A 71,521-nucleotide genomic window follows, 5' to 3' on the forward strand; every position below is an offset into this window, starting at 1 on the left:
CTCCTCATTACTGAAGCTGAACAAACTAATGTAGCATTTTTATTTAAGCACTGAGCTTTTGACACCTGCCTCATTCTCTGAGGCTCTGGTGACCACTAGCAGCTTTTAGCCCGGGCAGTCCCCAGCTCTGCCCTCATAACAAGAAAACTTCTCTACAGTCATACTCACTCAGTTAATATATGACTGATTGGTTGGTTGAATGACAGAATCAGGCACTATACACTCAATAAATAGTAGTATTATGATTATATTCTCTATCTGTTTTTTTTGTGTGTGCCCCAACTCAAAGAAAGAAGACATGACATCCATGAATATTTTATAATCCTAATCCTAGCTGACCTCTTATTTCACTTCAAATATTCACTTCTCTTAGTTCTGTGACATGACATTCTCCTGCTTTTCTTCCTACCTTCTGAGTTTCCTTTGCTGATTCTTCTTCCTCTACTGGGCCTTTCCCCCAAGTTGGGCTCTTTGTCCCCTTATTTCTCACTGAGGCATGTCAATGACTCCTGGGACTCCAGAGACAAACACTGTGTTCTGATGAACCCCAGATGGATGTTATCAGCCCATATCCCTCTCTGAGCTCCAGACCCATGAATCCAACTGCCTCCCTGTCATCTCTTCCTGAACTGACTGAGATGAAGCCTCTGCCACCTAGAGGAATGAGAGCTCAAAACAGAAATAAAGGTACTGAGATGTAAGGTTTTGCTGGCACGTCGGGAATTTGTACTGACTCTACTAGCTGTTTCAGATCTCTTCTATGTTTTTCAATTCTTTGATTTTACTAACCCTTCCCATCCACTGACCCACCCCAATTAGCAGATCCTATCTCCTCCCGCTTCACAGAGGCCATTAGACAGCTCCCTCACCTCTGCCACCAAATCTACGACTTCTCCAGCCTTTTCTCCTCCTATTTAGGCCAGTTTCCTACCTGAGCTTTGGCTCGTGTCACTTCCTAGTTCCCCAGGTGTCTTTTGCTAATGAGAGTCCCCCCTCTCCATCCTCTCTTCTTTACCTGCTCTCTACTTGCTGCTTCCTATCAATGTTTACACATGTTCAAAGGTTCCCCAACCTTTTAAGAGCCTTTTCCTTTGACTCCCTATCCAGCTCCTACTATTGCCCTTTACCATTCCCTTCACAGCCAAATTTCATGAAAATTTGTCTGTTTATTTCTACCATCTTTATTTCTACACCTCCCACATCTCAGCCTCCTGCAATTTTTTTTTCTTCCCACAATCTGCTGAAACTATTCTTGACAAAGTCAACACAATGTCTTCCGTATTCTTTAATCCAACGGTCCTCATGTTGCTCTGACTTTTCTGCAGCATCTGCTGCTATTGAGCAGTCCCTTCTCCTTTCCTTGCTCTTTGCCTCACGACACTGTTTCATAAGTGGTTCTGGGTAGCTCACTGGGTAATTGCCAGCCCAGGGACTGTATTTTCTTTCTACCTTCACAAACACCTAGTTACCTCTATCTCACCCTTCGGGTCTCAGCTCAGGGTGCCCTTCCCTCTCTGCACAGACCAGTCCACATGGCTTCCTGTGCTTTGCCTGACTAGCCATTATCACAGATTACAATTAGATGTGTAGGGTCACTCTATACCCCTAGATTTTCCTCTGAGTCATATCTAATTTCCAGGGACTCTGGTGGTGACAGGACATGGGGGAGAGTGGCTTTCTGCTCCTGAATATCACCTGTTATGCTGGCCAAGCTGAAATGTACCGAGAGGTCACAGTCCTCATGAATGCTAGTTTAAAGGGATCTGAATGCTTCCCTTCATCCTCCTCACATATTTAAATTTTTTTCCCTATGTTTTTCCAGACTTTGTCCAAAGTGATCATTAGGAATGATTAAAGCAGCAGTCTCTGAGGGTGGCCTGATAGTGGTCACACAGCCTCTTTGTATGAAATTTTGCCTAGCAACCACCGAAGACACAAAAACAGTTATCAGGGCACTCCTATCATCCTCGTTCCTAACTCCACCCCAGAAGGCCTGGTCCAGTTACAAGGGCACAGCACCAGGCCTTGTGTGGAATGTACAAGCTCCCCAGCCACACTCTCCTCAAGTCTGGGAACATTGATCTCATCTAGAGGTCCAGTAGACTCTTGCAGACCTTCAGTGTTGTCTCTGTACATGAGTCCTTTCTGCTTCCCAAAGCCAGAAAAAGACTCCTCTTTCAGATGGGTCCACCCTTCCCTGAGTTGAGACAACAAAAATTTAGTTCACTGAATGGGGGTAAAGGCCATGGAGAAAAGAAAATCCTGTGGACAAAAGCCACCAGTTAATATTCCAAAGTAGCCTACTGACATAGTACTGTGGATCAGAATAGAGGGAAATAGGGGTTTGGAGGCAATAGATGAATCCAGAAGTGCCTGATGCCCTTAGTAGATAAATAGATATGGCAGAAGGAGAGAAATCGTTTTGCCAGTGAGTACAAAAAGAAGGGCTGTTTCATCTTCAGCTTTACACAGAGGAATTTCTGGGGAAAAATGGGAAGAGTTTGTGATTGCTGAATTACAAAGGGTATGAGTCATTTGTAAATACTAAGAAAAATAAAACATGTGCTTATGCGTAAATGTAGCTAGCAAGAAACTTAATAATCACCCACGTATCTCCCCTTAATTATTGAATTAATCTAATTACTTCCTACCATCATTTGACCCTTCTCTTCCCACACATCCCCACTTATTATTTTTTAGCTAAATGACACAACAGTCACCCGAAACAAAAACCCCACAGGTAACCAAGAGAAGCCACACGTTTGAGAAAGACTCTTATATTTTCATGTCATTCTATATTAACATACCTCCTTTTTTTAGAATCTCAAACTCTGAGAGGAGAATATAAGATGTAAGTGGAAGGCAAAGTGACCTCATGCGTTTCTGCAAATACTGTTGGTTCTCCAAGGGGCAGGAAGCCGACTCCAGAGGCCTCTTGCTTTTTGATAATCCCTCAGGACACAGCAGAACAACAAACATAAAATGTCTGAATACAGGTGACTAAAACTTGACTCTACCAGGATGGAGTTTGTCCAGCTGCCTCCTCTCTCAACGCCAAAATGCACCTTGAATGCCCCTTTTTGGTTTCTTGAGAAAGATCTTAAACAGTTAAATATTTTTTCTTCTTATTGACATCCACACAGTGGAAATCTGGCCTTTGGGGGCCCCTGCAGCTGACTTTCTCCCATGATACTCTCTCTATATCTGCCTTTGTTTTTGAATACTCTGCTTTCTTATTCTCACTTATACTTCTCTTTGAAGAGAGAGCTTTGGAGAAACCAAAATAATTGGACTCCAGGGAGAGCTGAGTTACAGAGCTGAGGTGTAAATGCACTGACAAAATACTTTTTCTCCATATCGTGTTTTTATTTCAAAACCTTGCTTAAAAACTGTTTTCTAATTGAAGTATTCTATTTTTTAATTATTATTATTGCTATTAACAATTACTTATTGAGTATCTAATTAGTGAACATTGTACTAGGCTCTTCAGCTAGGTCCTTTCAGCTGATCGTCTGGCATCCACGAGAAATAGGAACTGCTACACCTATTTCAGAGATTAGAAAACCGAGTGTCAGAAAGAAAGGGCTAGGGACTTTCCTGGTGGCGCAGTGATAAAGAATCTGCCTGTCAGGTCAGGGGACACAGGTTCGAGCCCTGGTCCGGGAAGATCCCACATGCCGCAGAGCAACTAAGCCCACGCGCCACAGCTACTGAGCCTGTGCTCTAGAGCCCGCGAGCCACAACTACTGAAGCCCGCACGCCTAGAGCCCATGCTCCGCTACACGAGAAGCCACCACACCACAATGAAGAGTAGCCCCCGCTTACCGCAACTAGAGAAAGTCCGCGCACAGCAATGAAGACCCAATGCAGCCAAAAAATAAATAAATTTTTTAAAATTTTGTAAAAAAGAAAAGAAATAAAGGGCTAATAAAGGGCAGACAGAGGCGAATAAGCAGAAAGCTAAGGAAGCTTAAGCCACAGGGCCCTCTCTTACATGGGCCCCTTTCAAGGCGTGGCACTTAATTCTGAATATATGAGCTCTATTCTTCTCCTTAGGAAGAGATTTCAAAATTGCATAAAGCTTCAGTTCCCACAAAGACTGGATCTGTCCCTGGTGTGGAGCCAGTATGTGAACTCAGAATTATCTGACTTGGAAGTCTATGCTCTTCACAGAGAACTATTGTTGATTATGAAATATGAGTCAGAAAATATAACTTCTTCTCCTTAAATCTGCCATAAACTTGAACACTCCAATAATCTTAATAGAGCACTCTGTTCAAATACCACTTGAATCACTCCTTTGGAGAATCAGAGACATCTATCAGCAGATACTCACTTACCACCATGTGGCAGGTGGGATGAGAGAGGCCTTGTAAGAGAGTAGTTCAAAGGACTGTCTTTGAAGCTGGCTCCCTGGGTTAGAATCCTGGTTCTCCCACTTTATCCCTACCTGTGTGTGCTTAGGCAAGTTATTTAACCTCTCTGTGCCAGAATTTCCTCTTCTGAAAAATGGGTACAATAACAGTTTCTATCTCATAGGAGTTTGTGTGTGTCTGTACATATATTAAACGAATTAAAAGGGTTTTACAAACTGCAGGTCAAGACTCATCAGTTGGTCATGAAATCAACTTAATGGGTTAACTGCATTTTTTAAAAAAAATGAAATAGAATCAGAATACAATCTAACAGAAGATATCAGAATTCATTGCACACAGTCAGGGTAGGTAATTATTTTCTGAAATCTTTGGCTTCCATTGTGTACGTATGAGTGTGCTGCATTGCTTTGTAAAATGTATCTCTTATGGTGAGTCACCACCCAAAAGGTTTGAAAACCTGAGTGAATACAGGCAAAGCAATTAGAAGTATACGAGGAGGGCTTCCCTGGTGATACAGTGGTTGAGAATCCGCCTGCCAATGCAGGGGACACTGGTTCAAGACCTGGTCCGGGAAGATCCCACATGCTGCGGAGCAGCTAAGCCCGTGCGCCACAACTGCTGAGCCTGTGCTCTAGAGCCCACGAGCCACAACCACTGAGCCCGTGTGCTGCAACTACTGAAGCCCACATACCTAGAGCCTGTGCTCCACAACAAGAGAAGCCACCACAATGAGAAGCCCACACACCACAACGAAGAGTAGCCCCTGCTCGCTGCAATTAGAGAAAGCCCGCACACAGCAACGAAGACCCAACACAGCCAAAAAAATAAATTAATTAAAAAAAAAAAGAAGTATACAAGGCTTCAAGGCCTGGGAATAATTCTCTATGCCTCTCAGTTCTGTCATCTGGATTTGAAGCTCCATCCTCTGAGCCATCCTTCCCTTTTCCTGAAAGGTGCACATGTTTACAGATAAGTAGTTTTATCAGCCTGCTTCCTGTCTGGAGAATTTTGGGGGTACAACTTCTTTCATTTAATCTTCTTTTTGTCCCTTTCAGTTCAAGCTGTCAATGTTTCTGCTAGTATAAAATTCTCAAGAGTCTTGTGGGCCTCCTGTGCATGTCATGGGAATTCACTCCAGTAGACAAGAGGCTCTTCCTCTTACCTTTCCTGGATAATTTCATCTCTATTTTTTTCTTTTGTTGAGATGGCTGATGGGATCTGTGAGTCACACCCTTAATCTCTTCAAAGAGCCTTTTTGGTCTACTACAAAGAAAGCTGCTGTGAACATTCATGTATAAGTCTTTGTATGGACGTATGCTTTCACTTCTCTTAGGTAACTATCCTGGAGTGAAATGGCTGAGTCATATAGTGGGTATATGTTTAATTTTTTTTTCTTTAAATTAATTATTTTTTGGCTGCGTTGGGTCTTCCTTGCTGTGTGCGGGCTTTCTCTAGGTGAGGCAAGCAGGGGCCACTCTTCCTTGTGGTGTGCGGGCCTCTCATTGTGGTGGCTTCTCTTGTTGCAGAGCATGGGCTATAGAGAGCATGGGCTTCAGTAGTTGCGGTGCGTGGGCTCAGTAGTTGTGGCTTGCAGGCTCGGTAGTTGTGGTGCACGGGCTTAGTTGCTCTGTGGCATGTGGGATTTTCCCCGACCAGGGCTCGAACCCCTGTCCCCTGCATTGGCAGGCCAATTCTTAACCACTGCGCCACCAGGGAAGTCCCTGTTTAACTTTTAAAGAAATCTCTAAACTGTTTTCCAAAGAGGTTGTACATTTTACATTCCCACCAGCATTGTATGAGAGTTCCAATTACTTCATATCCTCACCAACATTTAGTATGGACAGGCTTTTTAATTTTAACCATTCTAATGGGGGGATTACCTAATGATTTTAACAGCAGTTCACAATATTTGCTTGAATCAAATTCATTAGAGCTTGCAAAATGCTGATTTATTATTTCTGCATTGATTAGCTGGCATTCTTTAGTAAAACAGACCTTTCTCTCATAAACTGAGATTATGTAGTTACCCTAAATATAGTGCCCATTAGAAAGGAGGTTAAATGTTTAATTCCTTCCCTTTAATTGCCAGTTTTCAAAACAAAGAGTTATTTTAATCCTTACATACCTTTTTTTTTTTACATACCTTTTTGATTCAAGTAGGTCATTCTTGTTTTCCTATTTTGCAATATGAAAGATATGACTATGAGACTCAAAAGAGCTTAAGGAAATTGCTTAAGGTCTCAATCTCAGCCAACAATCAAAAATCCTGGTAAGAGTTTGCTTCTAAAATAAAAGTCTTGGTTGCCAAGGTACTTTGAAGACTCGTCACAGTATGCCTGTACTGGGCGCCTGCTTCCTAGTAACGTGCTCAGATTTACTGAGAAACAGCTCATCTCCCCGCCATTAACTCCTTCCCTGACAGCAGGGTCATTACCCTGAGTGTCTCACAGGCTGTTGTGCTGCCCTTCCCAGCACCTGCTGGCGTGAGGCGGAAGCTGAACACTGGCGCAACAGGCCTGGAATACTTTCCTTTGCCAGGAAAGACCCTTCACTGACTTCTGTCTGAGCAGGCTGCTTTTCTTTCAGAAATTAGAATTAATTAGGGCTGACCTCCTGGGCTCTTTTCCGAGCAAGGATGGGGCAGAAAGTAGCAAGTGGCAGAAAAGCCAGGAACCTGAAAGTGGGTTTAGATGGTGGAGTCAGTAAGGGACACAGAAGTTAAGAGGTAGATGGAGTGATTGACGTTCAGCTGGAAGGCTCTAGAACAGAGGTAGCAGTTGCTAAAATGTTGAAATACATCTGTGTTCTTCCATAAATAGCTGCTGCTCTGTGAACTCCCCACCCATACCCCAGTGCCTGTCTTCTTCCCACCTTGACACCCAGTCTCTTCTCTCATAACCCTCCCATGACTGTTTTGATTAGCTAGGGTCCAGGCTGAACTATGGTTAAATATTTTGAATAACTGCCCTGGGTGTGGACACAAAATGGATTGGAATTCTCACTGGTGTGACCTGGCACCTATACTCTAACTTGAACATGAACATGGTGTTGTCAACCACTGTTGAGACAGCCTAGATGCTGCCTACCCTTGGGGTCATGCACTCATGGGTACTGGACTGTGAGGTCACATGTATTTCTTACTCTTGGGATCAAAAGTTTGAAAAACCCAAACTAGGGCATACCAGGCAAAGGAGGCTGAATGCAGAGGTACACAGCTTGTTTCTGGAAAGGAAAGACAAGATGACTAGGCTGTAGGCCAGGCCGGAATGAAGGCTGTGTGACTCACGGTCAATCAAGAGTGGCCAGGAAGCAGTGAGAGTCAGATGTGGGGCACAGGATGGAAAGACAGTGAATTGGAGGTCTGAAGTACATTAGGGATAAAAGAAGGAAGCATGTGTATTGGATGTATGGTTCAGGCATGAAGGAATAATCACCCCACCAAAGATAAAGCAAAGAACTTAAGTCCTGAAAGTAGAGGAGGTTCCTCATGGACAGACACATACAGGCAGCCAGGAAGAGACCAGGAAGGAATTCTAAGGGCTCCCTGCATTAGTAGGCAGTGGAGTAAGAAGCACTCTGAAGGGCACTGAGAAGGAGGAGCCAGAAAGCTGGGAACTTGCAAAACTGGGAGGAGACAGAAATGCAAGAGTAAGGGCTTAACAGGATGAAATATAATAGGTCAAGTAAGATAAAGGCCTGAATGGGCCTATAGTTAGTATCCTGACTGCAGGGGCAAGCCTTGCTTGGTAATTCTGAACTCTAGGACCTTGGGCAAGTGACTTAAATTCTTGTGACTCAGTTTTTTTATCTATAAAATGGAGATAATAATAGGAATTCCCTGGCAGTCCAGTGGTTAGGACTCGATGCTTTCACTGCCTTGGGCCGGATTCAATCCCTGGTCAGGGAACTGAGATCCCTCAAGCCATGCGGTGCGGCCAAGAAAAAAAAAAGAAAACATAAAATAGATATAATAAGAACATCTACCTCAGAGAGTTTCAAAAATTAGATGAGAGAGAGAGAGAGAGACTCTGAACCGGGTTTAAAATGTTATTCATGCAACATATAAGCATATGCTAAATTATGATAACTATGGTACCAGCTACCTAAAATTTTTTATACTTTCTGGGCTTGAGTTTCCTTGCATTGGTGTATAAACTCTAGAAACACAGGAAAGAGGAAAGAAAGAAAGACAGCCATGAAGGAGCTGAATAAAGACAAATCTCTTTCTAATCACAGAATTAAGCACACATTAAATGGGGAATTCCCTGGCGGTCCAGTGGTTAGGACTCGGCGCTTCCACTGCTGTGGCCAAAGTTCAATCCCTGGTCAGGGAACTAAGATCCCACAAGCTGTGCAGTGTGGCAAAAAAAAAAGCACACATTAGAAATTGTGACATTGGCACCTCCACTCTGCCCTCTTCAGTTGCTTTTTGTGGTTGTTTCTGAGACTCAACTTTCTTCCCTGTATTTGTGACTTTCAGAGCACAAGCCAGGGTCACTAAAATAAAGATTTCTCACCCACTAGCTGCACAAGCAATACTTTTATTCTGGCCTGGATCCTTTTCCAGACTTCTTTGTGGGCCCGAGAACCAAATAAGGTAATACACTGAGGCAGGCATGGAAGTTCAGGCGCCACGGAGGGGGGAAGAGGGTGGAGCTGAAATCAGAAAAGGAGGCTCAGGAACTGAGCTGACTCAGGAGGCCGGGCGCAGCGAGGAAGGACCACTGTTCACGTGACACTTTGCTCCTTAGGGTTCCCGGAGGAACGTGGGGAGCTGAAAAAAACACACACACCCAGAGACATCAAAGGCAGTCTTTCCAAATGGCTAAAATTTCTGAGCATTACTGCTTTCCACTCAAGTTATCACCAGGCTTCAGAGCCAGACTTGGGTTTTGAATCCCATCTCCATCCCTTACAAGCTGTGTGACCTCGGGCAACTTACTAAACCTCTCTGTATCCCAGTTTCCACTTACTTTAAATGCTATAATAGGGCTTCCCTGGTGGCGCAGTGGCTAAGCATCCACCTGCTGATGCAGGGGACACAGGTTCGATCCCTGGTCTGGGAAGATCCCACATGCCACGGAGCAACTAAGCCCGTGCGCCACAACTACTGAGCCTGTGCTCTAGAGCCCATGAGCCATGATTACCGAGCCAGTGTGCAGCAACTACCGAAGCCTGCATGCGTAGAGCCCATGCTCAGCAACAGGAGAAGCCACCGCAATGGTAAAGCCCACCTGCCGCAACGAAGAGTAGCCCCTGCTCGCTGCAACCAGAGAAAGCCCACGTGCAGCAATGAAGACCCAATGCAGGCAAAAATAAATAAATAAAAATTAAAAATTTCTAATAAATAAATAAATGGTACAATAGGGAAATTCCCTGGCGGTCCAGTGGTTACGACTCACGCTTCCACTGCAGGGGGTGCGGGTTTGATCCCTGGTCAGGGCACAACCCTCATGCCACACGGTGCGGCCAAAAAAAAAAAAAAAAAATCTAAATGCTACAATTACATTTTATAAATCCGGTAAATTCCAGAGAAAACTACAGAGTGAAAATTATTGTGTGTGCTGTCGCGGGAGCTGCTGCTGCATGTGGAGAAAGGTATTTGGTGGGGGAGCGGGCGGTGCCAGCAAAATGGAATTACTCACATGCTCTCAGCTAACTCACAAACTTCAGTTGTCATGTGACATATCCCCAGACTAGGAGAAATTAGATAATCAACTGATGAGTATTGGAAAGTAATTATGGACCAATTTAAAATGAGAGTTTTAAACCCAAGTTATTTTGGCTCTTCAGTAAAAAGAACTTTCATTAATTTTCATTAAATGTAATTATAAAAAATTAGACCATACAGAGAAATAAATAGCCAAAAAAAGAGAAATCTTCATCTTACCACCTAGAGGTAAATGCTATTATTCTGGTATATAAGCTTTCCTACTATTTCTCTGAGTCTATACGTGTGTGTGTGTGTGCGCACACGTGTGTGTGTATGTATATAGGGCATATGCACAGACATATAATACTTATATATTTGAAAAATAAATCATACCTGCATTGTTCTATAACCTGCGTGGGTTTCTGCGGGGGTTATTTGGTGGTGGTTGTGCGGGGAGAGTGTTAAGAATAGTTGTGAATCCTCTTAAAGTCCACTATGTGGCCACCAGCCTTCTTAGTTTCCTTACACACATAATTCCTCTTTGCTGATTCAGTGTTTCCCAACCTTTTTGATTCTGTAACACACTTTAAGAGGACTAAACTTTCCCAGGACACAGCATGGTGAATGAAAGGAAGTATAACCTGAATAGAGCCATAAACTATAACCTGAAATGAACAGGTTATAGTTCATAAATGAACACATTATAACCTCATTTGCTGGCCCTGCCCCTTAAAGTTTAAAACAAAAACAATGAAAGCTCATGAAGCAAGCTACAGAATTTTATCTGGAGAATAAAGCTTTATCTGGGTATATTTGTAATTTAAATTCTGAAATATGTGGCAAGCAATCAGCAGCAATCTAGACATCCTAGGGAATATACATCAACTATACTTCAATAAAAATAAAAATAATAAAAATAAAATAAAGTAAGGGACTTCCCTGGTGGTGCAGTGGTTAAGACTCCGCACTCCCAATGCAGGGGGACCGGGTTCGATCCCTGGTCAGGGAACTAGATCCACATGCACGCCGCAACTAAGAGTTCGCATGCCACAATTAAGGAGCTGGTGAGCCGCAACTAAGGAGCCTGCAAGCTGCAACTAAGGAGCCCCCATGCTGCAACTAAGACCCAATGCAACCAAATAATAAATAAATAAATATTTTTTTAAGAATGAAAAACAAAATAAAATAAAGTAAAAGACATGCTAGGGAAGGCTGAAAAGAGACCAGGAGCAGTGGGTGCAATTCTGGGGTTCCCTACCTTCCAACCTCCCTTTGCTCTAAGATCAAGGCTGGAAAGACTGCAGCAGAGCCTCTGGGCAAGTGTGGGGAGGGCTGGGAATGAGAGCTTTACACTCATTCTTGATGAACATTTATCATCTTTTATGTGTCAGGCTGGCTTCAGGCTTGTGACAGGAAGGGATCTTGTGGCTGAGAAGAGGTTTAGGAAGAAGCTGGGAGCCAGCCTGTCTCTTCCAAGTTACATGAATATAAATGTTCTGTAAATTTTCTATAAAATGCTACACTATTTTGATATCATCAACAGCATAATTATTCTTTTTCTTTCTCGTCTTGCTCTCCTCTTGTGGATTCTCTCCTTTTCTTTTCCTTTTTTTTTTTTGACCTTTTTTTAAGTTTTTTTGATGTGGACCACTTTTTAAAAAATTAATTTATTTATTATTTATTTTTGGCTGCATTGGGTCTTGCTGCGTGCAGGCTTTCTCTAGTCGAGGCGAGCGGGGACTACTCTTCATTGTGGTGCACGGGCTTCTCATTGCGGTGGCTTCTTTTGTTGCGGAGCATGGGCTCTAGGCGTGTGGGCTTCAGTAGTTGCAGCACGTAGGATCAGTAGTTGGGGCTCGCGTGCTCTAGGGCGCAGGCTCAGTAGTTGTGGTGCACAGGGCCTACTTGCTCCGTGGCATGTGGAATCCTCCGGGACCAGGGCTCGAACCCGTGTCTCCTGCATTGGCAGGCAGACTCTCGACCACTGCACCACCAGGGAAACCCCACCTGCACTTTCGAACAAAGAGCTACAAATGTAGGAGTTCCCACAATCCCCGTAGGTTTGATATTCACCAGAATGACTCACAGAACTCAAGAAACCACTATACTTGCTGTTCCATTTTTATCATAAAGGATACAGATCAGGAACAGCCAAATAGACAAATGCACTGGGCAAGGTCTGGGAGGGTCCCCGACACAGTACTTCTGTGCCTTCTCCTCGTAGAATCAGGGTGCATCACCCCTCCAGCATATCAATGTTTTCACCAACCAGGAAGCTCCACTGAGCTTCAGTCCATGGTGTTTAATGGGAGTGTCATTGCATAGGCTAGATTGATTAAATCAATGGCTCCATGATTGAATTCAATCTCCAGCTCCTCTCCTCTCTCCAGAGATTGGGCTGGCTCAAAGCCCCAACCCTCTAATCATGTGGTTGCTCAGGAAATTCCAAGGGTTTTAGAAGCTCAGTGCCAGGAACCTGGGACAAAGACCAGACAAATTATTTTTCACACAACAGTTGCCTTTTCACTTTCTTAAAGAGCACTTTCTTAATGCTCTTTATTGCACAAACATTTTTAATTTTGATAAAGTTCAACTTTATTTTTTCTTTTGTTGCTTGTGCTTTTGGTGCCATATCTAGGAATCCATTGTCAAATCCAAGGTCATGAAGATTTGCGCCTATGTTTCACTGTAAGAGTTTTATGGTTTTAGATCTAATACTTCGGTGGTTGATGCATTTGCAGTTAATTTTTGTATATGGTATGAGGTAGGGGTTCAACTTCACTTTTTCATGTGGATATCAGTTGTCACAACACCATGTGTTTTGAAGAGACTATTCTTTCCCAATTGAAAAGTCTTGGCCTGTGGCCCTTGTCAAAAATCAATTGATTATAGATGCATGAGTTTATTTCTGGACTCTCAATTCTATTCCAATCATCTATATGTTTATCCTTATGCTAGTACCACAATGTATTGATTACTATAACTTTGTAGTAAGTTTTGAAATTGGGAAGTGTGAGTCCTCCAAATTTTTTCTTATTTCTCAATATTAATTTTGGCTTTTCCACTTCTGCATAAAGTCTCTTGGAATTTTGGTAGGGATTGCACTGAATCTGTAGATTGCTTTGTGTACTACTGCATATCTTAACGATATTAAGTCTTCTAATCCATGAATAGGGGATATCTTTCTTGTTACAATTTTAAGTCTGCTATGATACACCTTTGAAATATTTCAGAGAATTAAATGTACTGAATGTACAAATGCTGCTTGATACATTTAAAGGAATGAAATCAGTCAAGTGTGTAAATAAAGTTAATTGTTTAGGGAAATTCTGCTTGACTTCTGATTCTATTAAAGATTTATCTAAGGACAGTGGGAATTATTATTATTTTTTTTAGAAATTTATTTTTAATTTATTTATTACTTTTGGCTGTGTTGGGTCTTCGTTGCTGTGCTGCGGGCTTTCTCTAGTTGCGGCAAGTGGGGGGCTACTCTTCATTGTAGTTCCCAGGCTTCTTATTGTGGTGGCTTCTCTTGCAGAGCATGGGTTCTAGGCACGCGGGCTTCAGTAGTTGTGGCGCACGGGCTTAGTTGCTCCGCGGCATGTGGGATCTTACTGGACCCGGGCTCGAACCCATGTCCCCTGCATTGGCAGGCGGATTCTTAACCACTGCGCCACCAGGGAAGCCCAGAATTATTGATCTTATTTTAAAAATTAGGTTCTTAGAAAATAAAATAACAATGATTGGAAATTTACCTTAACCTTACAGAAAGAACTGGATTTCAGAATTTGAAACTTCGATAAATTTAATATTAATCAAAACACTAGAATCAATCATTATTCCTTTCCAGGCACGAGAACACTACTCAGAAAATAAAAAGTCCAGGGAGGGAATTCCCTGGTGGTCCAGTGATTAGGACTCCGTGCTTCCAGTGCAGGGTGCACTGGTTTGATCCCTGGTTGGGGAACTAAGATCCCGCAAACTGCTCAGCATAGCTAAATAAAGAAAAGAAAAGAAAAGAAATCACACATAAGTACACCTCTTACTCACAAGTATACCTCCTAAAGATTCCTAACCTCCGTTAGATATTCCCCCAATATCCCACCTCTCAGAAGTGATGAACGTTAACTTTTGAAGGAGGGGGGGAAATCTCCTGAGTGCACATACTTCTAACATACCATTATAGCAGCTCTCTGAGCCTTCCAGAGAGAAATATAATAAGTACTCAATTAATGTTTATTGACTGAATGAAAGTGATTGATTCAGCTTTGCTTCACTGAAAGCACTTAGTAGGCACTTTGTAACCACTTGTTGATATACAAATAAATACACGTATAACATGAACATTTTACATATTAATGAAATTTCAAAATTATTCCTCACTTTGTGCTTCAACCACACTGGCGTATTTTTTTTTTAATTCCTCTAACTTACTACAGGAACTTTACATATTCTGTACCCTCTTCCAGGAACATTCTCTCACTGCTCTCACAAACTTTGCCAGATATCTCCGGCTTCTGCTAAATCATCACTTCCTCCAGGAAGCCTTCTTTGGTTTACCTAATCAGGCCAATCTTTCCTATGACATGTTCTTAAGACACCATTTCCCTTTTCAGACCATTTTCTACATAAATAATTTCACAACCACTTGTGAGATTCTTTTTTCTAATTCTCCTCTATGTTGGAACTTAGCCCCATGATGGTAGTCTGAGACTCTGTTTTGGTTTACTACTTTTTCCTCCAAATCCATCTCAGTGTTTGGACAATAGAAGGCACCTAACAAATACTTCTTGACTGAATGAATGATTGTTAAATATGTGATATGATCTAAAAAACTGTTTCAGGGAATAATATAAAAGTACCTAAAAGGTGGTACCTCAAAGGATCAAGGCAATTAGGTTTAAAAAAAAAATTTAAGGGCTTCCCTGGTGGCACAGAGGTTAAGAATCCACTTGCCAATGCAGGGGACACAGGTTCCAGCCCTGGTCTGGGAAGATCCTACATGCTGCAGAGCAACTAAGCCCGTGTGCCACAACTACTGAGCCTGTGCTCTAGAGCCCGCAAGCCACAACTGCTGAAGCCTATGCACCTAGAGCCTGTGCTCCACAACAAGAGAAGCCATTGCAATAAGAAGACCGCGCACTGCAACAAAGAGTAGCTCCTGCTCGCCGCAACTAGAGAAAGCCCGCATGCAGCAATGAAGACCCAACACAGCCAAAAATAAAATAAATTTTAAAAAATAAATAAATTAAAAACAGAAACTTTAAACTATGTGATTTGCAGAAACACTATTTTCACATAGTTGTCCCGGATATAGAATTAAAACGAGTTTTTAAATGATTATTTGTTGGAATTGTGTGAGGTTATTTTCCATTTGTCCCTGTAGATCAACACTGTCCAACAGATATGTGAGCCACACATGTAATTTTAAGTGTTCTAGTAGCCACAGTCAAAAAGTATAAAGAAGGCTTCCCTGGTGGTGCAGTGGTTGAGAGTCCACCTGCTGATCGATGCAGAGGACACAGGTTCATGCCCCGGTCCGGGAAGATCCCACATGCCGTGGAGTGGCTAGGCCCATGAGCCATGGCCGCTGAGCCTGTGCGTCCGGAGCCTGTGCTCCACAGTGGGAGAGGCCACAACAGTGAGAGGCCCGTGTACCGCAAAAAAAAAAAAAAAAAAAAATTAATCTGTTTCTTTATATATCTTTTTTTTTTTTGGCTGCACCGCTTGGCTTGTGGGATTTTATTTCCCCAACCAGGGATTGAACCCGGGCCCTTGGCAGTGACAGCGCAGAGTCCTAACAGATGAATTTAACTGTAATAATATAGTTTATTTAACCCAGTACATAAAAAATAATTTCAACATGTAATCAATATAAACATTATATTCTTTTTTAATACCAAGTGTTTGAAATCCAGCATGTATTTTACATTTACAATACATCTCAATTTGGACTCAAATAACCACATGAGCCTAGTGGTGGTTGTATTGGACAATACAACCCTAGATCAATTCCCAGTCTTTGCTTTCCTCTGTGCCCTGGGAGGCTGACTTGGGCTTGCATCACCCAGCTCTCTTGCCCTAAGTTTTCCAGATAGCTTTGGGCAATAGAAGGCACCATCAAAAGATGGGACTATAGGAAGAGAAAGTAGTCCAGTTATTTCATCTCTGGTCACCCCCAACCCCTGCCCGAACTGGGCTGCCACGGTTCCTCTACCTAAGGCCATTATGGCCTCTCTTCATAGCTACAGCATTTATCTGGTTCTGGTAACCCTGCTCCCTTCCATGACCCACTCAGCCTAAGAGCTGCCTCTGGGAGTTCCTCCCTCTTCTGTGGGTTTCCTTAACCCTGCCCATAATTCTATAAATAATTACCTCTTCAGTTAACCATTTGTTGAGTACGTCATCTGCTTCCTACGAGGACATTGACTGAACCAAGTAGTTAAGAAACTACAGGTCTACGCTTTTATTAGGTTTTCCTTCATGGATACTGGAAGTCAATCACAATACTGAATGTTTTAATTCTTATACATAGATGTCAATGCCTGGCCATCAGTAATTCTTTTTTCTTAAAAAAAAGAAGCACTCAGGGGCTTCCCTGGTGGCGCAGTGGTTGAGAGTCCGCCTGCCGATGCAGGGGACAAGATCCCACATGCTACATGCTGTGCAGTGTGTCCAAAAAAAGAAAAAAGAAAAAATACAAATCTCGGGGCTTCCCTGGTGGGGCAGTGGTTGAGAGTCCGCCTGCCGAAGCAGGGGACACGGGTTCGTGCCCCGGTCCGAGAAGATCCCACATGCCGCGGAGCGGCTAGTCCCGTGAGCCATGGCTGCTAAGCCTGCGCGTCTGGAGCCTGTGCTCCGCGACGAGAGAGGCCACAACAGTGAGAGGCCCACGTATTGCAAAAAAAAAAAAAAATCTGGGAATTCCTTGGCAGTCCAGTGGTTAGGACTTTGCACTTTCACTGCTGAGGTCAGGGGTTCCATCCCTGATCACGTGAACTAGGATCCCACAAGCTGCACGGCAAAGCTAAAAATTAAAAAATTTAAAAAGCACTTAACCTACTGTATAGCACAGGGAACTATACTCAATATTATGGTTTTTAAAATTTTTTTATTTATTTATTTATTCATTTATTTATTTTCGGCTGCATTGGGTCTTCCTTGCTGTGCAGGCTGTCTCTAGTTGTGGCGAGCAGGGGCTACTCTTTTTTTTTTTAGGGGCTACTCTTAACTGCAGTGCGTGGGCTTCTCATTGCGGTGGCTTCTCTTGTTGCAGAGCACGGGCTCTAGGCGTGTGGGCTTCAGTAGTTGAGGCATGTGGGCTCAGTAGTTGTGGCACACGGGCTTAGTTGCTCCACGGCATGTGGGATCTTCTCTGACCAGGGCTGGAACCTGTGTCTCCTGCATGGGCAGGCAGATTCTTAACCACTGCACCACCAGGGAAGTCCTAGATTTTTTTGTTTTTGGCCATACCGCACACCATGTGGGATCTTAGTTTCCCAACCAGGGATGGAACCCACACCCCCTGCAGTGGAAGGGAGTTGTTTTTTTTTTTTTTAATTTATTTATTGTTTTGGCTGCGTTGGGTCTTCGTTGCTGTGCATGAGCTTTCTCTAGTTGCAGTGAGGGGGGGCTATTCTTCATTGCAGTGCGTGGGCTTCTCATTGTGGTGGCTTCTCTTGTTGCAGAGCATGAGCTCTAGGTGCATGGGCTTCAGTAGTTGCGGCATGCAGGCTCAGTATTTGTGGCTCACGGGCTTAGTTGCTCCGTGGTATGTGGCATCTTCCTGCACCAGGGATCGAACCCATGTCCCCTGCATTGGCAGGTGGATTCTCAACCACTGAGCCACCAGGGAAGCCCCGGAAGGGAGGAGTCTTAACCACTGGATTGCCAGGGAAGTCCTAGAATTTTTAAATTATGTATTTTATTTTTTGGCTGTGCCACACAGCTTGCCAGAGATCCCTGACCAGGGATTGAACCCAGGCCATCGCTGTGAAAGTGCCAAGTCCTAACCACTGGACCACCAGGGAATTCCTTATACTCAGTATTTTTTAATAAACTATAAAGAAAAAGAATCTGGGGGGACTTCCCTGGTGGTCCAGTAGTTAAGTATCCGCCTTCCAATGAAGGGGACTTGGGTTTGAGCCCTGGTCAGGGAAATAAGATCCCATATGCTGCAGGGCAACTAAGCCCGCGTGACATAGCTACTGAGCTCGCGTGCCTCAACTAGAGAGCCCCCGTGCAGCAAACTACAGAGCCCACGCTCTCTGGAGCCCCTGCACCACAATTATAGAGCCCACTCACCCTGGAGCATGCGCCACAACTACTGAAGCCCGGATGCCTAGAGCCCATACTCTGTAACAAGAGAAGCCACTGCGATGAGAAGCCCACGCACCACAATGATGAGTAGCCCCCACTCACCACAACTAGGAAAGCCCACACACAGCAACAAAGACCCAATGCAGCCAAAAATAACTAAAAAAAATAAATAAATTTTTTAAAAAAAGAAAAAAAGAAAAGGCACTTAACAAATTGGTAACAGGTGAATTTTAGAAATGGACAATAACTTAGAGCCATGGTTCTTGACTTGAGGTAGTGAGATGTCAGAGTAATTTCTGTATTTGGAATCCTTCTGTTCATAGGTGACAGGAAAAAAAACCAACTCAAAGTGGCTTAGGCAAATCAGAGGAAGAGGTAGGGAACATGTATGTTCAAACAACTGGGAATCTCAAAAGTGGAATTGGGGTCAGGGCTTCTTAAACAAGAGTTTTAGAGCTCGTTATTCCCCATCTCTCAGCTCTCCCTCTCTTTAGGTTGGGTCCACTGCAGGCTGCTTCCTCCCTACTAGAAGGAGGATGGCTGGCAGGTTCAGGACCCCACTAGTCGGAGGAAAGGAACACACCTCTCTCTGGCTGGCCTAGCAGGAGCACTGGCAAGATAGCTAATAGTTCATGGAATTAATACTATACATCAATAATTACTGCTGCCCTTATAAATTTATATGGGCATTTTTGGCAGTGTACAACTTACAGAGTCTTAAATTGGAAGGGTTTCTGTAAAAAAGATAATAGATTATGGCTATAATGCAGCTAATACAGAACCTGATGATAAAAAGTTAGCCCCAGGAAGTTATCCTTAGAGTTCAAATTTGCAATCACTTTAACCAGAAGCCCTAGCACAATTTTATGGCTTGTAAAAAATATGGAAAATGAAAATTGTTAAAATCTTACATTCTACACTTAGATTGTGGCTATTTAAAATTCTAAAATTACTGTAATTTCTAAAGTTACAAGTCCCATTAGCTGACAGGTCTGATTGGATTAGTCATCCATTCCTGAACTAATGGGGGTGGGGCGGGCCACTAAGAACCAGGATGATTTAATTAACTAGGGGTGCTCATATCTCTACCCCTAAAAAAGTGGGGTGTAGGACCCAACCACACCTAAATCAATAACGTGGTCTACTGTGAGAATGGTAGTTCCTCAGAGAAAATCAAAGGATGTTTGTTTACTACCACATATGATCCCCATTCTTTGTCTAAGAAATTCTGCTATGTCCCGTTGAAGCTTCCTATGGTTCTAGGGTCTAGACAAGAGTGGTTGATGGTCGAATAAATTTAAAGGAACATTAAAATATTCCATAATTTAAATGGATAATTCACTTGGCTGCAGTTACTAGAAGATAGAAAGTGTGTATGGATGGCCAGAGGAGGTTCAAAACGTATTTGAGAATACAGCTGGAGGGATTAAGAGTGCTCCATTGAGGACTTCCCTGGTGGCACAGTGGTTAAGAAACCGCCTGCCAATGCAGGGTTCGATCCCTGGTCTGGGAAGATCCTACATGCCACGGAGCAACTAAGCCCGTGCACCACGACTACTGAGCCTGCTCCCTAGAGCCCAAGAGCCATAATTACTGAGCCCGTGTGCCACAACTACTGAGCCCACACGCTGCAACTACTGAAGCCCATGCGCCTAGAGCCCGTGCTCTGCAACAAGAGAAGCCACCACAACGCGAAGCCCGCGCACAGCAACAAAGAGTAGCCCCTGCTCACTGCAACTAGAGAAAGCCCGTGTACAGCAACAAAGATGCAACACAGCCAAAAATAAAATATAATAAGTTAAAAAGAAAGAGTGCTCCATTGAAAGATGCATGCTAGACTAGCATTATATGCACAAACAACAACAAAAACAGGAAAAATGGTGGGAAAGAATGGGGTACTTTGGGATACTAAAGAATGAAATGTGAAAAGAACACAGAATTTTTTTGAGCAAATATTGTGCCAGCTTATTTACATACATAATTTCTTTTAATTAATTAAATAATTAAACAAATAAGTTTTGATCACCTGCTGTGTGTCAGGCTTGTTTCCAGGCCCTGGGGATGCACGTGTGACCGCAATAGACCAAAGTTGAAGTTCCTGTGAGGGTAGACAGCACATAACAACCTTGCATTGATGTAATTATCCCATTTTACAGAGAAGAAAGTAATCTTGAGAGAGGGTAAGGGACTCTTCTCCAGACACTTTAGCAGTAAGTAGCAGCGGTACTGTGGTCCAAATCTAGGACTGTCTGACTTCAAAAAGGCTTCGCTTTGATAGAAGGAAATAAAAAGAGGAGAAAAACTTACAGAGCAGGAGGGGAGCAAATATAAGTGAGCCAGAAGAGAAAAACAATTACAGAAGGAAAGAAAAGTAAGAAGAGAAACAAAGGTTTTGCTAGAATCCCTCACCTGGGAAACACCCCAGGGTAAGGCCAGCTCAGGGCCTGGCTCAACAACTGCAGTTCCCATTCCCCCTCTTTCCTTGGGAGTATAAAATCCCCATTTTACAGGTGTGAAAACTAAGGCTCAGAGGCATTAAATCTTTGTATTTTTCCCCCACTATGGATAAATCTTTTACAGGCACAATAAGAGAATATCTGGGAGAAACAAAACAAGTAAATAATTGGTATATCTTTCAGCTAATGGTGGAAAAATACAAGTTATCGTTTCTCTTGAGAGCAGATTTAAATACGTTTTAGCAATAAGTCAGACTTCACAGAAAGAGGGTAGGGAACACCAGCAAAACTGAACTCACTGTTCCGGCGAAGGAGATTTTGGTGATTTTTCTGACACCATCGCGGTATTTCTCTCCCAATAGTTAATCTTGTGGCTCGGTTTTTTTTTAGGTGAAGTGGGAAACAGAGGAAGGTGTGAGTGACCCATGGACCCCACCCCTGCCCCCGGTGCGGGGGTGGGGGGCTGAATTTAAATTCAATCTTCTTCAGGAACTTCCTTGTACTTCTACTTGCTAAAGGTGACAGTTTCCGCATGGCCTGACCGGTCGGTCTCATTTGCGTTTCTATTAAAGATTTCAAGAGTCCAGGATGATGCCAAATCCTGCAGTTTGGGTGAGGGGTGGGAAACCAGCCAGAGTTCGGCGGACTTTCCAGGTTTGGGCTTTTCCCTAAGTGTGGGACCCCGGTGGGCACAATCTGGTGACAGCTCGCTCACAAACAGCTCCTTGACCTTGGGAGCAATTCCGAAGCACGTTTGTAAACGTGACAGTCTTAGTTCCAGCCTCACCGCTCACGAGGATGAATTAGTGAATTCATCTAATACTTTAAACTTATTAGGAGCAAAACGCTCTATCAGTGTTTGGGAGTGACGGCGGAGGTGTTATTAAACTCCAGCCTATTTGGATGTGAGGGACAGGGGACTGAGAATAACTCAGAGGTCAGCAGCTGGGGAATTACACCCGAGGGAGCTCCGGGCCTGAGACAACCTGAGCCCGACGCTGCTACCCTCCACAGACAAGGCGGTACAACCAGAGCGCGCTCCCACCAACCGCTGTTCTCGCTGAGTTTGTAGCCATTACGTCACAGCCTCCTCCGCCCCCCATTGGGCGAGCCCGTCCAGTCATGTGACTCCAGCATGGCCTATAAATAAGGGCGAGGAGACAGCGGTGGTCCGCCATTTCGTGGACGACGGGTGTGGGAGAGCATCTGTTGGTGCCAGGCACGAGGGGACCAGGAAGACCCAGCCGAGGGTGTGTGGATTTGAGCCTACGCGTTTCTAACCCGAGGTCTCGGTAAGTGACCAGCGACTAAAGGAATGAGGTTGGAAATGGGCCTTAACGGGACCGAAGTGGGGCCAGGCCCAATGGCGGCGCCAGATTGAGACAAAGAGACGCTGCCGCCATTTTGTGACGTTCAGCACGGGGCGGTGGCGGGGTCCCCCGGCCCCTCGGAGGATATATCCAGGTCTCAAAGTGGAGGTGTTTTTAACTCTTCACTGGGGGCGTGAACCGGAAAGTGAGATTGCCCGAGAGTTGATGCGAAGGAGGACTCGGTAGTCCGTCGTACTCCGGGCCGCGGCTTTTCAATTTATGGCGCCTTTTTTTTTTTTTTTTAGGCCCCGCGTTTTCTTAGGTAGCTGCTCATGATTTTTTTCCTCAAGTCAGTAATCAAGATTGGGCCTTTCGATCCATCCCTAGTAAATGATTTCTGTACTCATCTTCATTTTTATGTTCTTTTAACTTGTTATAGTCTGAACCCAGTCACTTTTATTTTTTTAAACCGCTCTTCCTTGAGCTGTTTTGTTCTTGTAGCTCTTTGCGTTAATACGTAGGCCTGTAGCTGGTCACGGTAAAGTTTTTGGAAAAAGGAAAAGAACCCATTCCCCGGCAATGGTTTGGTCTCGTAACTCTCCTGGGTGCAGGGTGGGGTCACACAAATAGGATGTGTCTGGACTGGCTTGTTTAATTGGATAAGCCCGGAGAGAGAAGAAAGTGGCTCCTGAGCTGAGTTCTTGGACAGGCTGCTCTTTTATGCAGTTGATACTGGCCTATAAGTTGATTAGATTCATTGCTGAGACGACTTGTTAAGTACTTAAGATTTATTAAAGCCCCCTAAGTGCCGTAAATTCTTGTATAACTTTTTTCCCCTGAGGTGAAATTAAGGTAAGATTCATTTTAAAGTGCACATTTCAGAGGTGTTAAGTACGTTCACAGTGTTATGCAGCTATCACCTCTCTAGTTCTAACGCGTTTTATACCCCCTAAGGTGACCCGTACACATAAGCAGCCACTTCCCTTTTGCCCTGTCCCCTTTTCCTCCACCAGCCTCTGGTAGCTACTGATCTGTTTCTGGATTTACTCATTTTGGATATTACACATGCACGGAATCGTAATATGCTTTCAAGTTTCATCCACGTTTGTAGCATTTATGGGTACTTCATTCCTGAATAATACTCCATTGTATGGATAATATATTTTGCTTATCCACTTAGCTGTTGCTGAACATTGGGTTAACACTTTTTAGGTGTTGAGAATAGAATGGGGTACATCTTTTAATAACAAGTTTTTAGGTGTTGAGAATAGAATGGGGTACATCTTTTAATAACAAGTTTGTCTTGCTGCTTGAGGAATGAAGCTGGTTAACTTTTGGCCTGTGAAGGCACATTAGTATCACTTTTCTAGTGGTTTGTCTTCAGCGAGTTGTATTTGCTTTTGAGTAGGCTGTCCTACTTTTCTAGGTGTTTTTTGTTTAGTTTTTTAAGGTTAATTTGAAATAGGTAAAGTCCTTAACTCAGTTTCCACTTTGTGGTAAATGCTCCTCCAGTATGTTTCCCCTCACTTTTCAAGGAGGCTTCTTTTTTTTTTTTCTTAGGCAATCTGTGCTGGCTTCCATGCAGTTATCGGTAATTGTTTAAAGGGTAGTGTTTTTAGTTTGGGGGGGTTTTAGTATTTTTGAATTCTTTCTTAAGGATCTGTTTTTCACTGTGTGGATTATGATATTTTGGGGTTTTTTTTGTTTTTTTACAGAAATGCATCGTGATTCTTGTCCGTTGGACTGTAAAGTTTATGTAGGTAATCTTGGAAACAATGGTAACAAGACTGAATTGGAACGAGCTGTAGGCTATTATGGACCACTCCGAAGTGTGTGGGTTGCTAGAAACCCTCCTGGCTTTGCTTTTGTTGAATTTGAAGATCCTCGAGATGCAGCCGATGCTGTCCGAGAGCTAGATGGGAGGTAATTTTATTGATTAATTTATACTAATGATAAATAATGTTGATTGTATTTTAATATTTAAAATCTCTAGGATACGTGACTTGTAGATGGCTTCTTGGCTATCTGAAATTGATGTTACTGGAGATTTACATAAACCTTTTCTGACAGTCAAAGGAGTGAACAGTTTTAGTGTAGATACCTAGGAAAAGTTTCTTTTTATTCAGTTGGCCATTGAAGAAAATAATTTTAACGGTCAGTTCTTGGTGGGTGGATAGCTGCATATGGTTGAAACATTTTAATCTAAATGCACCACAAAGCATCAACTGTGTTGTCACCTTTGAATTGTTTCTAAAATAATTGTGGAATCAGACATTTCTCTTATGGCCACAAACTGATTGTAGGTGGATGATGGTTACGTGGGTTTATTGTACTATTATCTTTTACATGTTGGAAATAATTTTGTTTAGGAACTGTGGCTCATACAGCTATTTCCCTTTGCATTTAAAATGGTCTGTTAGCTGGCTGATAAGCAACACCTGAGTCTTAACAGTGAACAGGTGTTGCCCTTCTCCTTCCTGGCATTTGAAAACCATTGGATTTCATGAAAACAAGGAAAATAATCCTTAAGATCCAAAAATTAAAGGGTCTCAGAGTTGGCTGTAAAGCTGTATAAAAGGTCATTTATCTAAGCAGGTTACAGAAACATTTTTCCAGGGCCCCACCTCTTGTCAGTCACTGTCCACATATGGTGAATTATCCAAACATAATGGTTGTGGACCAGTGAAGAGGTGGGAAATAACTGCCCTTTTTTTTTCCTCCTGTTCTCAGTAGCAGTTTCTTAACGTGTCAAGTATTGTGTGTGATGATTGAGGGGGGAGAGAGATGTAAAATGGCCAGAATGCTTACTGCTACTTACCTGGCGGGGGGGTTGGGGAGGAGAGGAGACCAAGGGATACAGAGTAAGATTGGTAAACAGTTGTTGCAGCCTCAAAGGAAGTCAAAACAGGATGTACAGATGAACTAGTTCTGGGAGGATGAATCCAGGCGTTTTCACACTTAGATTGCACCTGTTAACATTGAGTCCAGTGATCAGACTAACGGCAATAAAATGTAAGGAAGTTGGTTTCCTTTACTAGAAAAAATAAGGGAACTAAAACTTGCTTTGGTATTAAGGATTCTGCAGACATTAAGATGTATTTTTTGCAAAGAAGCTAGTTATAGGAGTGGAGTTTTTTTCACTTGCTTTAATCTCCTAGAAAGTCAGTTGGGCTGCTTTAAATTTAACGTTTCTTCTCCTAGAACACTATGTGGCTGCCGAGTAAGAGTGGAACTGTCGAATGGTGAAAAGAGAAGTCGAAATCGTGGCCCGCCTCCTTCTTGGGGTCGTCGCCCTCGAGATGATTATCGGAGGAGGAGTCCTCCACCTCGCCGCAGGTACTTAGAGAGAGCGTGTTTAGAGGTATTGGTGTAATGGAGTAGCTAATAGGAGCAGGTATTTCTCTTAAAGTTTGTTGGTGGGTTTTAAGTTTTGAGGAATCAGGTTTTTATGAAACATTTGCTGGGTGTAGTTTGGGATATGTGAGTTGTGCTGAGTGTTGGCTTGTCTTTAGGTCATTGTTCATGTTGGTAGTCAGTAACTTCTATCTTGGATCTATCTTCTAGTTCATCTTCTAGTTGCATCTTTCCAAGTCTTCCCTTATACTTCAATTTAGGCCTTTTCCATTTCTTGACTCCATAATGACAAACATTACATTCAACTCTAGTTCTTCACAAAAATGTGTTTTCTATTAGCACGATTGTAATATTTATCAAGCAGGCAGCTGTTTTAATGTTACAACTGGTAAAGTAGAAATCATTCTGAAACTAACTTAAGTCACTGACCAATAAAGGGGGCTAAAGTAATCCCAGTCATCTGTTCTTCAAACCCAAATAGGAGAGAATGCAGTTTTTTTTATAATTGAAAATGGCATCATTCTTGGACCAGGCAGTATTGTCTGGATGCTAACTCCACATCTCCTCAAACCTCCAAATAGTTTCTGTAGGACTGAATTTACCTCTTACAGGTGAGTGAAGTCCTAGGAGATAGGAGTTCAAAATCTTGCCCCTTTTGCTGTTTTGAAAAACAAAACACACTGTTGCCCATCATAATAGAGTATTTGTTAGCTAATAGATGGTTGTACTGATGGCTTGTTTTTCATTTTTTTTTTGTGCTTTTTGGTCCATCTATTAATAAAAATGAACCCCGTTACAGAGTCACCATCATGTCTCTTCTCACCACCCTCTGAGTCTGCATTAGCCAGTCAACTAGCCCTTTCAGCGTCATGTGACCAGCGCGCCCCATTCAGCTTGGCTGGTGTCGTTTCACATGACCCAGGCATGGCCAGTCGTCAGGTTGCACCGCCCTTTGGTTCCCGAGCATGCTGTTTTCTCTCAGCCTTCTCTCCAACCTTAACCAAATCGGCAGCAGCCACCTCGACCGCCCACACATTCCTGGCCAATCAGCTCAGCTGTTTATTTACCAAATGTCTTCACAACAACTACAGCAGCAGCCTTCGGCTAACAAAAAAGCAGGAAAAATCCACAACACCCCCTTCGCCAACCAACTAAATCCAACGCAACATCTGGCAAAACCTTTTCAGCAAATTCTTCCTGGCCGTCAGTCCGGCAGCCTCACCTCACCATTTCTAGCTTGTTGAAACCCAAAAACTAGTAAGTTTTTCCTGCTTATACAGTTTACTGCTGGTTAAAATAAGGAGTAAGCGGCTTAAAGTAATTCTTTTTTTCTGGATCAAAGGCTGGCTGTGCATAATTGAATGGTAACGTACATATATATATATTGCTTGAATAAAACTTTTAAGGGTGATAGGGAACTCATAATGTAACTAGACCTTCAAGTGAAACTTATTTGCATGTGTGAGATGCCAAACTAAAAATCTTAATAACTCTAACAGATTTAGCTTTCCTTTCTAGCAAAAATTTGTTGAATCCTATCACCTTTAAATGGTTTTACTAACAGTTTTCAAAATTTTTAAATTATGGGGGTGAAGTGGGCCAAGCTAAGGTAATTTTGATAAGCCTAAACACACTCTTAAATGTGATGATCACAAATGCAGTTCTAATGTAGCACTTAATGGCATCAGTATTTACACCTAGCGCGTTTTCACAAAATTACACTATCCACCTGGTACCTAAGTCTTGTCATGGACTTGCAGGTTTGCATGGGTTCCAAATACTGGTTTATGGTACTGTTTTTGGAACTACTGTGGGACTACATTTTGGTGTGGTGTTTGGGTAGTGAAGTTAGTTTGACATGAAGTTTTGCATTGGACAGATCTGCTGTGAAGCATTCTTTGTTAAAGTGAATCCATGGTTGGAATACCTGCTTTTCACTTGAGCTTTTGGTTCCTTAATCCTTCTGTGCCTTTTTTTTCTTTTCTTTTTAAAAAAAAATTTTTTTTTTATATTTTGGACGATGGGTGCCAGTTCTTCGGCACATTCACTGGGCCCAACAGTGAGATTGAAAAGTTGGGAAATGCCTCACGCCATAAATGCTAATTGACAATTGGCCTAATTTTCCTGTTTTCTGCTTTTAGATCTCCAAGACGGAGAAGCTTCTCCCGCAGCCGGAGCAGGTGAATAACCTTTTTTGGGGGGCCACATTCTCAGAAGTGGGAGTGTCTGTGCTATTCCTAAGCTGTTTCCCAAATGACTTGGTTAATGGTGATAGACCTTGACTTCAGTAATGAATCAACTGGCATAGCTTTTAGCTTTCAAAAACTTCTCTTGTAAGTATTTGTTGTGTATAATCCTGAATGGCACTGTTTTTCTTTTCCCTCTGACTTCAGGTCCCTTTCTAGAGATAGGAGAAGAGAGAGATCACTGTCCCGGGAGAGAAATCACAAGCCGTCCCGATCTTTCTCTAGGTCTCGTAGGTAAGATCTTTAATGACCTGAGCCATTTAAGACCTTGCATACATAACGTATTAAAAGTAGAAATAGGTCTTCTTTTAAGCCACTTGGATAAAAATTTTACAACTTTTTCCCATAAAAATCTTTTGATGTTTTGTCAGAGTGTAACGGAGTTACAGGTGTAACTTCTGTTTTTCTGTTTATCAGCCGATCTAGGTCAAATGAAAGGAAATAGAAGACCAGTTTGCAAGAGGAGTGGTGTACAGGAAATAACTTCATTTGACAGGAGTATGTACAGAAAATTCAAGTTTTGTTTGAGACTTCATAAGCTTGGTGCATTTTTAAAATGTTTTAGCTGTTCACATTTGTTTGTCTCTTGGAACAGTGACACATAAAGATGTAATTCTCTATGGTTTGAAATGGATCATATGAGGCATGTAATATCAAGAATTGTTACTTTACAATGTTCCCTTAAGCAAAATGGAATTTGCTTTGAATTTTTAGTCTTGCACAGACCGATAATAAACCTCTAACTCCTGCCCAGCTGAAGTGTGATGTTTAATATTACGGAAACAAAACTGGCAAAAATTGAAAAGACTCTGTAGCTGGGATATGGTATGCAGCTGTAGTTAAGCGGTCTTTAAAAGCTGCTGTGAACACAAGCCAGCAAGTAAAAATTAAAGCTGCACCCTTAAACTAGATTAGAGGTTTAAAAATTCCACTAGTCTTCACACCGGACAAGAGGTGGTCCAGTGGGTTTAGAATCTAAGAAGTTTCAAGAAAGTTAGTTTACCTTCTGTGATTGGTGTATATGGATACATAGCTCTTTGTAATATTATTTGGAAATTTGAGACTATTCAAGATACCTGTGTCCTGCCAGTTTAAGGGTACATTGTAGAGCTGAACTTTGAGTTACTGTGCAAGATTTTTTTTTTCATGCTGTCATTTGTAATATGTTTTGTGAGAATCCTTGGGATTAAAGGTTTGGTTACAAATTGTTGTTTAACCTGAAAGCCTGTTTTTCCTTGCAAAACTAAAATCTGAGCTTGGTACCAATCAAGTCCAGGTATAACATTCCTATTGGAAGCCATACTTACATTTTCTTGTAAAGTGCTTTTGAAAATAAAATATTAACATAATTGTGTAATAGTTGAACCCACTATTACCATAGTTCTTGTCCCATAGAAGGCAGTTGGTTACACAAATCTTATTCTGTAAGAAACACAATTTGAGGCTTTTGAAATGAAGGAAATTTTTGGTTGTCCACCTAAGCGATGATACATTTTTAGGAGTAGAAGCCAGTTCAAAGTCCTTGATATTCAGTGACCAACATTTTAAAATATAGCCACCTGATACATTATAATCCAAAGTTGCTGGTTAAAAAAAAAAGCATGAATACGTTCCACAAAGCTTTTAAAAATTGCTTCCATTTTATATAATTTGAGGTGTTGCATGGGGATTCTAAATTGATCCATCATGATGTGAAATTCACTATAAGGTTCAAATGTAACAGTGCAGAATTGAATATGGAGGCATGCATAACCTTCCTCTTAGAAATCTAGAGGAGTTGTAATTTCAAATTTTTGTGCAATTAGATTAAATCATAATGCAACAGTCTTTTGGCTTAGTTTCCTTAAATGTGCTGTTTAAAGATAGTTTTGGATTATGCTGTACTGACATTAATATGAAAGATAAGTCATATTAATCTAAAAGGATGTTTTATAAGATGCAGATCCTAAACAAATTATTTCCAGTGGTCCTTCTTCACCCTTCATGCACATATCAAGGGAGGGAGAGTCCTGGGTGTCAGAGGGGGAGAATTGGTGTCAGTGGAGTTAAGTATGAGCCTCGTTACAGAAGATACTTTTAAGACTGCCTATTGATTTACTGGGAGCTCGGGCTTTGGGCCTTTTGTCTTCTGGCATTTCATAGCTTAAAACCTTTGTTGGGGTCAAGCAAGGCAAGATAGCTAAGAATTCATGGAAGTAATATGGTACATCAATATTACACTGCTTTTATAAATCTACATGGGCATTTTTGGCAGTATACAACTTGCAGAGTCTTAAATTGGAAGGGTTTCTGTAAAAAGGATAGTGGATTATAGCTATAAAGTGGCTAATACAGACCTGATATAAAATTAACCTCTGGGATTTATCCTTAGGGTCCAAATTTGCAATCACTTTAACCAGAAACCCTAGCACAATTTTATGGCTTGTTTAAAAATATGGAAGATAGAAATCGTTAAAACCTTACATTCTGGCTATTAAAACGTTCTCTACTGTAATTTCTGAAATTAACAAGTCCTGTTGGCCAGTTTTGTCTTGCATTCTCAGTTGAATATGATACTGAAAGTAGTCACAGAAAGTTTGACTTGTGGTGTAATGATTACAGGTGTTCACTAGAGGTCACTATTAATACTTGGTGATAATTTAAGGAACATATCTAAGTTATAGTTGGTTTTTATGCTTTCAAGAATAGTTAATATTCTGTGGTTCTCAGTTCATTGTGGGTTACTTCTGACCTCCATGTCTTAAGCAGAAAGGTAAAGACAAAGATAAATTAGAGCCAGAGAAATTTTATTTTTATGAGATGTAGATACCTTTTATCTACTGTTTCTATGGCTTTTTACAGTTCCTTAAAAGATCATGTGATCAGTAGATGGCATCACCACCTTTTAAGACTCACCTGTGTCTGGATGGAAAGTCCTGGTTGCTTTTATTGTAGAGTTATAGTTTATATTCTTACAGTGCTTTATCAGGAATGGACTTTTCCAGGCCTACTGACTCATTTTTCCATCCCTGGTTATATAGGAACCACTGGTTTAGTACTTTGTATTAGTGTGCTTTTATTTTCAGAATCCCCAACATGATTTAGTTGTCAGATCTGGTTGGTGGTAATGTCTTCCAGTTGTATATTTTTGTACTAGATTGTTGCCTTCTGGTTTTCCTTTTTTTTTTTTTTTTTTGAGAACATGGAAGATTTTTATAATTAAAGTAGCTGAAGAAAAACTGGGTTGGAGTATATTTTTATCAAAACATTCTGATAGTGTTGAATTCAATTTTATATGTCCACACAAGTTCTCTTCATCCTACTTTATTAAATTCGTTGGATACTTCAAACAAATTCAGCTGTATACAGCACACTTTAGAGAAGATAGAAAATTTGAAAGAGATATTGAAAATTTGTCTTGATAAACCTGGTATAACTGCTTAATTTTGTTGTACAAATTTTTGCTTATTGGAATTGCAGAAATTCATAATACGGTATTCTCATCATTTTGTATCCCAGTTCTTCCTCTAACTACCTGGATGGAAGATGTGACAACAGCCAAAATGTTTCCCAGACTAATACATGAAATACACGTGTAGAACATTACTTCTCATCCTTAGTTTTTCCTTGGTTCTTCTCTGACATACATAAAACATTGTATTATATGATTATTTTACTAAAGTCTTACAATCTGGCCACTTAGTGCCTTAGCTGTTAGTACATGTATGTACTTGGTCTTGAAGTGAAAATCTCTGGAAACATTGATACTTAGCTTCCTTGATAGTCTCATTTGGAGAGGTCCTGAGATGGAGAATATTTCCTTTATTTCCAGAGCAAAATTACACCTTCCAGAAAAGTAGTCTGTAGGTGACTTTTCCCCTCTCTTTTTGAAGTCCTCTTCACTTGTGAATTGGCATTTTTGCTTCAGTACATAACTCATTCAGATTTCATTTGGGGGCAACTTAGCATTCTTTAGAGGTCTTTTGTGTGTGTGTGTGTGTGTGGTACGCAGGCCTCTCACTGTTGTGGCCTCTCCCGTTGGCGGAGCACAGGCTCCAGACGCGCAGGCTCAGCGGCCATGGCTCACGGGCCCAGCCGCTCCGCGGCATGTGGGATCTTCCCGTATTGGGGCACGAACCCACGTCCCCTGCATCGGCAGGTGGACTCTCAACCAGTGCGCCACCAGGGAAGCCCTAGAGGTCATTTTTTTGTTAAGTCCCAAAACTGCAAATCAGAGCCAAGAGGGAAAGTTGCTGAAAAACTGCTTAATGAATGCTGCCTTGGAGGGGGGTGGAGGTGGCTGTTTGTGTTGAACATTTGGAAAGAGGAATGGAAATACTCAGTATATCATCATCAGTATATCAAGTTTTGAGAGCTGAAAGTTATTTTTGAGAGAATAACTCCCGCAGGAAACAATTTCTAAATCCTTTTAAACTTAGGCAGCTAGTACTTTTAACCCAATCCAACTGGCTCTCTGCCACTAGAATTTTTTATAATGAGAATTTATTTTTAGTTTAGATAAAATCCATGTTAAGCTTCAATAAGAGTGCTTTGCAAATAAATACAAATTGGAATGTTGATTTGTCATTTAATCCTTTTCATGTCACACCTTCCCCACATGGTAGTCTATGACACAGGCATTTAATGGGGAATGGGGTACAGTGATAGGGCATAATACCAGCTCAGTATCTCAAAACCGGTAATATTTGACCTGTGTTCAATATTAGGATGCTGAGACCTTGAACTAAATGTAAGTTCACCCCTGTTTTAGATTAGGATAAGTTAAGAGGTGTTGGTTGTAGGGCTTTTAAATACCCTAAGAGAAAGGCTCTTGGATCTTGAGGTGGCAAATAATCTTGAGAGTGCTTTGTAAAGCCCCTTACCTAGAAGTGGAAAACGAGTGAATTGAGTCAGATGGTAAGGGCTGTGTACTAAAGGCAGAGCTTGCAGTTAAAGGCTATGTGAAGAATGAAGTGAAGAAGTGAGTGTGAGTACCTTAATCATAAAGTAGAAGAGGGCAGGAGTACATAACTGCTTGGAGGTAAAAGTGAAAGGATTCTAAAACCATGAATTTACACCAATTCCAGTTTAATGATTTTTTGACTTTCCTTCAGCCCTATTGCCATACAAGCAGTGTGGGATAATTTGTCCAGCTTTAGTACTGGCAGGAAGGCCAAGAAGTTGGGAGTGTTACTGCCCTAATGAAAAGGCTGGCTCATGTGTCCCAGCTGTCTGGGGTTTAATGGGGATAGGAAATTCACTGAACTGGCAATCCTGGTTGGTTTTCAGTTGGCAATGTATAGCAGTCTGTTTGAAATGAAAGTGGCTTCCAGAAGTGAGGTTGGAAGTAGAAGTTGCCCACTTTGTAAATAGAGTAGGTGAACACTGATAGTTTGGAGAGGGCTAAGAAAGTAACTGCCTTTTCAGGTGCTGGAAGCTCGGGTGAAAACCGGTGGAGTAGTCAGGAAGTTTAAAAACAATTTTTTTTGCCCCATCTCTGCCCCACCATGCCTACTCACTCTGGCCAGCTATATCCTCCCGGAAAGGAAGTTTTGTTTTTGAGTACAGCTCTGCCAAACACTATCCTTTTTCTTGTGTAATGCTTAATCACTTGGGAGGTGAGTATCCCTGTTAAACAGGGCAGAAAAGCTCATACATAATTCCTCATCCTACCAAACAAGTACGAACACTCTTGGACTTAATGACGATTCGAGGTGATTTTTTTGACTACGGTGGTGAAAAAGCAATAGGCTTAAACTATGAATTTTGATCTCCTTGGCTAGTGATGTTTGGCAGTATACTTTTTTTTTTTTTTTTGCGGTACGGATGCGCAGGCACAGCGGCCGAGTCTCAAGGGCCCAGCTGCTCCGCGGCATGTGGGATCCTCCCCGACCGGGGCACGAACCCGCGTCCCCTGCATCGGCAGGCGGACTCAGCCACTGCGCCACCAGGGAAGCCCCGGCAGTATATTCTTGGTGCAGGGGCAGCAAGCCAAGCAGTGGCTCCCAGTCAGCTATGTGATCACGAGAATAAACGACAAATACACTTAAAAAGCATTCTGGACTCATACACCCATTTTGTTTTTCGCTTTCTGTATTCAGTGACTTACATGAGAGATTCAGTACTTTATGTTAGATGATTTTGCCCAACTGTAGGCTAATGTAAGTGTTCTGAACACGTTTAAGGTAGGCTAGATTAAACTGTGATGTTGGCAGGTTAGGTGTATTAATTAATGTGGTTTTGACTTGTATTTTCAATTTATGACTGGTTTATCAAGATGTAACCCCGTCATAAGTTGAGGAAGATCTGTAGTGTATTCAGCACTGAGGCCATACTTGGCTCCACAGCCCTTGTTTTCTGCTCACTGCATTTTTATTTTACAACCCAATCAATCATAAGATGCCACTTAGTGACTGTCATATTTATGGTAAAAGTAAATTGTACAGACACTGGAAAAGACTTAACCTCCTTTCTAGAGGTAACTTGTTAAATTTGTTTTCTAGAAAGTTAGGCATACTGTAATGAGCAAGTATTTATACAGCTAAAATGCTAATCTTAGCTTTATCCTTACTACACATCTGAAGCATGTACATATGAGGTTTATGTACATGTCATCTGGGCAAGTACCACAACTGTTAAGCAGTCAAGGTATTTCTTGCCAAAGGCCTACCTGGCTTAATTTAATGACTAATGCTTAATGACTAAAATGTCACTGTCAAGGACGACAAAGCTGTGCTAATGTGGATGGGTTGACATTGATTCTGTCCTGTCCATGTTCACTATTAACCTTGTGTCATGGGCATGCTTCAAAGCTGTGACTAGTTGCTATGGCAACTCCGGTCTCCTGGTCTTGACATCACCCTTATAGGAATGGTGGTATTGTATTTTAAACTTACATTTGGGGCCTTTTAATTTTTTCAACTTTATAGAGAAAAGTGCACACTTTTTTTTTTTTTTTTTTTAAATGGAGTCTTCGAACACCCCAGAATTCCATAGCCAGACAAGGCTATTGCAGAGATGAACGCACCTTCTCTGGTTTCAAAACTGGGTGGTTGAAGTTAATGCAGCATTTCTTAGTTGCTGGAGGAAGAAAATACTGGTTAAGCAGGTACATTCAAGTGATCAATTAGATTTTGACAGTGGACCTGGTGATTAAAGCTATTGAATTGCCTCCAGCAGCTGCAGCCTATTGACCTGGAAGAACATTCCATTCCTTTCCTCAAATGATTTGGATTCTCATAGAGGTGAATGGAAAGAAGGGTTTTTTTAAGTGCATCATCCAAAATTGGTTCCTGAACCAGGGCCAACTTTTTGGACTTAACAGCAGGTGACAGGAAGAAAATAATTTAAAAGGGTATATCAGTAATAAGGCGAATGTACTCATCCTAGTATAGAGAAGGCTGGACAAGTTGTCCAACGTCACAGCCCACGAGTGATTGAGCTGTAATGGTGTAACCCAAGTTGCAAGACCACTTGAAGTGGCCTTAGAGTCCATAGTCCCAGTTCTATGTTTAGAGATGAGAAGGTGGATTTGCCCAAAGTCAACGCAGGGGCACCATGGCAGAGCTGGAACAAGGATTGCCCCAACAGCTAATGAAGTGCTAGTTCAGGGAGGAGTATAATGTAAAGGCCTTCAGGCTTTGAAGCCAGTAGCCAGAGTTTGAATCCTGGCTTCCTCACTTATAGCTCAATGACCAGCTGCATAATTTTTGACTTCCATTTTTCTCATCCATAAAATGGGTAATAATAGAAAATAATTACCTCCTGAAAATATCTTGAGAACACAGTGATGTGATGCATATATGGCACTCAACACAGAGTGACACTGCTCAGTAAGCATTAGCTGTTATGTGGCAGGCTAACACTGGTATGCAGTAAGCACTCAAGGAATGGCTTTTAAGCAAAACTGACCCATTTTGGTGCTGGGCAAGCAAGAGCGCCCCCAGTGCATTCTTGCATTCCCCAGTGCATACGAAGAGTGTTTCCACTGACCCTGGTCCTTACCCGCTTTTGAGTCCACTGTCCAGTTTGAGTTGAAGGGGCATGGATTTGAGGGGTCCAAGGTCGAGAGGGACATTTGTGGTAAAAGGGGTCTGGGCAGATTTCAAGAAAGGGGTTTCTGAAGTCACAGGGATAGGCAGGTGGGAAGGATAGATGAAGGATTAAAACCGCTAGATGGCTCTTTAAAAATGGGTTTTCAGGGCTTTCCTGGTGGCGCAGTGGTTGAGAGTCCGCCTGCCGATGCAGGGGACACGGGTTCGGGCCTCGGTCCGGGAAGATCCCACATGCCGCGGAGCGGCTGGGCCCGTGAGCCATGGCCGCTGAGCCTGCGCGTCCGGAGCCTGTGCTCTGCAATGAAAGAGGCCACAACAGTGAGAGGCCCTCGTACCACAAAAAAAAAAAAAAAAAAAAAAAAAAAAGGGTTTTATCATTGGCCAAAAAAAAAAAAAAAAAAAGGGTTTTCACATTAGCCCAGCCTGTATTCAAATTTCCATCTTCTGGCTGTGTGTCTGGGACAAGTCACATCTTAATTTCTTGTTTGTAAAGTTGGGGATAACAAAAACACCTCAGAGGGCATTAAACTGGTCACTCTTTGTTTATGTCTGGTATTTTCCACTCTTTGCTGGAATCACATGGGGGAACTTTTGAAAACTAATACCTGGGCCCAGCCCCCAGAGGTTATGATTTAGTTTGTCTGAGCTGGGAGCTTGGTATCGGAATGCTTTAAAAGTTCCCCAGGTGATTCTAAGGAGCAGTCAGGATTAAGACCTGTTTCTGATCCCACAGTAGTCCTGTGGGTCTGTCTCCTCCCTATGCCAGTTCTCCCAGGCCTCCCCGTATATGGAGCAAGGCACATCCCTGTTCTTGCCTCTTAACCTTGCTGGGAACGGCAGCTCTGGTTCTGTTCTGTATAGAGGCTGTGAAGCCGGATTGAAAACTCCTAGCATTCCCTGGGTGCTTGCCTTGGTGTCACCTAGCCGCTGGATGAGATTGCTTTCACGAGAAAATGCTTTGTTCCTTCATTCATCAAGCTGGTTGCTGGTGCTGGGGTTATTCCTTGAGCAAGGTGTGGGAGAGAAAATATAGACCAGAAAGGGAGCTGAAATTGAATTACCATGCACTGAGCACACGTATGGTGCTTTTTCTCATCAACTCTGTGATGTTGGGGTTCTCTCTCATTTACCCAAGAAGCTCAGACAGGGAGAGTGGTCTCAACCATATCAGACTGGGGCCCCCTTTCTGTAAAAAAAAAATTTTGAAATGATCCTTCACTATTCTGAAGTGAAACCCATTTTCTACACTATTTAAAAACAAACAAGATGAAGGCTTTAATATAAAAAAGGAGGGGCTTCCCTGGTGGCGCAGTGGTTGAGAGTCCGCCTGCCGATGCAGGGGACACGGGTTCGTGCCCCGGTCCGGGAAGATCCCACATGCCGAGGAGCAGCTGGGCATAGCAGCTGAGCCTGCGCGTCCGGAGCAAAAAAAAAAAAAAGGAAAGCAGTTTATAAAATATTATGTATTTCTGTATGTTAGGCATGACTGCTAGAAGACATAAGAAGTCAGATGCTTAAACCCACTTGAAGCTATTCCATACTTGCCCTATAAGAAAATTAAGAGTGAAGGCACATATAGACATCAGAATAAAAACTACATTCAGGGGGGCTTCCCTGGTGGCACAGTGGTTGAGAGTCCGCCTGCCGACGCAGGGGACATGGGTTCGTGCCCCGGTCCGGGAGGATCCTACATGCCGCGGAGCGGCTGGGCCCATGAGCCATGGACGCTGAGCCTGCGCGTCCGGAGCCTGTGCTCCGCAATGGGAGAGGCCACAACAGTGAGAGGCCTGCGTACCGTAAAAAAAAACAAAAAACAAACTACAGTCAGGAAGTAATGATAGATCAGACTTATTTGAATGTGATAGGAGAGAGGGAGAAATAAGCTTAACTGGTAGGGAAAACATGCCAAGACAAATAGACTGCTGAATTGGAGAAATGAGAAAGTACAGTATTCTCACAAATGAGCTGGGCCTTAAAACTATAATGTCAAAAAATAGGGGCTTCCCTGGTGGCGCAGTTGTTAAGAATCTGCCTGCCAACACAGGGGACACGGGTTTGAGCCCTGGTCCGGGAAGACCCCACATGCCGCGGAGCAGCTAAGCCCGTGTGCCACAACTACTGATGCTGCGTGCCTAGATCCCGTGCTCCACAGCAAGAGAAGCCACCACAATGAGAGGCCCGTGCCTCACAACAAAGAGCAGCCCCCGCTCGCCTCGACTAAAGAAAGCCCGCGCGCAGCAACAAAGACCCAATGCAGCCAAAAAATAAATAAATAAATAAATGTAAAAAAAAAAAATAAATAAATAAACTCACAACGGGACTTCCCTGGTGGTCCAGTGGTTAAGACTCCACACTTCTTTTCCGGTCAGCAGCCTGAGGTGACCTCTAAAAATGGTTCGCTATTCACTTGACCCAGAAAACCCCACAAAATCATGCAAGTCGAGAGGTTCAAATCTTCGTGTTCACTTTAAGAACACTCGTGAAACAGCCCAGGCCATTAAGGGTATGCATATCCGAAAAGCCACCAAGTATCTGAAGGATGTCACCTTAAAGAAGCAATGTGTGCCATTCCGTTGTTACAATGGTGGAGCTGGTAGGTGTGCCCAGGCCAAACAGTGGGGCTGGACGCAGGGTCGGTGGCCCAAAAAGAGTGCTTAATTTTTACTGCACATGCTCAAAAATGCAGAGAGTAATGCTGAACTGTAGGGCTTAGATGTAGATTCTCAGGTCATTGAGCATATCCAGGTGAACAAAGCCCCCAAGATGCGGCGCAGGAGTTACAGAGCTCATGGTCGGATCAACCCATACATGAGCTCTCCCTGCCACATTGAGATGATCCTTACTGAAAAATAACAGATTGTTCCTAAATCAGAAGAGGAGGTTGCCCAGAAGAAAAAGCTATCCCAGAAGAAATTGAAGAAACAAAAACTTATGGCCTGGGAATAAATGCTGCAAAAAATAAATGCAAATAAAAGTAAAAAAAATCCATACTTCCACTGAAGGGTGCACGGTTGGATCCCTGGTCGGGGGAACTAAGATCCCTCATGCTGCAAGGCCAAAAAACCAAAACAAACAAACAAAAAATCCAAACCTCACAACATGGGGCAGGGGGAGGGGAGTAAATTAAAAAGTACCTATCCCATGGGGTTGTTATGAAGGTTTAAGTGAATTAATACATGAAATGTGCTTAAAACAGTTCCTGGCACTTAAACACTGTTTCAGTATTAAATAGTATATATCCTTTGATAGAAGGGGAATGACAATTAGAAAAAAATAAGTGCAAGTGCACAGGGTAAAGTAATTACTTCTAGACAGTGTCTTTATTCCATTTAATCATTCTTTCTTTAATGGCTTTATGCAGGTGCTTTTAATATTTTCTACCTGTAGTTGGTTCAGACCCGTGGGCATGGGTAATTCTTTGTGTACCAGACATCGAGTACCTCTGTCCCCTTCCCCTAAAGTCAGTTAGCTCCCTGGCCAGTGTGACCACCATAAAAAAAAAAAATCAGTTCCCCAGGCACCCACTAGGAGGCAGTACTGCCCTGTTGAGAATACTAAGCCAAATTCTTTGCCTGAGGTCACATACCTGTTTAGTAGAATTGCATCTCCACTGACTCCAAAGTCATTTTTTCCACTATGATAGTAACAATAAAGATAGTAATAAAGACAATAGTGATAATAATTAGCATTCCTTGAACTCATGCCAGCATTTTACTAAATGTTTTACATATATATACCACCAGCTCACTTAAACCTCACCATTTGAGGGCAGTTTTTCATTTTGCAGATGAAGAAACCAAGGCTTAGGTCCAAGACCCATGTTAAGTGTTTCGCGTAGAAGAGGTTGCACTTGAGCTAAGTGTTGAAGAATGGGATTGGCATAGAAAGCTGGTTATATAAAGAAAAAAACCACATGCATAAAAGCAAAGGCATGAAACTTCAAGATTTTATATGGACTGACAACTTTAAGACCCCATGAATTTATTCAGGGTTTAGAATTGGAGATTGGTAGAAAGTCAGAGCTAGAGGGGAACTCAGAGGTCATCAGGGATTGGTGATTTTCAAACTTGAAAACTAGCCAAATCTTTTTTTGGAATGAAATCTTACATATAATAACTATAAAATATATAAAACAATTTAAATGATATTGTTATAAAAAGTATAAGTTCTAGTAGATAGTATTCACTTATAAAAGATAGGAAAAATAATGTTGTTTTGATGAATGCAGTATTAGATTGACCTCAGAACCCAGTTTTTCCTGTTTTGGTTGTACAGAGAAGTGAATATAATAAGTAACATTTTAAAACACCTCATTTTGCAATCCCATAAGTGACAGGATAGGAAGGTCTACCCCAAAACCACCTAGAAACACAGATTCACTTCAGTATATTAATAGCTATATGGTTGAACAGGTTTAATGTTTAAAAAAATACTTTGAAAAATCATTAGACATTTTAAACAAACAAATGTCTGTGAGACTTCTGTAGCACCATGTGAGAATTCCTTATGCTGCCCTCGTCTTTACTCGGCAAAGAGCCTGAGGTGAAGGGACAGGGGAGTGAGTTGCTCAGACTCATGGGGCCCAGCTAGGGCCATCTCTGGGCACTCAGCCTCCTGAGTCCCAGCCCAGTGCTCCTTCTGAGAGACCAGTCGACATCTGGTGTGGCAGCATGCCACAGCCTGGCTGTACAACCCCTCACCTGAGAGGGCCCTTGGCTGCTTGCCCATCTCCCTGGCAGATAAAGCCTCAGACGGAGGGCAAACAGTACCTGGCTCCAGCAGTCAGTGCAGGTCTGATTCATGCGTGGTTTGTGCCTGTGCCAGCCGTGAAGGCTGTCTCCTGATCCTCTGCTCATTTTCATCACTTCCCTCACTGTGGCCAGACTGGGACTCTTGAGCAACAGGCAGACACCTGTGAGCTTGAGAATGGTGTTGGCTCTTTTAAGGAGGGTTTTCCAGGCCACAACAGGACTTGTCTGTCCCATCCCCCTGGGCAGCTCAGAGCATTGCCCCATCAACGTCAGTTTCAGTATCAGGGTGGGGCGGCTTCATGGGGTGGGGTGCCGTGTTACCAGGGCGCAGACACATTGGCAACAGATGGTGGCTCTGGAGCATGGGAGAACAGGTGGGCTACCTACCACCAGGATTTCAAAAATACCATTTATCAGCATTTGCCTTTTGAAAGAAGCAATTTGCTTACAAATGGCAAGACATTTAAAAATTTAACTTGCTCTTTTTTTCAGAAAAGCATATTAAGTCACTATTAGGAGATTTTTTTTTTTTTTTTTTTTTTTTGAGCCCTAGGAGGTATTTTTAATCACAGTATACTAGCATTTTTGTTTACAGAATGCATTCTGTTGCTACTGAAGAGAATACCATGAGCAAGCAATGTTTTTATACAGAAACAAATGTTTTAAAAGTAGGTTCAGACACTGAAACCTTTGGCTAGACACAGGCTGTTATGTAATAATAAATTAACCTGACCTTGACTCAGAACAGGTGCCCCAGAAGCAGGTTCGTAGAGTATCGCTCTGCTGGGAAAGGCTCTTCTTCGAGGCTCTATGGTCACGTTGCAGGAGAGGGAGAAGGTTCTGCTTTCTTCCAGAGTTGAAGGGATGACCTTGATCAAATCGTTGTGCATTTGTATACCCGCTCCTGGCACGTCACCGTGGCCTCTCGTGATAGTGAAGCGTTTGACTTCTCTGGGAACTCAGTACCCACAGCTAAGAAGTGGGAGCTACACTGCTTCCCTTCCAACCTTGTTAGGACAAAACCTGAGGTAACGCGTGTAAAGCTTCAACAACTCTGCCTGGCACAGAGGAAGCCCCAAAAGTTGCCAAGCTCAGCGTTTTTCACATGAGCTCTACTCCATCCCCTTTAACTACTCATTTTTAATTCAAAGGTAATCCATGATGTGGTAGAAAAAAGAGAGAATACATAAACAAAAAAGGAAGAAAGGGACCCAATAGTTTCTGGTTTTCCTAAGATTTTTTCTATCCTGTTTTCTTTATTCTGTGTGCTTGGAATGGGAAGTGTCCTCATTTGTGTTTAGGGAGTGTTAGAGAGGTGATATCATGGCCCCACTTTGCAAATGAGGAAACTGAATCCAGAAAGAAGTGCCTTTCCCAAGGTCACGAAGACAGTAGGAAGGTTAAGTCGGGTTTGAAACCCACAGCCTGTGAGTCCGAGCCCAGCACTTGTTTCAGGACCAGGAGGGGCCTCAGAGGTGCCGTGCACTGAGGTGTCCACAGGTGAGTCTCAGACACCTGCCCCTGAACCCCCATATGTGCAGGGAGCCTGTGCCCATGATATCGTATTTCCCTCATGATGACTTGAGGTACTCAAAACCATTCCCCACTGAAGATAAATTCCTATTTTGCAGCCTGCCCAGTCCTGGGAGTGGGCAGGCTGTGAGTAAACAACTCACCTAAGTAGGGTTTTTAAAAATTATTTATTTATTTATTTATTTATTTTGGCTGCGTTGGGTCTTTGTTGCTGCGCATGGGCTTTCACTGGTTGTGGTGAGCGGGGGCTACTCTTCGTTGTGGTGCTCCGGCTTCTTGTTGTGGTGGCTTCTCTTGTTGTGGAGCATGGGCTCTAGGCACACGGGCCTCAGTAGTTGCAGCACATGGGCTCAGTAGTTGTGGCTCGTGGGCTCTAGAGTGCAGGCTCAGTAGTTGTGGCACACGGGCTTAGTTGTTCCGCGGCATGTGGGATCTTCCCGGACCAGGGCTTGAACCCGTGTCCCGTGTTGGCAGGTGGATTCTTAACCACTGCGCCACCAGGGAAGCCCTAAGTAGGGTTTTTAGGTGCCTCAGTTTTGCTCTCCCAGGGATACTGGGTTGGCACTGTCCTTAGTCTTGCAAGCACGTAAGTACTGTCCTTCTGGGCTTTTCCCTCACTTTATTTTTAAGATTTATTTTTGGGACTTCCTGGTCCGGGAAGATCCCACATGCCGCGGAACAACTAAGCCCGTGTGCCACAACTACTGAGCCTGCACTCTAAAGCCCACGAGCCACAACTACTGAAGCCCGTGTGCCTAGAGCCCGTGCTCTGCAACAAGAGAAGCCACCGCAATGAGAAGCCTGTGCACCACAACGAAGAGTAGCCCCTGCTCGATGCAACCTAAGAAAGCCCACGTGCAGCAATGGAGACCCGATGCAGCCAAAAATAAATATATATTTAAAAAAATTTTTTAATTTATTTTTGGCTGCATCAGGTCTTAGTTGCGGCATGAGGAATCTTCGTTGCAGCCTGCGAGCTTCTCTCTAGTCGTGGCCCACAGGCTTCTCTCTAGTTGTGGTGTGTGGGTTTTCTCTTAGTTGTGGTGTGCAGGTTCCAGGGCACGTGGGCTCTGTAGTTGTGGCGCTCGGGTTCCAGAGCACGTGGGCTCTGTAATTTGCAGCACATAGGCTCCCTAGTTGAGGTGTGCAAGCTTAGTAGTTGTGGTGTGCAGGCATAGTTGCCTGTGGCACATGGGATCTTAGTTCCCTGAAAATGGCCCACAGTGTCCTTCCAGCTGAATTCTGACTCAGCCTCATCCACTGCTTCAGGCAGAGGCACCCCTTGATCAGATACAAGTTTGCTACACTGGGACCAAATGGCCTGCAAGGTCTTTTCCAGCACTCACTAGGACTTGCCAAGACCAGAAAAAGAATAAGGTTTTCTGTAAGGATGGCAGGTCCAGACAGTCTATTTCCTGGAGGGGAAAGGAAAAATGTTAAATGCATACAGCGGCTGACAATTCATCCAAGGAGGCATCAGGCTTTTTAACAGGTTTTTTGTTCTACAGCGGTCAGGCAAGTGTTAATATTTGATTAAGATTTGAATAGTCTCTGAAAACTTAGTCCTCAAACAACTCTGTTAATAGTTACTATTCCCATTGCACAGATGTGGAAACTGAAGCTTAGAGAAGGAAAATAACTTACCTCAGAGTGAGGAAATGCCACAGCCAGGACTAGAACCCAAGGCCTGACTCCCTAGGCCCAAGCTCTTCCAGCACATCTCAGCTGTGTGTATGTGCTATTAGCAGGGCTGGCACTGGGACTCACATTGATTCAGAGGCTGCATGGATACCCACGAAACCCCTGGAGGAAGCAAGTTCTTTCTCAGAGAAGGCCAGTGGGTGTAAAGGAGAAGGATGCCAATGAGAAATGAACACTGCCAGGGCCAGAAGTTGTCTGTGCGATGGCCACTGGGTCACCTTTCGTCATTCAGAGCAGCATCAAGAAGGTTTTACATAACATTTCCAGGTTGCACAATGGGGCTCGAAGTCCTATGGCTGTCTCTGGTGGGAAGAGCACAGCATTCAGAGTCTGGAGACCTGGATTTGGCTACTGTTGGCTTCCAGCAATACTGTATTACAAGCCTGTGCACATTACTTGGCTCCTTGGGCCTTGGTCTTGTCATCTGTAAAACAGGAACATGGGGCTATTATAGGATTTAAATGGAAAAAAAACAACAATCTTTAATGAAAGCTTCGTAGGTGCCCAGCACTGTTCACCGGCATTAACTTATTTAGTCTTCACAGCAACCCTCAGAAACTAGGTGTTATTACTATCTTCAGTTTTAAAAAGAGGCACAGTTAAGTAACTTGCCCAGTATTACACAGCAGCAAGTGGGGAAGCTGGAATTGGAACCTAGACAGTCCATTAGATGAATAAATGAATTCTAGGGCTGGTGAATCCTAGACAACACCTTTCTGAGTGTCAAAGACTATTCAAGGTAGATGGGCCCTTAGAAGGGCCTTAGTTTAAGGACTGTTTAGCAGATAAGGAATCCATGGGTCAGAGGGTGAAAAACCTGCAGGACGTCTTGGTAAGTCTGTGGCAGAACTGAGGTGAGGATCCAGGCCTCTCGGCAGCCTTGCCCAGTCGGGGCAACCATGGTCCACAATCCTGAGGTTATGTTCTAGGAAACACAACTCACTGAAAAAGTGCAGTCACTTCCATAATCACTAATGCAGAGAGACTCAGTGAACACTTAAGGCACTTCCACGACTCTCAGACACATTGTATCCATTAACCCTTTCCCAAACACTTTAAATAACACCGTTAGGAAAATGGTAATGAAAGAATAAGGCACTAGGCAATGCTGTGTGGTAACACATACCTACAAAACCCTGCACTTAGAATACATACAAATGAAAGGATATACTAGAATGGCTGCCTACGCAGCAGGGGATTGGGAGTGACCTACACGGTAAAGGGGAATACATAAAACAAGAGGGGACTAGCCAGGACTAGTGATGACTGTGAGCCATCATCTGGGGAGTAGGATTGACTCATCCCACTGCACTGGAGGGCCAAAAATAAAACTGAGTAAAATAAGACAAGAGATGAAATCACTTTGCCTGAAACACATTGGCTCTGGGCTCAAGGAGGAAAAGCGGGCACACATCCCGGGCTGCCTCACCAAAGGCAGAGGCCTGGAAGTGTCCCTGAGTGGAGTGAGTCAGGTCAAGGGGAGAGCCAGTTACACGTATGTCTGTGAGCTCAAGCCTACCACACACTGGTCCAAGTGGCACACCCACCCATCTCCCATGCCAATGGACTGTGCCTGGGAAGATCAGGTGAAGGAAGAGGGCATCTTCATTTACTCAGCTTGCCCACTGTAGATGGGACAGTTGGATGCAGACCTCCCCTAACAGCCCACCTGGCAACTGGGACCTCCCAGGGAAGCGGGTATCCCCTGAGCACAGAGCCCACAGTTCTGGGCTCGGGTCACAAGGTGGCAGCATGGTGAAGAAAGCTGGTTCTCAACTCCATACAGAGGATATCCAGGTTTGCCTGTGAGCACAGGAAGAGGGGGAACCATGGTCCTTAGAGAGCGAGAGTGGCTCATTTATTAAACATGAAATGAGGCAGAAGCCTGTAACTCCAGTGGCTGGGAAAGGGCATTAAGGAGAGGCGGGCATGATTTTCTAGAAAGTAGTCCTCACCCATGAACCACCACAGTGGTGAGTGACTCTGTCTGTATGTGTGTCTATAGGTGAACGTGTATGATTGAGTATGTCTGGTGTGTGTGTGACTAGTGTAATGCTGAGTGTGTGACTGTACATTGAGTGTGAGTGTGTGACTATGAGTCTGGGAGTGGGGGAAGAGGGAAGCAGCAGGCTCAGGTGTTGCCAGAGAGGCTAGGAGGAAACTATAAAACTGGCAATGCCCTCTTTATCAGGAAGCCCTTCTGGGTCAATAAGGGCAGAGCACAAAGTTCACACAGATAGTAGTGACTGGAAGGCATGAAGCATGGCAATGTTATTGGAGAGGCGGTGGTGGTGCTCTCTTGGGATGGGAAGGGCACATACTAAACTTCACTTAGTTCTAGACTCAGACAATGGACTCTGGGCCCAGGTTCCAACCAGCCTGGCCATTTTCAAATGGTGCAGGTGGAACAGTTAACCTTCCTGGGCTTCAGATTCACCACCTGTAAAATGGCAGAAATAATTGGGCCTGCCTTCCTGGCTGTGTGTGAGGATTAAAAGAGAGCTATGTATGTAATGTATGAGAAGAAGGCCTAATGTGTGATGAGTGTGTGCCTGCTGGTTGTGGAGAAAACATGAAATTATGCTATTCAAGGAGGCCCATGGACAGCCTGGTCCATAAATGCCACTAGTAAGGTCAATCTCCTGTTCTCCACCCACCCTCGGCCTTCTGAAAAGGATCTTCCTGATGGTGCTGTGGTCCTTCAGGAAGTGGCAGTGCCCTGTCTCTGGGGAAGGGGGAGTTTGCAGGGGACAAGCTTGCCTGGAAGAGGCTGTTAGGCCTACAACCTTCTAGATCCAACTCCAGCTCTGACACCGCACACTCCAGGCGGTTTAGAATATTGACTCACGCAAACTCGTGCTCAAGTTTTGCCCTTGTTTTTCCTTCTTATTAAGGACTGGGTGGAGAGCATTTGGTGTCACCAGGGATTACTTTGAAACTACCGCCTCACATTGGGAGCTGGCTTGAGTCAACTGGTCACCATGGAATTTCTTTTTTTAGTGCACAAACAGCCAAGTTACAGGCAGCTGTTGCCCCGTGCAGGGCGGAAAGTGGCCTATTGACGTAGAGCTGCCTGGCTCGTATTTCTTGGGCAAACAGATGCCGTGTCTCTCAACTCACCAATTAGGAAGCCCAGAAACTGGTTTAGAGACCACGTGTCTAGTTATGTCTAGTTATTCAGGTGGCTTTACTTGGGAAGCACTCTGAATGTCAAAGCCACAAGATAAAGGACATATATAGTAGCTGGGGGTCTCCACTTCTTAGGGGCCACCCCGGGAGGTGGTGAACATTAAGTGCCAAGTCAGCAAGGAAACTCTGTTTTGGAGCCAAAGCGTTAAAAAACACCAGCCACAAACCACTGAGGCTTTACTGAGTGCTTGTTTCGTGCAGGTTCTGAGTCCGGGGAAGGCCTCTGAGGGGAGGGGAAGCTGGAGCTGGAAATTCAAAGTAATAGGAGGAATTACACTGGATGGGGTAAGGCCCTTCAAGAAGCAGGAATGGCATGAGCAAAGGCATTGAGGTACAAATGTATAAAGTGTGTTACAGGGAAGAGTTAGGTTAGAACAGAGAATTTACAACAATAAATTAACACACATTCATTAAGCGTCTACTATGTGCTAGACACTGTTCGAGTCACCCGGATGAAGTTGGTGACAAAACAAAAATCCCTCCTCTATGGACAGCGTACTGAATAGCAACAATATAAATAATAATAGCTCACATTTATTGAGAGCTTACTACATACCTAGCACTGTCTTAAGTACTTTATTTACTCATTTAATCCTTAAAATATCCATATAACGTAGGTATGGTTATTATCTCTAGTCCACAGATGAGGAAGTGTTGGCACTGAGTGGTGGAGGCAGAATTCAAACTCAGAGCCCATGCTCTCACTGAGACATTCCACTACTCCACTAACCTCAGTGAGAAAGGGTGAGAGGTCAGGTTGCCAGGTAACATGGTCTGGTCTGGATGGTGTGAATGGTGGGCAGGGAGAGTGGGGATCTGGGGGCATGTGTGCAGTCAACTGGAGAGGCATGTGGCTGGAAGGACTTGGGGGTTCAGGGGGCAGTGAATCCCTCTGGCCTCAGTAGGGGAAAGGAGTGAAGACAGAGAAGAATCAGTAGATAAGGTTTGGGACATTCCTTAGGTCATAGTTTTTCTGGAATTAATGAACTTGGTAGAAATTATTCTGTCCTCAGCAAAGAGGACTGACTTCCAGTTTACTGTGGATTATTCTTTGTATTATCATTAACTGCAAATCATGAGGGGTGAGGGGGCCTTTCTGGTGGGTCAAGTCCTGAGCCCAAAACAAAGGGGCTCTAAGGGTCTCCCAGACTTGGCCAGAAGATGTGATGGTGTACGCAATGTCCAGTCTTGGTCCTTCTCTCCAAACTCCATCAGCTAATCCTCAAACCCAGTGTTCAGGTTAAGTCGCAGACCCATTCCCATTCTCCCCCATCCCCTGTCCCCTCATCTCCACCCCTGCCCTGCAGGTCCCTTCACATTTCTTCATCAGAAATCCCAATGCCAGCCCCTCTTGGTGGCCAGCCTGCAGGTCTCTGTGCATGGCTGGAGCCCTGCTTTTGTGTGGGTGATACCACTGCTTTTGCCTCCCTGCCTGCCAACTACTGCCATGCCTGCTCCAGACTTGCAGAAGCACAAGCCAGATCCCTGTTTCAACCTTTTCCAGTTTTCAGCCATGTTTCCTGAATGGATATAAAATTTCACTCCGGTTTAGGTAAGAGCAGCCAACTTTATCTTGGCTGCCACCACTCAGCTGCTGCCAGTGCAGCCTCCTAGAGTCCCCCTCCCTGCACCTGCATGCACGCCCTCTTGGCTACACGGTTTTGCCAAGCCTTCTCCTTGCTGGGTTCTGTCTCAGGGAAAGTCCTGTCCCCTGGACTCCCAGAAGAGCCTGGATCCCCACTGTGTGTCCCTAAGCCCTCCCCTCCCCCTCCCTCCCTCGCTCTGCTCTGACCCTCCATACACAACTCCAACTTCATGCATATACCCCCTCTGGGGCAGGGTGGGGTCCAGGGGTCAGGTACTCTTGTGAGTTGGCAACAATGTTAACAACAAATTTCAAGATTGCCCTTTAAGAATATCCTCAGCCAGGCATAGACCTTGACAGCTGGGGATTCCCGCCTGGGAATTTTTCCAGTATTCTGCCAGCTGTTTCTTCTCTTTCTGTGGTTTTATTATTTTTCTTTCTGTTCCAACTCCTCCTTTCGCTTTCAGTATGGTAGCTCAGGCCAAATGGCAGTAGAGGGTGGGGACCTGGCAATGGCTGAGGTAGGAGCTGCGGCCATGGTCAGCTGTGCCAAAGGAGGGGAAGGGATGGGATGAAGGAGGAAACAGGAGTGGAACACAGGAAGTGAGACCAGCAGCAGGGTGGCCTCTTGTTTTTCTGGTGATCTTCATGTCATTCAGCTCTGGGCATAGGGCCTTGTCTCCTCCTGGCCCCTGTCAAAAATGCACATTTGCTACTTGGGACAGTGACACATTAACCCAGTAACACCAATTCACTTGTCAGATGTGCTAGCTGTTGCCTAACAGAGCAGAGACCAAGGAGAAGGGCACATGGAAGAGATAAGTTGTGAAGAAGAGTGTAGGAAGGGTTGGGTGCATGGAGCACATGTTTGGGGAGGTACCATGGCACCTCTGAGCAGGCAGGAGGTGCCAGACACCCCAGGGATTTGGGTAAAAGGGATGAACTCCTACCTAGGAGAACTTTTTTCACTACATAATTAGGCTCCAAGAGGGTGGGTAGGGTGAGTAGAGACCCTTGGTGAGATCATTTCCCTAATGTGATGTTAGTATCACAGCATTTGCTTGTGTTATGGGGCCTCCACAGTGGGTCCCCTGGAAAACTTCCTGATGGGACAGCCACGGGCCTCCAGCTTCAGATAAGGATTAAACTCAGCTGTGTGTAACAGAAAAGCAAAATAAGTGGCTTAAACCAGAGAATGCTTTATTTTTCCCTCATGTACAAGAATTGTGGAAACAGTCCTGAGCATTTCAAAAGCAAGACTTAAAGGACTAGAGACATCCAGATATCCCTCACCTTCCTGACTCTACTTCAGAGATATTCCCAAGCAGACAGCTCATTCTGTTTAGAGCTTGATAAATGTGTCCCGCATGGGCTTCCTTCTCTCCCTGTCTCATGGCCCCATATGCTTCCTGGGCTCACCTCCCAAATTCATATCTGGGGGTCTACATCTGAGGGACCCCCAACCAAGGTACTAATATTAGTGAGCACTTACTGCATTTGAGGTATTGTCTCATTTTTTCCTCAACCCTGTCTGGTGGGTTGCCTCCATTAAGTCCCATTCTAGGAATGAAGCTATAACTTGCTCAAGGTCACCCACCATTAGAGCCAAGACTCAAAAAAATCTGTTAATTTTGTGATATCTCCTTGGGATGGATTCCTAGACCTGAATTCCCAAGTCAGATAATGCACATTTTCAGGCTTTTGATCTGTTCTGCCAAATGGCCCCTGGAAGTCAAGCCTACTGCCCCTCCCTACCAGCAGTGTGGGGGATGACTTGCTTCTCATGTCCTGTCAAGGGCTCCTAGCTCTTTTCAACTCAGCCCCTTGAGGCCATTCCTCCAAAATATGTATTTTTTTAAATGCATAAAGTATTAATATTAACTAACCTGTTAGCCTTGTACTAGCAGACATTCAATATGTATCTGCGAGTTGAACTGAAGAGATGGAACCAAGTGGACAAGCTCCTACCCTGAGCAGAACAGTTTTCCTGGGAGGGCAGCTTTTGCCCATCTCCCCTCCATGGAGCCAGGTGGGCGGAGGTGCCTAGGTGGGCAGATGGGAAAAGGGAGAGAAAGGATCAAGAAGGAAGGGCACCTGATGGCCACTGTGTGGTAAGGCCTGGGGAGGGAATCTTTGCACAACTTTGCTCTCTTCCACCACATTCCTTTTCTTTGCAGAAATACTGCTGAGCTGGGGGGTGGCAGCAAACAGCCCCCTAACTCTTCCCCTTAGATGTTTGAATAAACTGAGGGTAGCAGGAAAGCATGTAGAGACTCACTGGAATTCCTCTCTCACCAGCATGTGAAGCTGCTGTTTCAGATGTCCTTGGTGAGCAGGGAACCCTACCAATGGCTCCAGGATGGGGCTGTGCCTGCCTGACCCCTTTCTAATAAAACTCTCCTACTAGGCTTTATAGTATCCAAAACACTTTCACATCAGGGAACTCCTCTGATCCTTCTTCAACTTGTAAAGTGGGCTGAGCCAGAGTATCATTATCCCCATTTTACAGATGGGTAAAGTTGAGGCTCTGATTAAAATGACGGTTCAATGTCACATGCTATATTATAAATCAAGATTTCTGTAGCCTTGCTGGGAGTTCTCTGGAGGTTCAGTGGTTAGGACTTAGCACTTTCACTGCTGTGGGCTCAGGTTCAATCCCCGCTTGGGGAAGCAAGAACCTGCAAGCCACATGATGCAGCACCCCCCTGCCCCCCCCAAAAAGATTTCTGTAGCCTTGCCTACTAATTATCATAAGCACATACTGTGTGGGGCTCTTTGTCCAAGTTATGTCTTTTAGTCCTCACAAAACCCTCTTAGGTGGATAGTCAACTGCATCTGGCAGAGCTGATATTTGAACCTGGGCCTTCAGACTTCATAAGTAAGGGGTTCTCAAAATGTGGTCCCCAGACCAGGAGCATCAGCCAGGAACTTAGAAGAAATGCACATTCTTGGGTCCTGCCCCAGAACTACTGAATTGGAAAACTGGGATGAGGCTTGGCAGTCTATGGTTTAACATGCCCTCCAAGTAATTCTGATGCATGCTCAAATTTGAGAATTGCTGTCCTAATACATTCTTTTAACTCAGTGGATTTTAATCCTGACTGCACCGTGGAATCACTTGAGCGCTTTAATAAATACCAATGCTGGGCCAGACCAGAATCTCTGACCAGCCCTGAGGTGGGGCTCAGGCATCAGTATTTTTAGAAACTCGTCATGTGTATTTCACTGCCTTTGACATGCACCAGGGAGGTAAGCCCTGGAATGCTCCACAGTTTACCAGAAGGTTCTAAAGTAGAAGAACAGGGCAGCCTATACCAGGGAATCCTGGAAGGACTGAAGGAAGACTTGGTGTCCAGGAATGAGAGACTCTGGGGGCTTAGTCCCACCTTCTTGAGATGCATCCACGCGGGCCCAGGAAGCCTGAAGCCCTGGTAGGGCCCAGAGCACCCTGTTTGTCTTGGCATTTTCCCAAGCAGGCAGTTCTGTGTGGAGCTGCAGCTCTTTTGTTTGTGTGGTTTAGCTGTTGGCCCAGTTTTTCCAGGGCTGATTAGATATCCCTGCAAGCAGCACATCCCTCTCTAGTCCACAGGATTGCTGAAAAGGGGCTGAAGCAGCTGTTTCCCATTAGAGTTCAGGCAAAGAAAGGGTGTGGGGTGCTGGCTCTTGCTTCTACCTGTATCACTTTGGGCCTCAGGTTCGAGTATCTGATAAGTAGCAGTCAGGGTCCAGCCAGGAGCCAGAAACCACACCAGTCACTTCAACAGAGAGAATCTAATATAAAGAATTATTAAGTACTTGAAGAATTGAAAAGACAAAGAGAGAATATCAAAGTATCAGTGGGTCACAACCACAGGAAGCAGTAGGGCTTCCCTAGGGCTGGAGAAACAAAGGGAAAAGGCTGCAGTTGTTAAAACTTAGAAGGTTGGAGGACGGCTGGCCTTGCAGCTGAAATCCAGAGCTTTGGAGAAGGGGTGCCAGCTGGTGGTGCTGGTGTCCCTGAGGGGAAACCATTAGGTTGGTTCTGTGAATATTGGGAAAAAAATGCAAACTGGAATCAGCTGAAATGAACTGCTGCCATCTGGAGGGAAAAGCATTGCTAGGTAGGGGAATGTTGGGGCAGCTGGATTTCCAATTGTCTAACTTCTCTCCACCCTTGGAGACCATCCATACTCACCTCAGGCTTACTCCCTCCCATCTCTCAGTTTTCTTCTTTTTAGGACCAATCCCAAACGTTGCTGGTTCAATCAATAAGCCTTTACTGAACACCTGTTATGCCCCAGGCCCCAGGGTCTGGGTGGCAGATACAGTAACAGCACCCACATTCATTGGAGTACACTTACCTGCCTGACCCTGCTCTAAGCATCTCACACGCATTAACTCATGTACTATTACCCTCATTTTACAGATGGGGAAACCAAGGCACAGAGACATTTAGTAACTTGCCTGAGGTTATTTAGCTAGTAAGCGGCAGAGCCTGAATATGAACCCAGTCAGTGTGGCTCCACAACACACATTCTTCACCAAGTCACCTCATTACCTCAAGTCCTAGAGAGACAGACATATAAACAGTTAATTGCAGCACAAGGTAGAGAATGTCATGTGGTGAGGGCCTAACAGAGGTGGTAAACTCATTTCATCCATCCATTCAATAAATCTTTAGACAGGGGTGCAATGGAGCAGGAACAGACATTCTACCTACTCTTGGGAAGCCTAAAATGGAGACATGGAGGTTAATCATATTTTAACACCCAAAAAAGTTAGGTCCAATAAACAGGATCCCTTTGCTATGAAAACTGTAATCACAGAGATTCGTCATAAACATAGAAAATGAGAGAAAGCTGATTCCCGGAGGAAGTAATGGTTGGGCTGGGGCAGATGAGTGGGAGTTAATCAAATGAAGAAAACAAAAGAGTTCCAGGCAGAGGGAATAGTATGTGCAAAGGCTCTGTGGTTGGTAGGAAGTGGTAAGCATGAGAACTGGAAGTCCTGCCCCTGATCTTTGGCCAGCTGACCTTGGCCAGCCCTCTCAGGCATGTAGCCCACCTGTTTGGAGCCCTACGGCTAACTCTTCCTGGATCATACTGCAGGCTGGCCATCCTCTGCTAGTGTAGATCCCAGGCTCCCTCAGCTCCAAGTGATAGGGCTGGCCTCAGGGGCCTCCTAAGGGAGGACTAAAAAAGCCCCAAAGCTGGAAGCTGGTACAGTGACTGATAGGAACAGTCTTGTCAGATAGGGAGTGGGGCAAGTCCCCAGTGAGTCTTTGGAGAATTAGTGGAGGAGTACACCATATAAATGACCTTTGTAAAAAGAAGGCTCAGAGCAGCTGGAGGCACAAAAGGGCGATGATCACCAGAGCCTCGACTGGGAGTCTTGGAGCACTCAACTCATACCAATTAACTCCTACTCCTTGACCCAGTGAGAAGGCAATGATTAAGCCTATTTTACAGGGCAGGGAAAGGCAAAGCTGTAAAGGAAAGTTGCTGTTTGGGGTGGCTTCTAGGCTTGACCCTTTTGGGAGGCAGCTGGGCCTTTGGAGAATGAGATTCTAAGGAACTATGTGGAGATTTTGTGACGATTCAGATAGCCTCTGGGATAAGTGGGTAAGACCCTAGCTTCCTAATGGGTCAGGAAAGGGGGAGAGACAGACTAGAGGGAAGAAAGGGAACTTCCTCTTCCCAGGTTTCTCAGTGTCTCCTCTCTGCCTTGTTTACAGAAAACAAAGTGCCTTTGGCTGTCTCTGGACGGGTTCCCTTGAAGCAATTAGAGCAACCATAGTCAATGCTTCAAGGAGGGCACCCTCCTCCCCCATTCTGCCACTGACACAGCAAGGGTGAAGGACCAACCGGGGGCCCCATGCTGGGACCTGCATGCCTGAGGTCCCCAGCTCTCCAACCCCACCCTAGGCAGCTCTGAAAGCTACCCAAAGCCTTCCAAGTTTCCTGGGGCCCAACCTTAATCAAGCACTGAGGGCTGTGTCATCCTCATCACTAGGAACATCTGATGAGCAGGAACACTGAATGGGCCTCTCTGATTCCCAATGGGAAAACAAGCCCCTCCCTTCCTGACCCCCCCAGCCCCCTCCCCACGCCTGCCTGAGGTATGCCTTTTATCAGAACCACCCAACCAGAGGCACTAAACAAAGTGTGAATTCTCTGAAGCTCCCTTCAGGGGCAAGGGTGAGGGTGTGTGCACAAATCCCTGTTGTATCCTGTTGGGTTGGGGGGCCCTGCAGGATGCCACCACCCATCTGCCATGCTGCCTAGGCCCTGGGACTACTGGAAGACAGGGGAACCATCTGATGAGATGACATGGGCCAAGACCCAAGGTCATGGGTAGAGATTCAGTGGCTGATAGAGGGGCAGCCCCCACTGATTTATGGGGGTCCAAAGACTCTTTATCTTAATACCCCTTGCATGCCATCTTTCCTACCAGCCTGCTGCACTGCTTGGGTGGCAGAGGGGGATTCTTTTTCCCTCCTCTACTTTGTACCCACCAGCCTCACACCAGGTCTGGGGGGTGTACTGGAACCAGCTCATACAGGCTTGCAAGAGCCAATTGCTAAATATTCAGGAATTTTGTGAGCTGGTTGTTAAACAGAGCCATCATTCAAAATTAAACTATATGAATCAGTGTCTCTCAGCCTTTTGTTCATTATTGCCTCCTAAGGAAACTTTTTAGACATTTTCCCCCTAATCTCCTACCACCCTCCCTGTGAAATTCTAATATCACAGATATACTGTATGTCTGTTTATGCACTGGATGTATATTTGTGCTTTATATTTACATAAGAAGAGTAAGACTTTTTCATCCCCTGCCAAGAACCAATTTTCACCCCTGTTGTAAATGCATGATATAAACACATAATTAAATAAATTATATTAAAAACAAAAGTAATATATATTCAAAATTCATCCCTTCCTAGTAAGGTGTTATGGAAAAACCCGAATGAACTTTCTGGCCAACCCAATACTACAATTGACTCTTTTGAAATTATTGATGTATCTCTTTTTCCCCTGGAGAGCTGGTTGTTCAACATTTACCAGTCCAACACTGGGCAAATATTTTAGAAAAATAACAGACACTTTGAGATGTGGTCAAAGAGAGGCTTGTCTATAGCAAAAACCTCACTTGAAGATGTATGAGAGAACATGGAGAATTCTAGTGGATGCAGGGAGAAGAGGAAAGAGGAGTCTGGAGAGAGAAAAGACCCTCTGGTGCTGACTCCAAATTGGCTGAAGGGTGTTTCTCATGAAAAGTTTAAAAAGGGGGGGCTTCCCTGGTGGCACAGTGGTTGAGAGCCCGCCTGCCGATGCAGGGGACACAGGTTCGTGCCCCGGTCCAGCAAGATCCCACATGCCGCGGAGCGGCTGGGGCCCGTGAGCGATGGCCGCTGAGCCTGCGCTCCGCAACGGGAGAGGCCACAACAGTGAGAGGCCCGCGTACCGCAAAAAAAAAAAAAAGGGGGAAAAAGTGTGTATGTTGTGGGGAGCAGGTGTATGTATGTGTGTGTGTATATATAATCTACATCCTCATGCTCTAAGAGTGTTTGTGATTAGCAATTGCTTGCTTTTTCCTGAGGTGTAGTGTACGCCTTTACACACCACCATTGGGGTCAAGAGGCATAAAACTGAGACGCCCCCATACCCACCTGTCCCTTTCTTTCCCAGGGTCTCATGTCTAGAGTAAACATCTGAATCTCTATTCTGAACGGCATACTGGGCCCTACGCAGAGCACAGAGAAGCTGACAATGTTGTTTGGCCTTGAGTAGAGGGAGGAGACAAGACTTTCACACACAGATACACAATGTGGAAGCGCTGAATCACTCTCTCCTTTCCCGGCCCCAGTTTCCTCACCAATGAAATGGGAAGGGTGGACTGAATTCTCAGGAGGACCTTCCAGTTCTCACTGTCCTTGTCTGTAAAGCTATCTTCTCTTCCATCCACCTGGACAATGCTATGAGGTCCTGCCTAAGCACTGCCTCCTCCCTCTCCTCTGCCCTCACTCATCTCCCATCTGCCTGCAGGATGGCCTTTTAAAACTCAGCCCAGCTCCATCGTCTCCCATGAAATCCGAAAGTCTACAATATGTGAGAGGGTGGAACATGAACTCAAATGCTGTGCCATTACTTGTCAACTGGAGGACTACAAGCCATTACCAAACTCTCCCAACACCAGCTTCCTTGTGTTCAAAACAGGAATAAGGCCCACAGGGCCCAGCCTGGGGTAAAGATGCATGAGCTAGTGCTCTGCACATAGGTTCTTGTTATGGACTCAACTGTTCCCTCCCAAATTCATATGTTGAAGCCCTATCCCCCAGTACCTTAGAATCCAATCTATCTGGTGTCCTCACAGGAAGAGATTAGGATACATAGACACCAGGGGTGTGTGTGTACAGAGGGAGGACCATGTGAAGAGGCAGCAAGAAGACAGCCATCTGCAAGCCAAGGACAGAGGTCTCAGGAGAAATCAAGCCTTCTGTCACCTTAATCTTAGAATTCCAGCCCCCAGAACTGTGATGAAGTAAATTTGTTCAGGCCACCCTGTCTGTGGTATTTTGTTACAGCAGCCCTAATATAGTCCTTAAGAGGCACCGATTCTTTCTGCCTTTAATTTGTGTCAGCTTTGTCTTATGTGTGGGAAGTCTTGTTCCTCTGCTTATAAATGACTGAAGGGTGAGATCCAGGTGCGTGTACCTTTTCCTGTGTCCCCAAAGGGCACAGTTCAATGCCAGGCACAAAGTGTACACAGTCGGACCTCCTTCCTCACTGTCCGCTTCCCACCTGCCGACAAGGGTGGGGGGACCCAGCTGCCATCCATAAAGGTGCTTTTCAAACTGCAGGTCATGGAGTCAATTTAGTGAATCACATGAGCACTTTTCAAAAATAATGACACAGAATAGCAGAGAATAGAAAATGCCAGAGTGCATCTCAGGCAGAAAGGGGAAGAGTTATTTTATGAAACTTCCATTTGTTTTTACATATTTGTAAATAAAAAATAATTACCAACTATTCTAAGTGCTGTGAATTATGTCTGGTTACTGCATTGTGGTATTAAATGCATTTCTTAATATGAGTTACAATCCCCCAAATCTGAAAAAACACCACCCACTACCAGTATTGTTCAGTTTCTCTTTGAGTGAGTTTATCATTGAAAAGCCAATGAGCTGTTCAGGGGAGGCCTGGGGTGGTGTAGGGGCAAGGACCTGAATGGGAGGAGTCACTTTGTCTAGGCCAGTAGCCATGGAGCCCTGCCCTTGGGTACTTTCCTCTCTGTGTCCTAGAAAAAGTAACATAACTTCACTGGGCCTCAGTTTCCCCATCTGTAAAAGGAGACTTATAAAACCTCTCATAGGGATGCTGTGAGGATTACCAGGAGCCAAGGAACCTGAAGATACTCACTCACTGATGTAAGAGATAGTTTTTTTTTTTATTTCATCATTTTGTTATTTCATCATTTCATTCAGCTCTGTCTACTCTAACAGGTAAATTGTTTCTTTCCTCTTCCACAGCAGGAGAAGGGAATGCACTTGCCCCTCACCCCTCAGGAATCCCTGGTTGGGGGTGGGCCAGGGTTGAAAGGGTATCCAGAAAGGTATTTCAGAGGCTAAATCCCAAAGTGAGACCCCCCCCTAAGGATTTTATGCAGAGAAAATCAAGTTCTGGTATATTCTCAAATCAGCTTCCCAAGAGCAGTCAATGTCCCAAGAGTCCAGGAGAAGGAGTAGCCTCTCACCCTTTATCCAGGAATCAGAGAGGATCTGGGCCTGTTACCACCCCTCTGCTCTGGCTGGGTTCCCAGGAATATTGCCTGCAAGCCCTGAGTCACTGCTAGAAGCCATCCTGGGACCCTGGGAATGCAGGGTTGGGACAGCTTTTCCCAAGATGGTCCCCTGAACCTGGTGGTCCAGCACCCCCTCCCTTATCCAGATTGCTTCTCTCCATGACACATCTATCTTATCTGGGCCGAGGCCTTTCTGAAACCCATGTTGGCAAACCTGCTTCCAAGGAGGGAACTTAGACATGAGTGGAATATCTGGAATTCCTAGAGGGTTTATAACCCAGCAACTGGAACAGGTGTAGGTAGCTGACCCCTACTCCTACCCTGGCTCTTACCCTGCCTCCAGCTCCTGCATTTGTCTCCCCTTTCTGGCCCCAGAGCCACATCTAGGTCACCATCCTGACCTCCATCCCCTGGTTCAGAGTAGAGAGCACTGGATACAGAGCTGAAGCTCTGTTTCTAGACCTAGCGCTGCTTCTGAGTGGCCTCAGGTAGTCCACCTCACCTCTCTGGGTCTCAGCTCCCTCACCTGTAAAACAAATGGGCTGGTGGGGGATGGGCTGGTATTTAACTTTCTGTAAGAGTCAAATCTTTAACTGTTCTTTCTAAAATTCTAGGAAATGAACTAGAGGAGCTAAAACCATGCTTGTTTGCTCCCCAAAGAGAGAATCGGGCACTTGTGTTCCTGGGGATGTAGTCGGAGTTTCCAAGCCATCAGACCAGTTTCTGGGGTTTGGAATCTGGTTGATGGGGCAGGGGTGGGCATCCTTTCTGCAGCCTGCACCAGCCGGGTGCAGAATCTGGACTGTCCAGGGTGTACCAAAGTCTGGGACAGGGCTGGGGGAGTGGCCTTTCCCCCACAACAGCTGCACTCTGCACCTAACTTCTCCTTGGCAGTCTTCACTAGCCATTCTCCCTTTTCTTCCTTTGTCTCAACTCAGAGACCCTCTGCCTTATTATTTTTAATGTGGTATTATCTTTTTTATTTTTTTTTGCGGTACGTGGGCATCTCACTGTTGCGGCCTCTCCCATTGCGGAGCATAGGCTCCAGACGCGCAGGCTCAGCGGCCATGGCTCACGGGCCCAGCCGCTCCGCGGCATGTGGGATCTTGCCAGACCGGGGCACGAACCCGTGTCCCCTGCATTGGCAGGAGGGCTCTCAACCACTGCGCCACCAGGGAAGCCCTAATGTGGTATTATCTTTAATTAAGTACAAAGACTTTTCCAATCATGTCACCTAGAGATCATTTTATCCACTGCTCTGTTGGCCGCCAGTCTCTTGTCTCTCTCCTCAGCAATGGTAAGGAGGATACCTTTTCCATGGGGAAGACAGATCCATGATTTGTTGCCTTTGCCAGTAATGAAAATGTTGGAGAGCCAGGTGGCAAAGCTGTTGCCATTATCATCTTTCATATGAACTGCATCAAAAGAACAAGGAATGTCCCTCCTAGTTGGTGACCAATTCTTCCCACTTTAGCACCTCCAGTCACCATGAACAGGTTACCAGTGTCAAAGTTGATGAAATCATTAATCTTGCCAGTCTCCAAATCAATTTGAATTGTGTCATTCACCTTGATGAGGGAATCAGGGTAGCAGATGGTGCAAACATCATGGGTCACCAGATAAGTGATTCCTTTTGTCCCCACAAAGATCTTTCTCATTTTGCACAACTTATACTTGGCCTCCTCAGGTATAATATGATGAACAGCAAAGCGACCCTTGGTGTCACAGATGAGACAAAAATTCTCTCCAGTCTTGTCAATGCTCATGACTTCTATAAAACCAGCAGGGTAGGTTATAATCAGTGTGCACCTGGCCATCAATCTTAATGAAACGCTGCATGCAGATCTTCTTTACTTCATCTCCTGTTAGGGCATACTTAAGTCTGTTCCTTAGGAAAATGATTAGGGGGAGATATTCCCTCAGCTTGTGGGGACCAATAGATGGACAAGGAGCAAACACACCAACCAGTCAGTTTATCCAGCATCCAATGCTTTGGAGCTGCTACGCGCTTCAGGTGCTTCTTGGGACCATAAGCCATGACTGCACTAGGCACGAAAAGAGCCCGTTTGCCTTATTTTGAAGATACCCATTGTCCAGGGCTTATCAGAGGGACCCCCAAACTTCACCCACTCAAATCTGCCCCCAGATCATTCCTAAGTGTCACCCCCCACCTTGCCCAACTGTTCTTTATGAGTCAGGAAGCCAACAAACAGCCTCTCTGGACTAGAGTTTCACTTTGGTGAAATTAATCCTCAAAAAAGAGGCCCTCAAATGCTGTTCTCCTCTGTGAAGCCTGCCCTGACCAATAGCCTCACTCCAGAACCTTTTCCCCTTTCCTCCACACCAGACATTCAATTATTTAATCATTTATCTACTCAGTGTATACTGAATGCCAGCTACCTACCCTGTGCTCTGCTGGGTGCTGGGATAAGGAAAGCAAAAACAGACCCAGCTCCTCCTCCTCGGGAGTTTAGGGCCTGGTGGGCAGAGCCCTGGTGGGCTCTTCTTACCTATCCCTTCCTCCTTGCTCCCCTCCCAGCCCCCACTAGCTCCCAAGACCAGCTTCCAAGGACAGCACCTTGTCTTATGCATATTTGTTTCTCAACACACAGCACATGTCTGTTATCCAGTAGGCCTTCAATATATTACAGATTACATATGAGTGGCCAAAAACGGAAATTGGTTTATGGCTGAGGCTGGTTCTAACTCTGTTATAGGGTTAACAAAAGATGGAGAAAGTAATTAAGGCTAGACACTGGGTTAAATCATATGCTGCTGCTGCTAGCCAACAGAATGCAATTTGGCCGTATCTATCAATTATAAATGCATTCACTTTTTTTTTTTTTTTTTTTGCATTTTTTTTTTGCATTCACTTTTTGACCCAGCAATTCCACTTCTAGAAGTTTATTCCACAGATGGATGCTCACACATGAAAAATGATATACGTACAATGTTAGTCACTGTAGTATTGTTTGCAACAGATTGGAAATAACTTGAATATTCATCGATGGGGTCTAATATTTTTTTTAAAAAATAAATTTATTTATTTATGGCTGCATTGGGTCTTCGTTGCTGCTTGTGGGCTTTCTCTAGTTGCAGTGTGTGGGCTTCTCATTGCAGTGGCTTCTCTTGTTGTGGAGCATAGGCTCTAGGGCACAGGCTCAGTAGCTGTGGCGCACGGGCTTAGCTGTTCTGAGGCAAGTGGGATCTTCCCAGATCAGGGCTCAAACCCATGTCCCCTGCACAGGCGGATTCTTAACCATTGTGCCACCAGGGAAGTTCCCTAATTTTTTTTTTTTTAAATTGAGGTGTAGTTGATGTATAATATAAGTTTCCAGTGATAAGTTTCCAGTGTACAACACAGTGGCTCACAATTTTTAAAGGTTATATTCCACCTATAGTTATTATAAAATATTGGCTATATTCCCTGTGTTTTACTATATATCCTTGTACAATAGCTTATTTATATTATAGATAGTAGTTTGTACCCATACCCATACCCCTACCTTGCCTCTCCACCATGGGGCCTAGTTTAATACATTATGCTACACTACATAAAGCAGAATCCTGTGTGGTGTTAAAAAAAAACAAAAAAAAAGGGAGGGAGACGCAAGAGGGAAGAGATATGGGGATATATGTATACGTGTGACTGATTCACTTTGTTATGGGGCAGAAGCTAATACACCATTGTAGAGCAATTATACTCCAATGAAAATGTTAAAAAAAAAAAAGAATGAGGAAGCTCTGTTTGAATATAAATAGGAAGTCCTCTGAGATATACTCTTGAGTTTAAAAAGGTGAGAATAGTTCATTATTCTTTGTGTAAAAAATGAAAAGATAGGGAAGAATATAATTAAGTATAATGTATTTGTTTAGATATGCATAGAAGGGTGCTTCAGGAGGAGGGTCCACAAGGAACAGGTAACAGTGGGTACTGTGGAAGGAAAAATTGGCAAATGAGAAACAGGTGGGAAAAAACCTTTCCATAGTATCCTTCGAATTTTTTGAATATTGTACTATGTAAATGTGTTACCTATTAAAAGTTAAAATAGGGCTTCCCTGGTGGCGCAGTGGTTGAGAGTCCACCTGCTGATGCAGGGTATACGGGTTCGTGCCCCGGTCCGGGAAGATCCCACATGCCGTGGAGCGGCTAGGCCTGTGAGCCATGGCCGCTGAGACTGCACGTCTGGAGGCTGTGCTCCGCAACGGGAGAGGCCACAACAGTGAGAGGCCCGCGTACCGCAAAAAATAAATAAATAAATAAATAAAAATTAAAATAAAAATAAGGGACTTTCCTGGCGGTCCAGCTGTTAAGACTCCGCGCTTCCAATGCAGGGGGTGGGGGTTTGATCCCTGGAGCTAAGATCCCATATGCCAAGGGGTGCAGCCAAAAATAAAATAAATAAATAAAAAGTAAACATTAACAAATAAATAAATAAAATAAAAATAAAGTTAATGATAAAGACTATGAGGCAACATGGGGAAATGCTAATAAGGTAGGTGGGAAAAAAGAAAAAAAACTGTATTCAGTAGGATTACAGCTATGTAAAAAAATGCATGTTAAAATTTCCATCTGTGGAAGGAACATTCTAAGTAATTTTTATTTCCTTCTGTTTTTGAAATTTTTTTCCATTAATTTCTGTAATAAACATATATTGCTTTTATTAGAGGAAACTTGTAACAGAAAATACATATATACTAACAGAATGGAGCATTCTGTATAACCGCAATTATGAAAAAAGGTATTGAAAAAGACTGGAAGAAAATATGCAAAATGTTCACAGAGCTGTCTCTGGGTGTGAGATATTAGGTAATGCTTAAAATATTACAATATTTTGTATTACTTCTGTGGTGGATTGAAGGAAGGAAGGTAGAAAGGAAGGAAATCTAATGGAAGGTAATTCTTCAAAATAACAGTAAGATTATGGGTCATTTTTGTTGCTTTGTTCAGTTTTTCAAACCTTCCTTTATTTGGTTTTGTTGTTATTTTTACAGGAATAACACCCTCACTGCTGCAGAGTGGGATTCCACTCCCCAAAATCCTGCTCATTTGTACTAAAGAGCTAGAGTTCCTAGTTGCTTGTTATTCATTCCAAGTAATAAGGCCCAAGGGGTTGCTCTGGATAGTGGGAGATTGCTACTGGTGACACAGTAGTTACTGGGGAGAAAGAGCAAAGCATCAGAGAACCCTCAGGCCCTTAAAATGTCTCAGTTGGCAAACATTTATGAAGCCCTGACTGCTAGGTTTGGTGCTGGGAGAGTATAGCTTTCTAGGTGAGTATGTTTCATGCACAGATGTAAGGAGAGTCCTTAAGGAGGTCTGAACAGAAGCCTGGCAAGATCAGGCCTTGTAGGCAGTGACCAACTTTGCCACTGGACAAAATTAGGCCTGTCCAAGGGTTGAACCCTCACTGGTCCTCACCTGCCTTGCCATAGTGAGCACGTGTCCACTCATAATCTTCTTGGAGGAAGGACACTGTTAGTGATCACAAGGCAAATTGCCCAAGAAAGGTTTTGGTCATTCAAACTCAGAGACCTGGTTTCTGATTCTGGTTCTGCTATTAACCAGCTATGGGACCTTGGACAAGTAATCCTACCTTTATGAGCCTCATCTCTTCATCTGCAAAATGGGGAGAATCATAATAATTATGAATAGTACCTGCCCTGACTACCTCCCACAGTTTCTGTGAGGATCAGGTGACAGACACAGTGTATATAAAAAGCACTTTAAAAGTATAAAGGATTTCAGCTGATGAATGGATAAACAAAACGTAGTACATCGATACAATGGAATACTATTTAATCTTTAAAAGGAAAGAAGTACTGATACATGACAACATGGATAAACCTTGAAAACATTTCGCTAACTGAAAGAAGCCAGAGGCCACATATTGTATGATTCCACTTCCACGAAATATCCAAAATAGGCAAATCCATAAAGATAGAAAGCAGATTAATGGTTGCCAGTGGCTGGGGGGGAGGGATAAACGGAGAGTGACCAACGGGTACAGGGTTTCCTTTTGAGGTGAGGAAATGTTCAGGAACTAGATAGTGGCAACGGTTGCAAAACATTGTGAGTGTACTAAATGCCAATGAGGTACATACTTTAAATGGTTAAAATGATAAATTTTATATGTATTTTACCACAATTTTTTAAAACTTAAAAACAGTATAAATGATGATTCAAATCTGAGTTTATTATGATTATTATTTCCACAATTAATAATCAAAAGCATTAGATGTTTAGAATTTCAGGGCTCTTCATCTATACTAGGGCAGTGTGAGAAGTGACTAGAAAAAGGAAAAAAGAAAAAAAAGGAAATCCCTTACAGAAAGTGGGCAGAGTCCCAGGGATATGAACCCTTGGCCCAGGAGAAGTGTGACCATTGGAGAAACCCAGAATGCCAAGGCCAGGGAAGCACGCTCTCAAAACCATCTGGGTGGGCTTATCCTTTAATTTGGTGGCTATGTGGTTTCTTTGGGAAGACTTAATCTCCAGCCTCTTGCCCCCAAACCGTTTTCCAGCCAGCCTAGAAGAGTGTTCTCTGGTTCTTGCCCTGAAGGCAAAGGGCAGCTTCCTGGACCCAAAGGGGCCCTAACCAGGCTTAGCTCCTGAATGACCCTAGACCCATAAGATTTCAGAGCTGGAGAGACTCCTGGATGAAGAATTCTTGATAACAATGGTGTGACTTTTTTTTTTTTTTTTTTAAACAGCCAGAAGGAAATCTTGGCAAGATTAGTAGACTTCCCCATGCTGTTGACACCACAGAAATTGACCACATAAGGGCACTGATGATGCTGGGCATCCATGATATCCTGGAGCATGTCTACAAGGCACTGTGGCTGTAGAATCTGCACCAGGGACTCTTGGAGAGCTTGCTTTACAGTGGAAGTCACCGTGCTGAACGTCCCCATCACCTTGCCTTCCAGCTTGTTGGCCACAGATTCAGAGTTGCACTGCAATGTCTGCTGCCACGTTCTTAGCGATGAGATGGTCATGCATCTTGTCCAGCAGAGATTCCATGTCTTCACGACTCAAGCTCTTCTAACCCTCAAGGCCCTTCAGCATCCCAAACATGCCAACCAGAGTCCCCTTGGTAGCACTAGGTTTAGTGGAGTTTTGAGCAGCCCCTTTGTCATCTGAGCTGCTGCAGTCTAGATCCTGAAGCTGCCTCCCAGACCCAGTCCCTCGAATCAAGCTGATGTCCTTGGGCGGGGCCACCTCAGGGGCTCCACTGGTGGTGAGAGTGCAATAGTCCAGGACTTCCCTGTTAGCAGTGCCACCCAGTGCCCACATCCGGGGCACTTTTTTGCCCTTCTCCTTGGGAGCATCTGACTTACTGGACTTTCCAGACTTCTCCATACCCCTCCCATGCTTCTGAATGAACTCTTCTCACTTCCTGCCGATCAGTTCCTCTTTGGAAAGCTCTATCACGTTCTCAGGCCCCACTGGGAGACCTGACTGTTCTGCAGGGACTGCTTTGCTGGTAGCCAAAGGGCCATCAGAACCTTCCTTCTTGGCCCCCTTTCTTTCTGTTTTTTGCTGTTGTTTTTTCCCAAGGCTTTTCAGCCTGTGTCTCTTTTTTCTTTTTGTGAATTTTATTTTATTTACTTTTTTATACAGCAGGTTCTTATTAGTTATCCATTTTATACATGTTAGTGTATATATGTCAATCCTAATCTCCTAATTCATCACAACAATGGTGTGACATTTTGATGACAGGACACTCAGATGTACAAAGAAGACATTATTTTTTTTTCCCATTTCCTGAGACTGATTTAATCTGTCTCATGAATCCACACCTCAGGGAGTGGGAACTGAGAAGGGAGGGGACAACTTGCCAATTAGGCATCTTGGTCTGCTTCCATTTCAACTGCATCTAACAGATAAATATTCAGTCACCTCATTAAAAGGACCATTTCTCCCTTCCCTCCCGCTATGAACCTTAGGGAAGGGTCAGTTCTCAGTCTCGCAATCTACTGCCCCCCCCCATCTCTCTCCTTCTCCTTCTCACAATGCACCAGGGCTTGAGGGGCGGGCATACCCTCTCTGCCAGGATTTCCTAAAATTCCCGGACAAGAGTAGCTGGGCACTGGCTTAAAATGTTCCTTCAGAGGCTCCCATCCTGGACAGTCTCATCAAGTAATTTGGGCTGTGACCCAGGAATCTGAGTTTAGTTCTCTCCCGGGAAGTTAGAGAAATACTGCTCTGTGCCATATACTGAGTTCTCTGTAGCCTGGCTTACAGTAACCTCCTTAATGGTCAAGTCCTCCAAGCTCACTTAAGGGAGTGGGAGCTTAAAACATTTATAAAATCATTTCTTTCTCCCCATAGCCTGTCTTTCAAGATGATTGCCTTACAAGGAGGCCCCCACCACCACCAACAAAGGGAAACTTGTTAACTGAAGGACAGCAATGCCTTTGTTGTACAAATTTGTATCTGCTCCTCTTCTGATGTTCCAGAAACCTGTTGATTCTGGCCTGGGGAGCCCCAGGGGTCAATATGATTAATGGAGCTATGCTTTCAAAAATATATTTTAAAATCCCCATTCACTAACAACAATATCCAACATTCATCAAAAACTTACTATGTACAAGGCGTTGTGTTGCATGCACTCACGTATTATCTTCTTCAGAGCAACCTTACACTGTAACTGTACCCACTTTACAGATAAAGAAACTGAGGTGCATAGGGGTTAAACAACTTTCCCAGGGTCACACCACTGATATTGGAAGAGACAGGATTTGAACTGATGTTTGGGTAATTTTAAGGGTTCTTTTAATCACAAAGATACTCCTTCCCTACTTGAGTTTGAGGCCTCTTGGAAACTGTCTGGTCCAGCCTTCCTATTTTATAGGTGTGGAGATCCAGGATGCGAGAGGGAAAGTGACTTGCCCAAGGACACAGAGCTAGTCAGCAGCAAGGCTGGGAATGGACCCCAGGCCTGGAACTCCTGATCCAGTGCTCCACCCCTCAGCCTCTGTGCCTCGGTGCTGGCATTCGACACGCAACACACGACATTTAGTAACTGCTGCTGTACAGAGTGCTGAACTGCCTGAGGACAGTGAGAGTCTTCACGGGACTGAGATCTGCCTGATGGTTTCATAATTTCACTAGGTTCTTAAAATGAGAGGGGCCCATCCAAGAGCTTCAATGCTGTTACACTGTACATTTCTATTCACTGATTTCTAACATGCACATTTCTTGGTATGTCTCCAATCCATCTACAGTCTCTCTGTTCTGCAGATTTTTAGGAATCTGGTGATTTTTAGAAAAAGGTATAGCTGGTGGCCCCATCAGGGCAGACCTGGACCCATAAAGGCTTGTTTCACCTTTGCAAGGTGCAAAGCCCTGAGGCAGGGAACTCCTTTGAGGCTGTGAGTAACTGGGGTGAGAAACCTTTTGACCTCTAGCCACAGGATCTTTGTCCCAGCACATTTCACAACTTGTAAAGGGAGCTCTGACTCCCAAGTGGAGGAAGCAAGGGAGTTCATGTTTAGTGAGTGGCTGCAATGAGGCCTGTGTTAAATATTTAATTCCCACCTTCACCCTGCAATATTATCCTCATTTTACAGAAGAAGAAATCAAAGTTCAGAGAGGCTAATTTGCCTGAGGTCTCACAGCTTTTAGATCAGTTGACCTAGAATTTGAACTCAGAGTCTGCTGGACTCTGGAGACTCTGTAGGACACCATGGAGCCATCAAGGGTGAAATGCCACCTGCAAGTGTTACCAAGGCCTGTAGGTCTCACCATCTGCTGCCAGACATGGTTCTTGTTCATTCTCCCTCATTCTTGATGCTTCCCTGGGCTGCCAGTTCCTGATTATGTGCTACTCTTATCTGGTCATGCTTGTGCCCATCTCACCTTTCGTTTTCTGTCCAGGAGTTAACAGCCTTAATGAGAAGGTGTTCTAGAGGTCAATCACTACATGCACACCCACACTCTTTCTGGGGTACTCCTTACCTCAAAATTGCACCTGTCTGCCCTGGGATGGACACCTGACCAAGGTCAGTTCAGGTGTAATTAGCCCAGATGCTTGTGCTTTGTGGGGTCTTATTTAACAAAGAGGAGCTGTTTTAATCAGATGTTTTTTCAAGAAATGGAAACTGGGTACTGAATCAGTAGCAGCACTTGAATTATAAAGATTGAGATTAGAAAGGGGACTAGGAAAAGATGTGACGACCCACTTCTGAAATGATGAATAACTAAGACTATGTAGTGAGAAAAGAATATAGTACATGTGCAGAGAGTGGTAGAAAAGCTGCAAATACATATATATATTTGTATATATATTATATATCTATATTTGTATATATAGTATATATTTGTATATATTATGTATACATATATTTTACACATCCAAAAATAGCTGCAGTTCCCATGAGGCCATGCTGTGTAGCAGTTCCTGTTCTTGGATTCCCATAATCCTGTGTCCTTTCATTAAACCCCCCTTTCCTGAGGTAAAATGAATGGGTTTCTTCCCTTCCTTGAAACCAAAGAAGTTTTGTCTAGAGCAGGAGGAAACTTGAAATAATTTATAAGGTTTGAACTTCCTTACAATTGACAAAGGACACCTTTGGGTTAAGAGGTCTCAGAGGGCTCCAACCAACAAGTCACACAGAACAACCTTTAAGCAGTGAGTAAAAAGTAGTCACGTAGTTTTCCAGTTATCTATTGCTATGAATGATACCAGCCAAACTTAGAGGCTTAAAACAACCATCACTCTTTTGCTCATTAAATCCATAACTTGGGCAGGCTCAACAGGGACAGCTTGGAAAGCTTGTTTCTGCTCCACCTGGCCTCAGCCGGGGTGGCCCAAAGGCTTGAGCCGGACTCACCTGAAGGCTCACTCACTTATGCACTCACTCATCCACAAGGTAGATTAGTGCTGGCTGCTGAATGGGGCCTCAGCTGGGGCTCTGTCAGACACCTACCTACCCAGGGCCTCTCCATGTGGTTTCTCCCCTTCCTTGTGGCATAGTGATTAGGTTCCAAGAATAAGCATTCCCAGAGGTGGAAGCTGTATCACCTTTTATGACCTTGGAAGTCACATAACATCATGGACACACTCAGATTCAAGAGAAGAAAGCATTCATGATGTCAACATTACACTGTAAGGAGAACATGCTGGAAGGGGTATATTGTGGTGCCCATTTTCAGAAAATATAATCTGTCACATATAGCTAATGAGCTATAGACATTAGGAGGATGGAGAAAGCCCCTGACCTATGTTCAGACAAATGCACATTAAATCACTAACAGATTAAGAGCTTCAGTAAAATTGCTGCTGCAGCAGCAGTGAGGCAGAATTATAAAAAGCAGAGAGAAATATAAAGTACAGCATGTGGGAACATTTAACGCAGGTGCAAACAGCCTAGTAGACCTCAGTAACCCCTGGGAGTCTCACTGTCTAAGAGCAGCATACTAATGTTGAACCTGAGCTATCTGTCAAGAAGGGAGGGATGGGGTGATATACTTTGGAACAACTTACGTCAGAAATCATTAAAATAATGTTTTGGTTTTTAAATGGATAACTTCAAAACAGATTAACTTTCTTTTGTGATGACAGATAAATATTACTATAGTATCCTATAATTATTTTATGTTTTACTTTTCAATAAGAAAGAGCAACCTACCTCATAGTTCTCTTGGAGATATTCCATTATCTCCTAGCCTCTAACGCTGTGCCAGATAAGTCTGCTGTTACTCTTAGCTCCTTTGTAGGTCTTCTGTTTTACTTCCCTGGTTGCATTTAGGGTGGGATTGTTTTTCTTTGTCTTTTGTGTACTGTATTAGCTCTTACATATATGTCTACCTGTGGAATTAAAGAAAAATTCTGCTCAGAGTTCAATATTATTCTTCAATCTGATGATACATGTTGCATAATAAAGATTTTGGTCTTTTTCCTAGGTTCTGGGGAGGGAGCTTCTGAACCCTTCCTGATTTTCCTGAGTGATAGGGGTGTCTATGTTAACCATGGTGGTAGGGCCCTCAGACCACACCTGAGTTTATGTTAATGAGTGACTCAGGATTGGGGCTGGTCACAACAGAAAGACCAATAATGTGATTAGAGGGTTGGGGATTTGAGCCATGTGATATCAGCTCAACTTCCTCCTGGAAGAGAAGGTGGGCTGGAGATTGAGTTCAGTCAATCATGCATATATAATGAAATCCCAATAAAAATTCTGGACACTCGAAGCTTGGGTGAGCCTCCTGGTTGGTGAATGTATCGGTGTCCTGGGAAGATGATACATCCAGATTCCACAGAGAAGGGGCTGGGAAGGTCCATGTTTGGTATCCTCCCAGACCTCATCCTATATGTCTCTTTATTTGGCTGACTCTGAGTTGTATCCTTTATAATAAAACCATAATCATAAAGTATAGCACTTTCCTAAGTTCTATAAATAATCCTAGCAAATTATGGAACCTGAGGGGGTCATGGGAACCCTGAATTTGCAGCCGATTGGTCAGACGTGAGCATGGTCTGGGGACCCTTGAGCTTGCAGCTGGTGTAGGTAGAGTAGGGCAGTCTTAATGGGGACTGTGCCCTTAACCTGCGGAGGCTGCACTAACTCTGGGTTACTGCCAGAACTGCACTGCAGTATTGCACACATCTTTCTTCACTCTGGAAAGATTTCAGTGTTAGACACATGTGCTCAGCAAATACTACACTGGGTTACTGAAAAGCCTGTAATGACTCCCCATTACCTGTTGTTCCAAGAGGAGCAAACTGGGGTTCCTCTTCCTGACATCAAAGACATGCCATTAACTATAGGAGAAATAATGTCGTACCTTTGATATAGAAGTAAAACAGTAAAAAATAGAGGCAGTGTGGTAGATGGCATTACTGTTCCTTTAGTGTACACTACTGGGGCTCGGTCCAAATTTTCTCAGATCTCTTTTCAGGTTCTGTTCCCTTTCCTGAGTTCTGGGTGATTTTGTTTCCAAGAGCCATACACCTGTGATTCTTTTTGAAGGGTTGGTCCAGGGCTGCTGGAACTGCTTCACCCACATTCAGAAAGCCAGAAGTATCCTTAGAACAGTCCTTAACCGATGACTGACAGCTGTGGAAATATGAAAGCCCAGCTCCCTTGCCTTGAGTTGGGATGAACTCTGAGGTATAATTTGTACCCAGAACCCCCTCTGGATAAGGCTCAGACCAGGACTTGGCCTGAAATTATACCCTTACTTAGCTTTGTCTCCTTTCCTGTCCTGCTCCTCCATTCCTTTTCCA

The 71,521-nt window shown here is 44.0% G+C and overlaps 1 protein-coding gene, 1 long non-coding RNA gene and 2 pseudogenes across 2 annotated transcripts; 2 read left to right on the forward strand and 2 right to left on the reverse strand.

Annotated features, from left to right (window-relative positions):
• Positions 1–9,007: 9,007 nt before the first annotated feature.
• Positions 9,008–21,301, reverse strand: LOC112413800 (uncharacterized). The gene is made up of 3 exons (XR_003006033.1): positions 21,104–21,301; positions 20,375–20,446; positions 9,008–9,150 (listed from the first exon to the last, which is right to left on the reverse strand). It is a non-coding gene; the product is annotated as an uncharacterized LOC112413800 (long non-coding RNA).
• A 672-nt stretch (positions 21,302–21,973) lies between these two features.
• On the forward strand, positions 21,974–29,541 carry SRSF3 (serine and arginine rich splicing factor 3). Its single transcript, XM_024766082.1, has 6 exons — positions 21,974–22,096; positions 23,830–24,037; positions 25,316–25,450; positions 27,610–27,648; positions 27,862–27,948; positions 28,132–29,541. The coding sequence occupies exons 2-6, from the start codon at positions 23,832–23,834 to the stop codon at positions 28,157–28,159; spliced, it is 495 nt and encodes a 164-aa protein (XP_024621850.1). The 5' UTR covers positions 21,974–22,096; positions 23,830–23,831; the 3' UTR covers positions 28,160–29,541.
• An 8,550-nt stretch (positions 29,542–38,091) lies between these two features.
• On the forward strand, positions 38,092–38,731 carry LOC112413967 (60S ribosomal protein L17 pseudogene; annotated as a pseudogene).
• A 20,789-nt stretch (positions 38,732–59,520) lies between these two features.
• Positions 59,521–60,324, reverse strand: LOC112413963 (40S ribosomal protein S4, X isoform-like; annotated as a pseudogene).
• Between the last annotated feature and the right edge of the window lie 11,197 nt (positions 60,325–71,521).

This window comes from Neophocaena asiaeorientalis, unplaced genomic scaffold (assembly GCF_003031525.2).
Source record: "Neophocaena asiaeorientalis asiaeorientalis breed wild unplaced genomic scaffold, Neophocaena_asiaeorientalis_V1.1 scaffold46, whole genome shotgun sequence".
Taxonomy (NCBI): Eukaryota; Metazoa; Chordata; class Mammalia; order Artiodactyla; family Phocoenidae; genus Neophocaena; species Neophocaena asiaeorientalis.

Excerpts from the sequence above, each read along its gene's own strand:
- SRSF3 (XM_024766082.1), top strand. The coding sequence starts at position 23,832 with ATGCATCGTGATTCTTGTCCGTTGGACTGTAAAGTTTATGTAGGTAAT. Across the intron at positions 27,649-27,861 it reads TTCTCCCGCAGCCGGAGCAG|GTCCCTTTCTAGAGATAGGA; the intron begins GTGAATAACCTT and ends CTCTGACTTCAG. Across the intron at positions 27,949-28,131 it reads TCTTTCTCTAGGTCTCGTAG|CCGATCTAGGTCAAATGAAA; the intron begins GTAAGATCTTTA and ends TCTGTTTATCAG.